Source organism: Lacerta agilis, chromosome 1, assembly GCF_009819535.1.
Source record: "Lacerta agilis isolate rLacAgi1 chromosome 1, rLacAgi1.pri, whole genome shotgun sequence".
In the NCBI taxonomy this organism is placed as follows: Eukaryota; Metazoa; Chordata; class Lepidosauria; order Squamata; family Lacertidae; genus Lacerta; species Lacerta agilis.
The window spans coordinates 3,094,426-3,165,041 of record NC_046312.1 but is presented as its reverse complement, the minus strand read 5'-3'; the positions used below and the strand labels follow the sequence as shown (position 1 = coordinate 3,165,041).

Genomic DNA, 70,616 nt, shown 5'->3' with positions numbered 1-70,616 from the left:
GGATTCTTGCACCTCCACCTGCTGGCTGCCCCTCCGGGATTCCTGCACCTCCGCCTGCTTGCTGCCCCTCCGGGATTCCTGCACCTCTGCCTGCTTGCTGCCTCGCCGGGACTCCTGCACCTCCGCCTGCTGGCTGCCACGCTGGGACTCTTGCACCTCCGCCTGCTGGCTGCCACGCCGGGACTCTTGCACCTCCACCTGCTGGCTGCCCCTCCGGGATTCCTGCACCTCTGCCTGCTGGCTGCCCCGCCGGGACTCTTGCACCTCCGCCTGTTGGCTGCCCCGCCGGGACTCTTGCACCACTGGCTGCTGGCTGCCCCGCCGTGATTCTTGCACCTCCACCTGCTGGCTGCCCCTCCGGGATTCCTGCACCTCTGCCTGCTTGCTGCCTCGCCGGGACTCCTGCACCTCCGCCTGCTGGCTGCCCCGCCTGGATTCCTGCACCTCCGCCTGCTGGCTGCCCAGCCGGGATTCTACCATATCTGGCTCTGGAACCCCCCTCTTTTGGCTGTCCCATTGGAATTGTGGCATATCCTCCTGTATGCACTCTCCCTGGAATGGTGGCATCTCATTCTGTTGGCTCCTCACTGCAAGTTTGTCTTCAAGCTGCAACAGTTCTCCTTCTGCTTCTTTAGACGTTAGGGTTTGGGCTGCAATTAGCTCTGCTGTTGACCCCTTATTCTCAGTTGGAAACTCTTTCTTGCAGTTGAGCTCCTGCTCTACATCCTCTTTTCCATCACTCTCAGATCCAGACTTACTTGGTTCAGCTGCAGTACTGCCCATACTTCCTTTAGATCCACGCCTTAGTTTTTTTGCTATATAATCCTGAAGCCAGCTTCCCTCAGTTTGTTGACTGCTGCAAGACATTAATGTGCCAGTTCTTCTGTTAATCCAGGTATTTATCTCAAGGGAAATAATACTGTATGTTTGTTGAGCCTTTGCAGAAAAAGAAGTTTTCCGTTTTGGTTGATTTGTGTCACTCGCAGCACCACTTGGCACTTCAGTCTCTTTTTCAGCACCCAACTTGGCTGTGGTCCCAAGTGATTTGTCACTTTGGGATTCTGGCACAATGGGCTGCTCACTTCCTCTTCGGGACATTGCTGCAGAAGGTGGTTGGCTATCTTTCTGGGGCTCAGGCAGGGTGGGAAGTTCACTGTGTTTCCTGGACTCAGGAACACCAGGCTGCTCACTTCCTCTCCGGGACACTGGTGCAGTAGGTGGTTGGCTGTCTTTCTGAAACTCAGGCAGGGTGGGGAGTTCACTGTGCTTCCGGGACTCAGGCACACCAGGCTGCTCACTTCCTCTCCGGGACACTGCTGCAGAAGGTGGTTGGCTGTCTTTCTGGAACTCAGGCAGGGTGGGGAGTTCACTTTGTTTCCGCGACTCGGGCACACCAGGCTGCTCACTTCCTCTCCGGGACACTGCTGCAGAAGGTGGTTGGCTGTCTTTCTGGAACTCAGGCAGGGTGGGGAGTTCACTTTGTTTCCGGGACTCAGGCACAACAGGCTGCTCACTTCCTCTCCGGGACACTGCTGCAGAAGGTGGTTTGCTGTCTTTCTGAGACTCAGGCAGGGTGGGGAGTTCACTGTGCTTCCGGGACTCAGGAACACCAGGCTGCTCACTTCCTCTCCGGGACACTGCTGCAGAAGGTGGTTGGCTGTCTTTCTGAGACTCAGGCAGGGTGGGGAGTTCACTGTGTTTCCGGGACTCAGGAACACCAGGCTGCTCACTTCCTCTCCGGGACACTGCTGCAGAAGGTGGCTGGCTGTCTTTCTGGGGCTCAGGCAGGGTGGAGAGTTCACTGTGTTTCCGGGACTCGAGCACAACAGGCTGCTCACTTCCTCTCCGGGACACTGCTGAAGAAGGTGGTTGGCTGTCTTTCTGGAACTCAGGCAGGGTGGGGAGTTGACTGTGTTTCCGGGACTCAGGCACAACAGGCTGCTCACTTCCTCTCCGGGACACTGCTGCAGAAGGTGGTTGGCTGTCTTTCTGAGACTCAGGCAGGGTGGGGAGTTCACTTTGTTTCCGGGACTCAGGCACAACAGGCTGCTCACTTCCTCTCCGGGACACTGCTGCAGAAGGTGGTTGGCTGTCTTTCTGAGACTCAGGCAGGGTGGGGAGTTCACTTTGTTTCCGGGACTCAGGAACACCAGGCTGCTCACTTCCTCTCCGGGACACTGCTGCAGAAGGTGGCTGGCTGTCTTTCTGGTGCTCAGGCAGGGTGGGGAGTTCACTTTGTTTCCGGGACTCAGGCACAACAGGCTGCTCACTTCCTCTCCGGGACACTGCTGCAGAAGGTGGTTGGCTGTCTTTCTGAGACTCAGGCAGGGTGGGGAGTTCACTTTGTTTCCGGGACTCAGGAACACCAGGCTGCTCACTTCCTCTCCGGGACACTGCTGCAGAAGGTGGTTGGCTGTCTTTCTGAGACTCAGGCAGGGTGGGGAGTTCACTTTGTTTCCGGGACTCAGGCACAACAGGCTGCTCACTTCCTCTCCGGGACACTGCTGCAGAAGGTGGTTTGCTGTCTTTCTGAGACTCAGGCAGGGTGGGGAGTTCACTGTGTTTCCGGGACTCAGGAACACCAGGCTGCTCACTTCCTCTCCGGGACACTGCTGCAGAAGGTGGCTGGCTGTCTTTCTGGGGCTCAGGCAGGGTGGAGAGTTCACTGTGTTTCCGGGACTCGAGCACAACAGGCTGCTCACTTCCTCTCCGGGACACTGCTGCAGAAGGTGGTTGGCTGTCTTTCTGAGACTCAGGCAGGGTGGGGAGTTCACTGTGTTTCCGGGACCCAGGCACAACAGGCTGCTCACTTCCTCTCCGGGACACTGCTGCAGAAGGTGGTTTGCTGTCTTTCTGAGACTCAGGCAGGGTGGGGAGTTCACTGTGCTTCCGGGACTCAGGCACAACAGGCTGCTCACTTCCTCTCCGGGACACTGCTGCAGAAGGTGGTTGGCTGTGTTTCTCGGGCTCAGGCATAACAGGCTCTTGACTGCCCACCCAGGACTCAGGCACAGCAGGCTGTTCACTATCCAGCTTGGATTCCAGCACAAGGGACTGTTGGCTACCCCTCTGTGAGTCAAGCATGAAGAGCTGTTTATCTCTCTGCAGCAACTCAGGCACAGTGGACAGATCACTTGCCTGCTCAGGTCCAGTGAACTCGGGCTGTTCACTGTCCTTTGGCATTTCAAGAGCAGCAGGTTGTCCACTTCCTATCTGGGACTGGAGGGAAATTGGCATCTCAGTGTCCCTCCAGTTCTCAGGAATGCTGGGCTGTCCAGTGCTCTTCAAGTACTCTTGCATTTCACTGCCCTTTCGAGATTTGAGTGCAATGAAGACTTCACTGTCTTTCTGAGACACAGCAGACTGTTTTCTGACCAGCCAGGGGTCATTTTCCATAGGATTCTCAATATCCTTCCAGGCAGGCGCTTGTATTTCTTTTTCAGACTTGGGACAGGTTGATTTTTGAACCCCTGTTTCACCAAGCTTCTTTTCTCTCTCTTTATTAGCCTGGAGCCAACTGCAATCAGTCTGCTGACTGAGGTTTCTTATTAATTTGCCAGATCTTCTGTTTAGCCAGGTAGATTCCTCAAATGAAATGATGCTATATGTTTGCTGAGCAAATGAGGCCTTTTGCTTCAATGGTGCTGTCTTACTATCCAAAGCAGTGGGCCCCTCGGTCTCAGTTTCACGATCCACCTTGCATTCTGTCTCTTGGGGCTTCTGGCTGTCAGGCTGGGAGTCCTGCTCAATATCCTGTTGATTAGGTTGGTGGCATACTTCCAGTTCAAGCGGGGGACTGCTCTGAAAATTCTCTTCCTCAGCCTCCAGAGGAGTTTCCCCAAGATCTTCCACTGCAGCGAGGATATTGCTATAACGGAGCTCTTGAATTTCAACCTGCTTGCTGTTGCGGAGGGAATCTTGCAATTCCACAGGGAGGCTACTCCGACGGAATTCTTGTACCTCATGTTGTAAATGAGCAGGAAGACTGCCACGGTGGAGCTCTTGAACATCAAACTGCTTGGGGGAAAGTTCATGTGGGAGGCTGCAATGGTAAATCTCAGGTGCTTCAGAGGGCTGTCCACCCAAAGAGGGATCTTGTAACTGAACTGGAAAACTCTCCTGATCAATTTTTTGTAAATTAGACTGCTGGCTGCAATGGCATGAACCTTGCAATTCATTTGTTGCTCTAATTGTTGAAGTGCCATGGCTATCTGTCTGTAGACTCTTTTCAAACAGTTCTCTTTTCAGAGATTCTGCACTATCTGTCTGCTGTGCCTGGTCAGTTCTATTTTTGTGCATTTTTTTCAGTTTCTTTATTCGTTTATCTTCTGGCATTTGGTAGGACTCCTGTCTTATTGGTAGCTGGTTGCCAGTCTTGGACTCCTGCTCTTTTGGCTGTTGAGTAATGTAACAAGATTCTCCTTCTAAAGCCTGTTGACTAATTTGCCTTGATTCCTTTCCCTCTGGCTGCTGAATACTGCAGCGAGATTCGTGTACTGCAGTCTGTTGCCTACCTTTTATTGATTCCTTTCTCTCTGCCTCTTGTGGAATACTGTGGCGAGACTCGTTTGCTATAGGTAGTTGACTAGCCCGTCTTGATTCTTGCTCCTCTGGTTGTTGAATACTGTGGTGAGAGTCTTGAGCTACAGGTGGTTCTACCTTTGTATTTGCATAAGCAGCCCTGCTTATTGCAGCCTCATGAAAAGGACGCAGAATTTCTTCAAGTGTTTCTGGGCCCCAAACAAAACTAGTTTGCTGACTGCCAGATATCATTTTTATGCCTGTTTTTTCGCTGATCCAACACCGTCCCTCCATTAATTCAGTTTTGTCCAAGGCCTTCCCTTGGGAAGATTTTCTGCTCTGCGGATTCTGGCCATGAATGGACTGCTGACTGCAATGCCAAGATTCCAGTTTCTCCACTTGTTCACTCTCATAGCTGGAGTCTTGCACAACAGGTTGTTTTGTCTCTTCAAGTAAACTAATAGCCTGTTCCTGGCCTAGGATGTGAGGGCTGCTGCTGCGAGATTGTTTCCTAAAATATGTTTCACTCTCCGGTGGGCACATCCGGTTCCAATTCTCATTAAGTTCAGGATTATGTTTCTGTTCCTCAGCACCTAGCATTTCTTCATTTCCAGGGATTACTTGGTCAAATGCAGGTTCAGAGTCATCCATTCTTCCTTTCACCTACAAACTGCTACAGTAGACACTTGAGGCCCACAGGTGCAGATTTGGCAAGCCAAGTATCTACCTCTTGCCAATCTCCACCTTTAGTTTAAAAAGCTATAAAGGAAACATGAGAGCTACCTTGTCTGATCCCACTTCACGGGGGTTGTTTTATTCTTTTCATCAGGGCTGCGACTTGTATGTAGATGGCATCATTGTCTGGATGGGTAGCAGACTTTTTGTGTTTCTTGTTTTCTATTTACAGCCAGCTGGAATCATGGCCCTTATGACAAAACAACAGCTCTGGATTAGGTGGTCACCAACTCTCTCCCTGTAGTGGTCTTCATGTTCTCACTCCAACTGCCTTTGTTCTAGAAGCTTCAGTAGCAGGTCTATGACATCATTGCCTTTTCTGCTCCAGCCATTCAGGTTATTATACGATAAGAAGGCATTAGTCCAGGGCTCTAGAACTGGGCATAGACTTCTTTGTGGTTGCCATTCAGGCACAGAAACTAAGCCTTTGGCTGTTCTAATAGGCAGGACTACAATTTGCTTTCTATGGAAACTAACTTTAGGAGGAGGTAACTAATAACTATTTCCATTAATGGAACTCTTAAAGTGTGGTGTTAAGGTTGCTCAGCTGGTTTATGGATTGGAGGGTTGGTCACCCTGTTGATGGACCAGGTTGCTGAATAGTGGTCAATCAAAGGAAAGCTGGTGTTTTTGTCCCTAGGCCACAGCGTGACTGATATGAGGCTTGAAGGTCAGTTTCAAGTAGGGCTTGCCTAGGATCAGCATTCAATATACAGTACTGTACACATATAACAACAGCAGTGGTCTCTCTTTTCCATGTGTATCTGTTTCAATTTTGATGTCAGAAAGTTTGTTGCTTAAAGAAGTAGGCATAATATAAAGCAATAAATGACCATGTTTTTATAAGGACACACAAATAAACAAACAACAGCAAAAAGACATTGCCCCAAATGAACTGAAGAGATGAGAAGCACCAGAGAAAATTACCAATGCAATTAACTGTTTTACAAGGACCCAAAATGGGAACCATCACAATTTATAATGCACAATGACCTGATGCACAGGGTTATTAAAACAACGACACTGTGGTAAGAAGTCACATAACAATACCTGGTTGATCTGATTCACTGCCAAATAACAAATAATTCGTTTGTTTTTATTTTATTTATTAAATTTGTATACCACCCTTCATCCATAGATCTGAAACTCCACAAAATTAAGTTGTGGAGTCATATCTCTCTGGCGCTGTGGGTTAAACCACAGAGTCTAGGGTTTGCCAATCAGAAGGTCGGCGGTTTGAATCCCCGTGACGGGCTGAGCTCCCATTGCTTGGTCCCTGCTCTTGCCAACCTAGTAGTTTGAAAGCACGAAGTGCAAGTAGATAAATAGGTACCGCTCCGGCAGGAAGGTAAACGGCGTTTCCATGTGCTGCTTTGGTTCACCAGAAGTGGTTTAGTCATGCTGGTCACATGACCCGGAAGCTGTACGCTGGCTGCCTTGGCTAGTAAAGTGAGAAGAGCGCCACAACCCCAGTGTCGTCCACAACTGGACCTAACGGTCAGCGGTCCCTTTACCTTTTATACCTCGTTGGGGAGATCATTCAACACACAGGGGCCCACTGCAGAGAAGGCCCTTCTCCAAATTGCTGTGAAGTAAACCTCAGTAGGCTTTGCCAGGCCTCTGTAGGCTGAGTATTTTAGTGAACAAGCAGGTCTATATGGAATAAGTCATTATTTTAACTCATTATTTTAGATAAGCTGGCCCTAAATTGTTTAGGCTTTTCCAAATTAATAACAAAATCTGAAACTTGGCTCAGTAGCACAGTTAACTTGTGAGAGAGGCAGGTTGCAGGGCAAAATACATTCCATCATCTGCAGACCACATTGGCCCTGAGAAAAACGAAACAATTAATCCCTGATATAGGAAATGAAATAACATTACAAACTAAACCTCAGTAGGGGAAGCCCCAGATGTAAACTCTAAATTCCACTTCACTAGTTATAAATCCTATAACAGTAAGAGGTGGTGAATACTAACACCAGGAAACTCCAGGTTACACCCCTGTTTTGCCATAAATCTCATTGGGTGAGTTTTGAGCCAAACTGTGCCCAACTTTCCCCCCAACTACCTCATTGGTTCATTGTGTGGATAAAATAGGGAAAGCCATGTACACTGTCTTGAGCTGCTTGGAGAGAAGAAAGTACCTGCTTGCAGGCACCTGTGTCTTTGCCGTGTGTAGATCGATGTTCACATGCAACAGTAATTGCACACATCTGTATTTAGTATCTATTCCCTGCATATACAGGGAATTCTCTGTATATGTCCCTTTAAAAACTGGAACCAAGTACAGGACTAAGGAGTCCAAGACTCCCATCCAAGACTCCCGTCCCTTGAGTGATTTGATTACATCTTTATGTTAATATGGGAGGAAACTAGGATGATAGATCCTTTTAACATGTTTAGTCCACTTGCAAACTGCATGCCTCGCTATATACCCCTCTTGTAATGAACAGATCACACAGTAAGCATAAAATACTTTAACTAAAAATGTTCCAAAGATTGTCTCTTTAGGTCCAATGCAGAAAGGGATTTATCCACGATTGCCTCTACCAAAAGTTCACCATGATTCCCACTTATTAAGACAGAGCACACCCAAGCTAGCTATCTGACAAAGCCCCCACTTGCCGTACTAAGAATCACTTTTACAGAATTAGGATTCCAATCAATGCCCTCGATGGTTTTGGATGGTCGGTACGGCAAAGTACAGTATGAGGAGAGACTTTGTATATGTGGGTAACCCTGTGTAGAGGATCTGTGCCATTATTTATTGCAATGCCCGCTATACATAGATCCAAGAGACAGATTTATAAAACCCCTGCTTACGAATGGAATACACTCTAACAGAGTGGAAAGGGTGAAATGGCTGCTGAGCGATACTGATGACTTTGTAACTTATAAAGTGGCATTATACGCGTTGGCAGCTAAGAAGATCAGGAGAAAAGAGCTAGATAAAATAGCTGTCAACTGCAAAAGGGACTCAGACATTTAAACTGGCATATTTTACCTGAGATTTCCCTGCTATTCTATCTTATGCAACAAATAATCTCTAGGAGACATGACTGTGGTTTATTGCACCGGTAGTGCTAAATGTTTTTATGGTTATTGCTGTTTTTCCTTTTGTTCCCTCTGTGAACGATGCCATGGCCTTTGGCTAGCGAAATAAAGTTTATGAAATCATAAAAACTACATGAAAGGGCTGGACACACCTATGGAGTGGGAATTCCACCACTGGGCAAACCCAGCCAGATGGGCAGGTTATAAATAAATTATTATTATTATTATTATTATTATTATTATTATTATTATTAGCCATCACAGAGAACATGCTCTCAGGCAGCTGTCCCACCCAAACTACCAAGCAGACCCCTTCTGCCAATCTTAACACCTGAGAGGGTCTGTAGGAAAGGAGGCAGTCTGTCAGATATTTGAATCCTGAGTCACTTGTGGCTTTAAACATTGTGAGCACTGTGAATTGGGCCAAGAAACAAACTGGCAACCAACCCAGCTGTTTATACTATGAATGCTGCTCATTCCATACCCCTACTTGTCCCTGTGTTGGCAACTGCAGGATCCACAGGGCCTGTGCCTGGATTTAACCCTGGGATCATCAACTGCTAACCTCTAGTACACACTTTTATCCAAATGTTAACAAAATACAATGCCACCTACGCATTCACCTCATGGTTATTTCTACTACAGCTAGCACGGGGACCTGCAACACTGCAAATGTTATTGGGTAACTTCCAGATAACCCGTTTATTGAATATTCATCCTAATTTGTTTCCAAAAAGTTTACGAGGAGGTTAGATGATGACAGCAAGTACAATGTGCAGTAGCTGTGAAAAAGGTAAATTCCATGCTAGGGATCATTAGGAAAGGAACCAAAGATAAAACTGTCAATATAATGTTGTTATACAAATCTTATGGTGTGGCCAAATTTGGAATACTGTGCACAGTTCTCATTAAAAAATGACAGTGTAGAGTTTGAAAAGGATCAGAAAAGAGCAAGCAAAATGATCAAGAGAATGGAGGGACTCCCCTATGAAGAAAGGTTGGAGCGTTTGGGACTTTTTAGCTCAGAGAAAAGGCAAGAAGTGATATGATGGAGGTGTATAAAATTATGTATGGCTTGGAGAAAGTGGAGTGAGAAGATTTTCCCCCTCTCTCAAATCTCATGGATATTCAATGAAGCTGAATATTGGAAGCTTCACATTACATAAAGTACTTATTCACACAGCATAGTTGAACTATGGAACTCCCACAGGAGGCAGTGATGGCCACTAACTTGGATGGCTTTAAAACAGGATTAGACACATTCATGGAAGACAAGGCTATCCAAAGGTACTAGCCCATGATGTTCATGTCCTGCCTCCATTGTCAGAGGCAGTACCCCTCTTAATACCAATTGCTGGGTATCACAGGTGGGCAGAGAGCTGCTGCACTCATGTCCTCCTGCTTGGTTTCCCATTGAGGCATTGGGTTGGACACTGTGAGAACAAGATGCTGGACTAGATTGATCATTGGCCTGATTCAGCAGACTATGTTAACAGTTTTTACTGAGCATTCATTCTGCTTTGTTTGCAGAAATGATAGATGGCATTGTGTCAAGCAAGTGCTTTCCAGTGCACTTTGACCTCTGCTTCCTTACTGCAAAGTCCTGTGGTGAACTCCCAATCAACTTTTAAGTGCGCAACCTGAACCTGCAGGTACACAACTGGTTCTCACCCCAAAATAGTTACAGTATGGAAGTGTCCTTGGAGTAGAAGTTAACACTATCGACCATGCCGGCTGTCTGCTGCAAGGTGCCCTAAAGAGCCCTATCAACAGTCCATCTGCATTGGAATTTTGGAGCAGCTGAAGCTGCCCCCTCCTAGGGTTGCCACCTTGTCCCATATGTCCATGTAAAATGCTACATTCCGTATTGATAGTTTTGTCCTGAATTTCAGGTCTTCTCTCTCTCTCTCTCTGTTAGGGGTCCTCTCCAAATGCATGAGCTTGAAGGAGTGTGTGAAAGGTCATGCATTTAAGCTCTGAGTAGCCAAGCACAGCTTTGCAAATTCATGTGTAGGTCTGTGTGCGCGTGCATGTGTCACAAATTCCAGAGGGGTCTTTCTGTTAGGCTGCAATAGATTGTAATGGATTAATGTACTTTGAAGTCACTTCAGCACCAGATAGGGGGGAAATCCCCCTCACCCCGCCCTGTATTTTGCCAGAACAATGGTGGCAACACTGCTCCGTCCCTAAATACGTACCCTTTATAGCCCTATGCCAGGATAGTTCCCCAACACTTGCAGGGCAAGTCGGACAAGCCTGCGGGACGACGTCACCGCTTTCACTTTCTGCAAAGCGATCTACACTCCTTTTCCTTGCGGCCCCGACCCTCTTCAGGTTCTTGAAGGATCCGCCCCCTTTTGATTGGCACCCGCCTCTAGGTTTCCTCCCCTGCCTTTCCCCGCTTGGGCCGCTAGAGGGCGAGGCGAGGCCTAGCTTGAGGGGGAGGGGGGAAGAAGGAGAATGAGGAGGAGAGGGGGAAAAAATACCAGAGGCCGGCCGCTGCGCCTGCGCAGTTTGTCCGGGACGGAGGCGGCCGCGGCCCAGGCTTGGGAAAGCGGAGCGGCGGCGGCGGAGGCGGCGCCTGCTGCGGCTTGCGGCGGGGCCGGCGGCCTGGGGGAGACGCGGATGTGACCGCGGCTGGCTGGGCTGGGCCTCGCCGGCGGGTAGCCAGGGCCGGGGAGGGGGTGAGCGCGAGCGCCCCTCCCCCCGCTCCTCACGAGGGGGAGGGAAGGAAGGGGGCTATGCAGCCGCCTCAGCCGCCCCCCTACGAGTTCCTCAGCGAGGAGAACGGGCAGAAATGGCGGGGGCTCCTCGTGCCGGCCCTGCGCAAGGTCAGTCGGTCGCTCTCGCTCCGAGACTCCCTTTTCTCCGCCGGCGGGCGCCCCGTCATGCGCGCGCACCCCTCTCTCTCTCTCTCCCTCCGTCTGTCTCTTGTCGGTCTCTCTTGCGCGCGCACCTGGGCGGCGGGTGGTGGGGGCGGCGGCGGCGGCGGGAGCCCTCTGTTACCCCGGCGACAACGTCGTCTCCTAGGCAACGGGATCCCACCGCCCAATCCGCCGAGCGCTCCCCCTCCCCCCCCTAGCACTCGCCTGCCTCCCAGTTTACCTCACGGAAAGGTTCGTGGGGCGGGTGGGGTGGGGGCGCCAGCCTCCGGTCCAGTCCCTCTAGGGAACGCCCCTCTCGTCCTCTTCCTCCAATCAGGCGGCCCCTCTGCCCTCTCCTCAGCCCTTGCCTTCGTTTACCTCAGAGGCGCCTCGCGCGCACCTGCGGGCACACCCACGGAGACCTGCACCCACCCACCCCATAATAATCCTCTCTGATTACAGGTGGGTAGCCGTGTTGGTCTGCCATAGTCAAAACAAAATCGAAAATTCTTTCTAGTAGCACCTTAGAGACCAACTGAGTTTGTTCCTGGTATGAGCTTTCGTGTGCATGCACACTTCTTCAGATACCAATCCTCTCTGAGTTCCCCGCCCCCTCGCTGTCTCCACAACTAATTTTTTTTTGTGCTTATAAAAGTATACTACCGTGTCCAAAAACTATCGGGTGGTGTGTGTATGTGTGTGTGGTAGAACTAGAAAACAGTATAGCGTTGAGAACAATTCGATATGTATCTTCAGTGCTTTATAACCTGGGGGTCCTCAAGGGTACTGGCACCTTCCCCTCCTCCCCCCCAGAAGAGTGATGGCCAAACTTGGCCCTCCAGCAATTTTGGGACTACAATTCCCATCATCCCTGACCACTGGTCCTGTTAGCTAGGGGTGATGGGAGTTGTAGTCCCAAAACAGCTGGAGGGCTAAGTTTGGCCATCACTGCCCTAAGAAGAAAAGCACCTGTACCTGTTATCTACCAGAACGGAACGCTAGCCTCATGTCAAGGCACCATTGCCCAATTTCGCCTCTCCTTGGGAAGGCTGAAATAGACGTTCAAATAAAATAGACAAATTTTTGGTTGCCCCAGAAACCCTCCCTAAACACGAGTGTTTCCCTCACCTCCACCCAAAAAGAGCCTGTACCCGCCTGGCATTCTGAACTACAACTCCCATCAGCCCCAGCCAGTCCAGCTGTCTTGGGCTCTGATGGGGGTCTCCAGATGTTATGGGCAAGGCAGCTGCATCCCGCTTCTCCTTCAAGGTGAGCCCATCCGGACGCACCTTCCCCGTGTCCACAGCCCTGTTTTGCCCCTTAGGATCTCTCTCCACACACCTGCCACCCCCCCCCCCAACCACCCACGGTCCCAACACAGCAATCTCCTTGCACCCTCCATCACTCTGCAGTTTTCTTCCCAAGATGCACAATTTTGCCCAGGCTTCGGTGGAAGGGTGGGGAGAAGAATTGAGCACGTTTCTGTTTATGCCCCTGCTTCTCTCCTTGCTCCCCTGCAACGGGATATTTGTAACTGAAGTCGTTTGCTCTCTGCTGCTTTGATGTCATTGTTTCAGATTGTGTATATATTCCTACTCTGGGACATTTGGGTTGTGAACAGCTTATAATAAATAACATTTCCAAGGTTATGTATACCATAGGTGAGGCCGAAGCTTTTTTTAAAAAAATAAAGGGATCAGATTGTGGGGTTTCTCAAAGACAAGGTGTTGGCTCCCATCTTCAAATTGTGATGGTCCTTTACTGTGACACATGCTCACTCTCCTCTGCACAAACAGTAGCACCAGTGACCTGTAGCAAATACTCTCCACTCTCCTGCCTTTGTTCCTAAATATGCAAGTTTGCTTATTGCAAGCACTGTGCACATATTCTTCAATCAAAATACTCCATTCTTTGTAGAACATCCACCTATATGTTACAGCCCCCATTTTTGTATTTACGCAGTATCTTCCATGCCCAGTATGTCCAATGCACACAGGAAAAAAGCGCAATTGTCATTGTGTACACACACACACACAAAGATGATCATATCTGCACCATTTCCATCATGGCACAAATGTCTGTTACCCCTTTTCATATATGTGCAGGATTTGTGTTGCTTACTATGAGCCCAGCACCAGTCAGTCTCCAGGCACAGGAGACTGGCAAATCGCTCAGAATTATTTTGTCTGCTTGAGGCAAAGCTGTTGCATAGTTACAATTTTGTAACAGGCATTCCCCACCCACTTCTGGCAAAACTCTAGACTGAATTTGAACAAAAGACTTTTGGATAAATTTGTATCAAAACACTTTCGCAAAAGAGACTGCTGTGTAATTCTGGGTGCTTTTTTATATTCTTCCCCCCTCTTTCTGAAAAAGGGGGAAGAGGAACGGGGGAACCTCGAAAGCACTTTCCGCTGGTTAAAGAGCAAATGCTGAGTGTCAGATTGGAAGGGAAATGATGAGTGCTAGGAACTCCACCAGATGTTCAGAAACAACCTTTCATCTTTGTTTCTTTTGCAAAAGTATACTAACAGACGATCAAGCACTGTTATTTTTTCTTGAAGTGCAGGAGAATGTCATATGCAACTGTGTTTATTGTAAACTGATTTGTACCTCTAGTAGCCATATACTGCATGTTTTTCCTTTCCATTCTGAGGGTGAGCTACCCAGGCAGGTGTTCTTATAGCAGCTCCAGACATTAGTATGGCTGTAAAAAATTGTGTACTCTATCTGAGAAACAGAGTAGGAGGAATGAGAAGACTACTAATACATCCTTCAGTGATGGCTTGAACATAAATCAGCAGGTGTATAGAGACCATTATTTTAAAACAAATCAATGAAAGTAAGATACCACATTTGTTCTGTTGCATGATTACTTGGAAATAAGTCCCACTGGGTTCAGGACTGAAATGTGTTGAAATTTTACCCTTGTAGATTCATTCCTACCGGTATTGCATTTCCATTCCAATTTTCTTTTGAGTAAAGAGCAACTAAATCAAGGCTTCCTGGGAATCTCATGCAGGAATTCACCAGGCTGTGATCTGATTTATCTTTAACAGGGCAGCAGCAGCAGCAGCAAACATATGTCCTCAGCCTATTTTGGGGGCCCAGAAAGGGATTCAGCGGTGGTAGTTTAGTGTGAGTCAGCTGATGGAATGTCTTCTCAATAAATAAATAGAAAGCAATAGTTCCTTTTTCCACACAAGTAGCTGTAGTTTATCTAAACAAATAAACCTTTGATTTTATACATGGCAAACTGTTTTTAAGGCATTTTAAAATGACATCTTTTTGGGGGAAAGTCTGGTAGTAGATATTTCAGATCCATTCGAAAGTATGGGCTGACTGAGTACATACAGTATTGGTTGCCATTGTGTACAGATTTATTTCGGCTTAGAACCCATTGACCTCTATAAGATCCATACACATGCAAATTCACTATTCTTTCCAAGTTAAAGTAACTTTTAAATGTAGCTTTACCAATTTTTATGAATGAATTGAGCTTCCACAAGCACAGAGCATCAGGTATTTCAAAGCAAAGCTTCAGTCCTATGCCTTTTTGCCAGGGAGTAAGCCACACTGAACTTTTACTTCTGGGTAAACATGTATAGGGTCGCCCTGCAAAAGAACATACCGAGAGACAGCTCGGCTGACACTGGAGTTCTGGAGATGACTCCATTGCATAATATGCTTTACAGTGTATAGGTCTGCATTATTATTATTTTGTTTTTTTATATTGTTGTGTACCTCCCCGTGATCATTGGATGGCGGGCGGTCTAGAAAAAAAATTATAGTAGCTGAAAATGAACACTGAAGTGTTTTGGGTCTTCCTCAGCCAATACCAGAGCAGGTTTTCAATTCAGTTCCTCATCTTTGTTTCCTCTAAGCCTATACTAACTTTGTGTTTATATGTTTTAGACTTCTCAAACATTGCAATCTATTCACACCCAACAGAACCTTTCATCTGCCCTGAGACCTAAAATCTAATGGCAGTCCAAGCTTGATAGAAGACGCATGTCAAGGACGCAGATGGGTGGAGACGTTCATCAGGGGAAAGCTATATGCAAATAAGGGAGCATGGGAGAAGGACAATATATTTTTCCCAGCACAAAGTACACATCAGCAGAAAACTCAGGGGGGAAGGAAGAAATTAACAACTTAAGGAACAAGTTGCTGTAACACTGCTAAATGTTTATGTCAGGGAAGTAGCTGGAGTGGCAATTAACTACACCACACTGCCAAGGCTTGATTTCTTAAGTTCATCTGCACAGTTCTCCTCCTTGATAGTGTGTCTAATGGACAGAACAGGGCTGGCTGCTTTAAGAGTTTCTGAGCCTGTCAGAAATTTTATAAATAGTTATAAGTAACTATTAACTTCGTTCTCATGTAAGAGATTTCAAAATAAACAGTCTGTACTTAAGCAATTATGTTTAACTTCTTCTATTTTAATTGGACACTTTGATCCCTTTTGCCTCCTCATAGTCTCAGCAGAACCACTGAGTTAGTTTCTGTTTCCTAGATTAGAATAAGGGACATACTGTAATTGGATGGTTCTCTGTTAAAAGAACTTGCTGAATGACTGGCAATTCTTTAGCAGCACATCATTGTCATTTTCGCAGACCAAGGCTATGGACAGTTAGGGAGAGAGGTGGTTATAGACTTTTAGTTAATGAAGTAAAATGTAACTTTTATCACTGCATAGGAATTCATTTTCTCACATTTTGTTTTGGGATATGCTGAAGAAACTGGGGGCTTGAAATGATGAGCAGGGCCTTGTTGTCAGTATCTCTGTCGCTCTGTTTTCTGTCTGAATTAAAATAAAATCTTTGTGCAGGTACAGCAGCAAGTCCACCCCAACCTTTCAGCCAAGGAAGATTCCCTCTACTACATCGAGGAGTTAATCCTTCAGTTGCTAAACAAGCTATGCATTGCACAGCCACGGACTTTTCAAGATGTAGAGGTACGAATGCGAGGGGAAAGGCCCAGGTGTTTCCTTACAAAACAATGTTGGTAGGAGAAAGAGGAACTGAAAAGCCTTTACTGCAATCCAAGCTGAATCATGACAGGAGCAAGCGTGCTGGAGAGAATGTGGTCTGCTTCCCTGGACTAAGAAAATAGACACTGAAAATTATGCTTGCATTGTGCAGGTGCAGATCTGTGGAACAGACAAAGCCCTGGTTTAAGGAACTGGGCAGCATGTGCAGTTGTCTTCTGCGGCAGGAATGTATTAATCCACAGTGTCTTCTGAGCACAAAGCAGTGCAAGGGTTGGAGAGTTGCTTTGCTCTGACTGCAAGCCCTTGTGTTCAGTGAGCTGCATTTGGCAAAACATATACTGTACAGGAGAAACTGCTTTTCTGTTGTCATATGAAGAGTGCTTGAAGGAGCTAGGTATGTTTTGCCTGGAAAAGAGGAGACTGAGAGGAGATAGGATAGCTATCCTCAAATATCTTAAGGGCTGTCACATTGAGGAGGGAGGATGCTTGTTTTCTTCTGCTCTGGAGGGTAGGACTCGAACCAATGGCTTCAGATTACCTTCTGACAGTAAGAGCCGTCCAGCAGTGGAACAGACTCCCACGAGAGGTGGTGGACTCTCCTTCCTTGGAGGTTTTTAAGCAGAGGTTGGATGGCCATCTGTCATGGATGCTGTAGCTGAGATTCCTGCATTGCAGGGGGTTGGACTAGATGACCCTTGGGGGTCCCTTCCAAGATTCTATGATTCTGTGAACAAACCCGTAGAAGAACTGTGATAGAACACACATTTTCTCATACAGTCATGCCTCATGTTGCGTCCGCTTCAGGTTACGTCTTTTCAAGTTGCGTCCCGCAGCAACCCGGAAGTACCGGAACGGGTTACTCCTGGGTTTCGCTGCATGCGCAGAAGTGCTAAATCACGCTGCACACGCAGATGCGACGCTTCTGGATGCGAACGCTTCGAGTTGCGGACATGCCTCCGGGACGGATTACATCCGCAACTCGAGGTTCCACTGTATTGTACTTGGTTTACTCCACTGTGGTTTGTCTTTGTGCAGGGAAAACTTAATAATAGGTTTTTGAGAAGCAATTTGAGAGAAAGGTTTGGTTGCAGAAGGCTGTGGGGAGGAGAGGGATACGGCCTCAAAGAAATAATTCCCATGCTATTGTTGGCCTCTGAAAGAAACTGTGGGACGGGGTGTGTGCATGCGCCAGCTTTTCCTTTTAGAATCCAGCAGCTGTTTTAAAACCCATTTTTTACATTTGTGCAGGAGCGAGTTCAAAAGACGTTTCCTCACCCCATTGATAAGTGGGCGATTGCAGACGCACAGTCCGCTATTGAGAAGCGGAAACGAAGAAGCCCCCTCTTGCTGCCTGTGGACAAAATACATCCTTTATTAAAGGTATGTTGCACTGAGAGCTACCAGCTGGTTTAAAATCCCATTTTCAATCTCTATTAAATTCCAGAAACTTTTAAAAGCAAGTCATGCCCCAAATTTATATTAAAAAAACAACAACAACCCAACAGTTCCAAGCTATCTGTACTCCATCATACAAACCTACCTGGGTTTTGAGCTCTTCTGGGGACATCCTTCACTCAGCCCTGCCACCCTACAGGCCCACTTGGTGGGGACATGGGAGAGGGCCTTGTCGGTGGCTGCTCCCGGACTTTGGAACTCCCACTGTAAAGAATCTAGACTGCCTCTTGCCTGGTTGCCTTTCTGCCAGCAGGTGAAGACTTTCTTGTCCCAACAGGCTTTTGGGAACGGACTGCTTTTAATTAAAGGGCAGGTGTCGTGCGGCTTTTATTGTAATTATCTGTATGGTTTTAATATATTTTACATATGTGTATAGTTTTTATACATATATGCGGGGCTATCGTTTTTGTTCGTTATTATGGTATGCATTTTTGTGTTTTTGTATTGTAATCTTCGGGTGATAGGCTGTATAGAAATTTAATAAATAATTATAATAATTATATCACTGTTTAATTGTTTTTTAATTATTCTCTTTATGTTTGTAGCAGTTCTTATTTTTATTTGCAAGTTGCCTTGAGTAACTATTTATAAATAAATTAATAACAATAACAACAACAACAATAATAATAATGGGCTGCTGGGGTGTTTGCCAGGGTTGGGGGATTTTTTTACTGTTGTTGTTGCTGCTGGTTTTCTGTATCTTTATTTTGCATTTTTTGATTTATGTGGAAATTGTTCCGTTTGGTTGTGTATTTTTATGTTGTATTTATTGTTTATGACTGCTTTTGTTACATCGCAGTTATATATTCATTTCGTGTTGTAATCCGCCTTGAGCATGGTTTGAACTGTGCAAAGGTGGCATACAAAAATAATAGTAACAGGAACAACAACCAGTCAGTTAAATAAAAGGCAGTGAGGCAGTTTTTTTTTTTAATTCACAAGCTTCATGGTGTATTTTGTCATGACTCAGCATGCAATGAAGCAAGTAAGTGAGCAGAAACAGGGGGGATGATTCCGAAGAATCCCTTGCCAAGAGGGAGGAGGAGGCAGCAGAGGTTGGGGTTGCAGCTTCCTCTTCCTGTGCAGGCAGGGAGGTGGTTCTGTGGCAGCAGGGATTCTGTATGGCATGATTCATAATGGTTGCTGCCACCTTCAAATGCATTCTTGGAATCCATGTCTCTGTCATCTCCCTTTCTTTCCAAGGTTTCTGACTTTGTTTAAATCAGAGGAAAAATCAATGTGATTTTTGAACACTTCCCCTTTTTGCGTTGAATTTCAGGAGGTGCTTGGCTATAAAATAGATTACCATGTGTCCCTTTATATCGTGGCTGTCCTGGAGTATATTTCGGCGGACATCTTAAAACTCGCTGGCAACTATGTTTTCAACATACGACATTTTGAGATCTCGCAGCAGGACATTAAAGTATCGATGTGCGCTGATAAGGTGAGGTGCCGTGGAAATCCTGGGCTTAGATGGCAAGCGCTTCATACACATCCAGATTCATTATGGGACTGTGATTTTTGTTTTTTGTTACTGCTTAAGAACTAATCCACCTTGACATGATTAAAAAAAGAACAACAACCTAATTGTTTCTGCGTAAGCAACAAACTTTATAGGGCACATTTCTTCATTACCAGAATCTACCCAGAGAGTGTGGACCCTTTTGCCATAAAATAGTAACATTATTCTGTAAGACTGGCTTGGATTCAGTCACTTGCAATCAGACATTGAGTTCATATTTGATTATAGTAAAGTCGAGCATGAATAAAATGTGTGTTTTCTTCTTAGGTTTTAATGGATATGTTTGATCAGGATGACATTGGCTTGGTTTCTCTCTGTGAAGAAGAGCCCTCTTCCTCGGGTGTGCTCAATTACTATGACCTGGTCAGGACTGAAATTGCAGACGAAAGACAGTATCTCCGGGAGCTGAATTTAATAATAAAAGTGTTTAGAGAAGCCTTCCTGTCTAACAGAAAGCTGTTCACACCTAATGTAAGTCAGTCTTTTACTGTGCCGACCCTTTTGTGTTTAAACGGTTGTGTGCTTTGAAACACAAACAAGGTGGAAGTAGGAAGAGGCAGAGACCAGGTTGGCTATCACAAGGAACACCTGACTTGGAAGCTTTTTAGGGGACTGGACTGTTGGCTGTGGACTGTTACTGTTGAGAAGTTTCCTGGTTGGTGTGGTTTCCTTTGGCCATAACTTGATGATGGCCTAGAGGGCAAATCCCCACATGATAGTCCTTAGTTCTGAAAGGAAGTTACTGAGGTAGGTTGCAGCAGCATTTTAAGAGTGCATCCCTCCCTTTATCACAGATTTATTGTGGAAATTTCAGTATGAAAGTCCTAGAGAATTACTTCTCTGGCCCAAACAGAGAGGGCAAAGACAGAGGCAGTCCTGTGGCTGCTGGTTTTTTAAAGGAATTACTTCTTTCTCCAGGGAACCAAGGCAGTTCACATCATTCAGATACAACAATGAAAACTAGTGATGAAAAATTAATGCTTGGAAACCACAATTGAAACCTAGCCTAGTATAGTGTAACAGATGCAGTAATGATGAAACCCCAAATGCCTTTCTGAAAAGAGGTTGCATATTGCCTTGTGAATATGTTTATTTTGGTGGCACAGCACATGAAGAATCTTCATGCAGGCCTTATTAATATGTATGCAATCTGTGCAAGGGGACCATAGTTCTTTTCTACAACTCTGATGGTACATGAAGGAGCGGCCAAATCTCCTATCATAAGAATATTCTCTGGGATGGGAAGGGAGCAGACTGTTAAAATGCTGCGAGTTGCAATGTAGTCTTGAACTCTATAATGACCTGCAGCGTTTTCTTCTGATCCTTCATATCAATTTAATTGGCATATATTTTCAGTCACAAACAACTAAACTTTTAAATAAGGATGGAGAAAGATGCGTGCATATTCAGGGAGATTTTTTTCCCCTTAGGATATTGATATGATATTTAGCAACATCACAGATATCCACGAATTGACAGTAAAGCTCCTGGGGTTAATTGAGGACACTGTGGAAATGACTGATGAGAGCAGTCCCCACCCCCTGGCTGGAAGTTGTTTTGAGGACCTTGCAGAGGTGAGTTGGCCAAGCCGCTCAGTTTGTTGGGTTGCTGAGCATGAGTGTTGTAGCTCAGATTCCTTCCTGGATTAGAATGTGTTTCTCCTGCGGCGGAGTTCCCCCCGCCCCAACTTCACCCTCCAACTCCCGGAGAGCAAAATGAGAGTGGAACTTAGCACCCTCATCCCCGCTTACATGTGGCTTTTACTCACAAGTAACATGTCTGATGAATATGGCTGCTATATTTCGAAAGGAAGCCTCTGTGGTGGCCTTAGGCTGCATTAGACTCTCTTTGCTGTCAGATCTTTCTGTAAAAATACACTTGTACAAAACAAACTGATTAAATTCTTAGCCCTGAAGGGGCTAATGTGCTGTTTTCCAGGTGTTTTTGTCTACAGCACCCATCATTCCTGACAGTTGGCCAGGTATATTAGAGTACATGTCCAGTATCAGAAGGAGCAGCAATGCTTTGAAGTTACTTATGCCTTAATGTATTGAAGTTCTTTGTGTCTTTTGCATGTAGTGGCCAAAATCTTACATTATCCAGGTGTGTTTCCCAAATATCCCTACTAGCTAAATAAAGTTGTCCACTCTGTTAATGTATTCCAGTTATTTATTAGTTACTTTTCAGAGCCCAGCCCTCTCAAAGTAGTGTATTTTTCACTCCATAAGACGCACTTTTTTCCTCCTAAAAAGTAAGGGGAAATGTCTGTGCATCTTATGGAGCGAATGCGTGGTCCCTGCAGCAGAATTGCCCAGGGGCCAAAAGCAGATAGCGTTTTTTGGTGTTTTTTACAAAGAGAGAAGGAGGTGTTGAAAGGAAGCCACTGAACAGCTGATCAGCAAGCGATTAGGAGAGAGATAAGGCTCCCTTTCCGCCCCGCCCCGTTGCCCAAGCCTCCATTGTTGAATGTTCTGCAGATGGAAGTTGTTTGTTTCCCCAGCGACATGTGACTGCTTGATTAGATTATCTGTCTGGAAACTGTAGAAACGGCTCCCTTTCCTTTCCTAAAGAAGCTGCAGAACTGTGAGTTGAACCCCATAAAAACGGGGCTTTTCCTCTTTGCAAAAGAAGCTGCACAACTGTGAGCTGATCCTCAAAAAAAGCGGGGCGTTCCCCCTTTCCTCCTCTAAAAACTGGGCACGTCTTATGTTCAGGTGCGTCTTATGGAGCGAAAAATACCTGCTGGGATGCAGTTTAAGAGATCTCCCCATCTTTCTTCAGTAGATTTGAAATATCCAACTCCAGTCAGTCTTCAAGAGACACTATTCAGATGAGGTGGTTGGGCTGCCATTACCCACATAAAGGCAGAATCAATATAACCACCACCATCCTTGTATAATTCTCAGTCCATCCAGCCCCATAATGAGCTTTTCCCTGTGTCCATAATGTACTTGGAATGCATACTCTCTTTTCCTAGGAACAAGCCTTTGACCCGTATGAGACCTTGTCCCAGGACATCCTTTCACCGCAATATCATGAACATTTTAATCACTTGATGGCTAAACCTGCTGTGGCTCTTCACTTCCAGGTAGGAATGGATTTATGTAGCTCTTTAGGGGATTTGTACCCCACCTTTCAATCAAATGGTTCTCAGGATAAACAGATAGTAATAATAATAAACTCACACTTACACTCAAAACACAGCAACCTTTAGGTCTTTGTTTGATGAATAGTAGGGTTGCCATACATCCAGAATTTCCTGGACATACCTAGAATACTTTAGTGGGAAGCCTTGTCCAGGCAGAAATCTGCAAAAATGTCTTGGGAAATCCGGACGTATGGCAAGCCATGCCGGCAATGCCATTTTTGCTGATTTTCCTTTAAAGATAGCTTAACAACTTTGGCTCAACAACATTTTGTGTCCGGGTGTTCGCTTTTGGAAATATGGCAACTCAATGAATGTGGTCAGGGCATGTTCCCCTCTGGTTGTGCTTCTTAAAGCAACTGGCAGGTGGAAAGAAGTATTCTTTTGGGAGGGAGTAGATAACTAAGCTCTTTGCAGCTGCTCCTTCTTGGGCTTGTGGAAGGGGCCAGGCTGTTTCCCCCCTTATCTGGGAGGCAAGGGGTGCAGTCTCTCAGTGGCCCTTTGTTCACTGGATGGTGGCAAAGGTCAGAGTGTGCTTCCTTCAGCTCTGCTGTCCCCAAGAATTTACGTGCATCTTGCATTGTGTTGATGTTTACAACATTTGGGGTAGGCAACGTGATGCCCTCCAGATACCGTGAACTACAATTCCCACCATCGTTTCCATTGGCCATGGTGGCTTGAGCTGATGGGATTTGTAGTTCACAACATCTGGAGGACACCCTGTTGACTACCCCAAGCTAAGTATCGATAAAAGTGTTGAAGAGTATAGGCCCAGATGGAGCCCTGTGGCATCTCACAAAAAACACTCTGCAGTTTGCTGAGAAACTATTGGATGTGCACTCTTTGAGGGTGGTTTCTGATCTAGCTGTGAATCCTCCTGATAGTGGATCTTCTAGCTCCCATTTTCTAAGAAATGTTTTTATTAAACTATTTTAATGAGAATGAATAAAGAAAACAGAACAAAATACAATATAGGGCAGTCATACAAGTGCATGACAAGATTAATACACATTTCATTGGTGTAATTATATCATAATCTATATCATAAAATAAATTTAAAAGAGAGTTGCAGTGGGTGGGATTCCGCTAATGAGGCCTGTGAGCAGAAGCACTGCACAAGGACTTCTGCTTGCACAACAGGGCTTCCCTCCCACCCGCACCTGAAATTAGCTCTGAACAGATCAGGTGAACCCCTGGAACATGGTGCAGGGGGAAGAGGTGGAGGGATTGTTTCATCTGACAAGCTGAAATGCTTGCCCTGACAGGGTGATCGCATTAGTGTGACGTTGAATTCCTCCCAAAATATATAGGAATGTATAAAATAGTTTACCGCAGGGTTCCATGTGTTGTGCTGTAGGCTCCATTAAGCAAGTAACCTGACCAAAAAGAGATAGGATTAACCTGGCAGGATTTATTCAAATTCATGCTTGCTCCTATTGATCACTGCATTGCTATCAAAATGCTTACAAGTCAACTTGTTTATACAGGTGAAACTCGAAAAATTAGAATATCGTGGAAAAGTCCATTTATGTAAGCAATTGTTTTCATTAGCTACTGGAGTTTAATATATGAGATAGACTCATGACATGCAAAGCGAGATATGTCAAGCCTTTGTTTTTATTACAGGTGGGTAGCCGTGTTGGTCTGCCATAGTCAAAACAAAATCGAAAATTCTTTCTAGTAGCACCTTAGAGACCAACTGAGTTTGTTCCTGGTATGAGCTTTCGTGTGCATGCACACTTCTTCAGATACCTGAAGAAGTGTGCATGCACACGAAAGCTCATACCAGGAACAAACTCAGTTGGTCTCTAAGGTGCTACTAGAAAGAATTTTCGATTTTGCTTTGTTTTTATAATTGTGATGATTATGGCATCCAGCTGATGAAAACCCCAAAGTTGAAATTGTGAATTTGGGGTTCTCATCAGCTGTACACCATAATCATCACAATAATAACAAATAAAGCCTTGACATACCTCGCTTTGCATGTCATAAGTTTATCTCATATATTAGTTTCACCTTTTAAGTTGAATTACTGAAAGAAAGAAACCTTTCCACGATATTCAAATTTTTTGAGTTTCACCTGTAATCTGTTCTCGTATCTTCCCTTTTAATGAAACCAGACTGACCAGTCTGTCATTTTCCTAGTTCTTCCTTCCCCTTTTTGAATATTGGGACAACATTCCCTGCCTGTCTCTAGTCCACTCCTCACCCTTTCTCAAAGTTGATAGAACTTCATCTGGCCCCGAAGGCTTGATTGCACAGTACTTATCAGTCTTGAGCAGGGATCCCAATCCCTCATCAGTCACACTACATGGGTAAGGTTGAACCCAGTTCCTCTTTTGGAAGAAGGTGGAAGCCAAACAAGAGTTGAGCAGTTCTGCTTTCTCTTTGCCACCTGTTAATATTCTACCATCCTTACTGAGCAGCAGGCCTTCCTTATTCCTTATTGTTTCGAATACAGTATAGCTGCAAAGTCCCTTTTGTTGCTCTTTTGTTACCCGTTACCAGTCTCAACGCATTTGAGCTCAAGCTTTCCTGACACTCTCCTTGCCGGCTTTGGTCATTTGTCTCTATTCTTCCTTGGGAATCTGCTCTTCCTTCCATTTCTTAGAAGTGCCCTATTGTTTGACTTTTCAGCTCCTCTCTCATTTTTTAAAAAATGTGCCCCATTTCTCTCATTTAAATTGCTTGTGATTGTGCTTTTAGTAACTTTTCCTTTGGGAACTTCCACTTAGGGCTCCTTAGTAGATCTAGCCATGGAGTCCTTAGGATTTCCCTGAGCTTATTCAAATCGGCTTTTCTAAAATTCAAGGTACACATTTGAACCTGTTCACACTGATTCTACATAAGATCAGGCATTCCAGCATTGCATGGTCACATCCCTACTACTTTAATGTCATTGGCCAACTCTTCGCCACTATTGGTTGAAAGTGAGTCAAGGACAACCAATCCCTTCATTCCTTCCTCTGCCTTTTGAAAGAAGATGCCTGGAATTTTCCAGAGATACCATGCTTGATGGAGTTTGTCTCCCAGCATATATCAGGGTACCTGAAGGCCACATGAATACTAATTCTTGCTTCTCTGAAACATCTGTCATTTCTAAAAGGAAGCCACAGCTTCCCCTTGTTTTGGTGCTCTGTAGTAATCTCCAACCACAATATGTTTTTCTTGGTTAATTTTTACCCAGGTGGCTTCCATGAGACTACCTTGTTCGCTCTCTAGAATGTCTGTGCAGATGTACATATTTTTGACGTATAGCACTAGTTCCCCTCCCTTGCTGTTGCATCCATTATTTTTGAACAATTTGTCCTTCCACTGCTACATTCCAATCATAAGAGTCATTCCTCCCAAGTCCTAGATATACCTATCCTGTTATATTTACCTTCCTGTCCTGGGAGTTCAAGCTCGTCTTGTTTATTTTTCCATTCTTTGTGCCTTCGTGTAGAGGCAATAGACGTCTTGGATATTCCAAGGAGCAATGCTTCATTGTCTCTCCTGTTATTTATAGTGTAGGGTTTGCTAGGCACTCCACCCCATATCTCCCCCAGCTTCTGTAGTACCCGGATCCCTGTGTTAAGTGCTTCCCTTTTGTACTCACCTCCAAGCTATTATTTCCACAAAATTTAGTTTAAAACCCTCTTTATCAAGTTCCCCATGCTTCTTCCAGGCACATTTCCCCCAGGTCTTGTGTGGTGAAGCCCCATCTCTCGCCAGTAAGTCGTTCATTAAGAAAGTTTTAACTGTTGTCCCACAAACCAGACTTTCTCTGTAGCTGGTCACTCTCCTGAAGCATTCTTCTCTCTGTTTGTGGTCCTCTACCTTTTGCAGATAGAATTAACAAGAAAACCACCTGAGCCCCAAGATCCAGAGCTTTGTAGTCATATGTGATGTGTTCATAGCTATGCCTGGCATTGTCATTCATTCCCATGTGGATGAGGAAGAAGGGATAATGACCGGTGAGCTTGATAAGTCTTGGCAAACTTGCCCATCACATCCTGGATCCGGGGAAATGGCCTTCATCACACCTGGACAGGTTCAGTTGGCACAGTGCCACCTCTGTACCGCTACCCTTCTCTTTCTGCATGTGTTGGTGGAGTCTTATATGTCTTTGAAGGGTTAAGAGCAGGGGTCAGCAAACTTTTTCAGCAGGGGGTCAGTTCACTGTCCCTCAGACCTTGTGGGGGGCTGGACTATATTTTTTGTGGGGGGCGGGGGTAGGAACAAATTCCTATGCCCCACAAATAACCCAGAGATGCATTTTAAATAAAAGGACACATTCTATGCATTTAAAAACACGCTGATTCCTGGACTGTCTGTGGGCCGGATTTAGAAGGCAATTGGGCTGGATCTGGCCCCCAGGCCTTAGTTTACCTACCCATGGTTAAGAGTCTTCCTTCCCACCTTACACAACCTGTTGCAGCGGTCCTTTGTCTGGATAGTCAGAACCACTCTCGTCTGAAAAGTGCTGAAAATGAGGCATTAATTACAGTGGTTCAGAATGCCTTCTGATAGACCACTATGAGAACAGAGTTGTTTATTATTATTATTATTATTATTATTATTATTATTATTATTATTATTATTAGAGAGCCAGTGTGGCGTAGTGGTTAAGAGCAGTGGACTCGTAATCTGGGGAACCGGGTTCGCGTCTCCCCTCCTCCACATGCAGGTGCTGTTGTGGGGGAGGAAGGGAAAAGGAGAATGTTAGCCGCTTTGAGACTCTTTTGGGTAGTGATAAAGTGGGATATCAAATCCAAACACTTCTTCTTGTCTTCTATTATTAATACCCCGCCCATCTGGCTGGGTTTTCCCAGCCACTCTTCAGCAGAGGCTGCTGGGGGGATTTGCAAAGGAGCTGCTACTTCAACCGTTTTCATACTACTATGAATCTTCATTAAAAATCTGTTTTGTAACATCATTTTTAAAAACAGTAAAAGCAGAGGAGCATAGGAAGCTGCCTTTTACTGAGACTCTTGATCCATTTAGCTCAGTATCGTCCACAATGACAGGCAGTTGCTGCCCAGGATTACAGGCAGGAGTCTTTTAAAGCCCTACCTGGAGATGCTGGGAATTGAAACTGGGACCTTCTGCATGGAATGAAGGTTCCCTGCCTCTGAGTTACAGCCCTTCCTCAATGTCTCTAAAAGTGTGGGTGGGAATGAGCATTTTCAGCCAATTTATAAAAATGGGAGTGTGGAAGACAGAAGAGTACAGGAAGCTGCCAAAATCATAGTCTGAACTAACCCTGTTCTGCAATGTAACTGTCTGCTCTGACTATTGAAAGTTGTTGAGGGTTTTGGATGGAGATCTTACCTCTCAGCTGCTACCTGATGATGGAGATTGAACCTGGGAGCTTCTGCGTGCAAATCGTATGCTCTGCCCTGAGCTATGGTCTTTCCCCTTCTGACTGGGATAGCTCAGTCAGTAGAGCATGAAGCTCTTATTCTCAGGGCTGTGGGCTCGAGCCCCACAGTGGGCAAAATATTTATGCATTGCAGGGGGTTAGGTTAATGACCCTCGGGGTCCCTTCCAACTCCATGATTCTAGGATTCCCTTAAAGAAGATTAGACATACATTGTGTTCTGACCTTTCAAAAACCCTCCTGGATTGCTGTGCCCCACCATACCAAATTCATCAAGGCTTTTAGGTTAGAATCATAGAATTATAGCGTTGGAAGAGACCTCTTTCAGCCGTGGGCCTGTCCACCGTCCCTCAGACCATGTGGTGGGCCAGACTATACTTTGGGAATAAAACATGAACGAATTCCTATGCCCCCAAAATAACCCAGAGATGCATTTTAAATAAAAAGACACTTTCTACTCGTGTAAAAACACGCTGATTCCCGTTCTGTCCGCGGTCCGGATTCAGAAGGCGATTGGGCCGCATCCTGCCCCCGGGCCTTAGGCTGCCTACCCCTGATCTGGTCCAACCCCTTGCAATGCAGGAATCTCAGCTAAAGCATCTATTTAAAAACCTCCAAGGAAGGAGAGTTCGAAACCTCCCAAGGGAGTCGGTTCCACTGTTTCCTCCTGTCTTTCGCGTGACAAACCACTTAAATATGGCTTGCTTTTTATTCTTCAGTCAATCGCTGATGGCTTTAAAGAAGCAGTACAGTATGTCCTTCCTCGGCTCATGTTGGTTCCTGTTTATCACTGTTTGCACTACTTTGAACTGTTACAGGTAAGCACATGCTCTTAGAAGGAAAGCAGAAGTGCAGTTGGGATTTATTTATGTTTATCAAGGCCAGGTCTGTTGGTGAAGTATAGAGCGTTCTTGGCACTGCTTCTGTTTTTATGCAAAGAATGCTGGACCAGGAGGACCTCGGTCTGATCCAGCAACATATTTCCAGGGTTAGGCAAGAGTACATGTTCAAGGGTAAACATAATGTAGGTTAGTTATGCCAGCTGCTCAGAAATCTTTATCATATATAAGAAGAGCTTGCTGGATCAACCAAAAGGTCCACATAGTTCTTTTCTTGCTGTGACTGACCAAACGCCCCAAAACAAGGACCCAAGTGCAACAGCACAATCCCGACTTGTGATTCCCAGCACCTCCTGGCCTGTGTTTCATTTTAAAACACATCAGTGCGCCACAACGTTTTAGCTAAATGCATTTTGGAAGACCAATTGCCGTTCCAGTCATCCCAACCCTGGACTAGACTGTTGTGTACTTCACAATAGCTGGGATAGTTCATTGGTAGAGCCTGAGGCTCTTAATCTTAGGGTCATGGGTTCAAGTCCCATGTTGGGCAAAAGATTCCCGCATTGCAGGGGGTTGGACTAGATGATTCTCAGGGTCCCTTCCAGTTCTACAATTCTATGATTATGTTGGCTTCCGATCTTGAAGAAAGTAGGGCCAGAGGCAGAAGAAAGTCCCTTTCAAAGCCAAAATGTCAGTGTTATGCCCTACAGGAGTATAAAGTAAGGATTGCCGTCAGTCAGGTATAAAAGAATGAATAGCTCCTAGGCACCGTCTTTGTAATTAAAGTCCTGAGCCCACTCTTCCTCGAAAGCTTTCATTTTCACCGGTGAAGCGAGCTTTCAAAAGCTTCCCAGAGATAATTTCAATGAATAGTTTTGCAGTGTCTGCAGGAGGAAGTGAATAATTGAAAGGAATGCTCCACTTTCAGTGACTTGACTTCAAGGAATGTTCCCTATCATGACTGCTTAGAGTTTTGTCATAGAATTTGGAGCGGCCCACTGCATCCTGTCAGAAAACGTGCCTATATGACCGTCACACAGATGTTTTAGACATGCTGCTTGATCCTGTGCACATTTGCTCATGGGAAAGCCCTGAGGAAGCTAATAGAATCTACTTCCATGCATGCTGCTACACAAATCCTCCCCCCCCCCGCCCTCAGCAATTGCTCAGGTCTGATGGAAATAAATGTCTTTCTTTTCAGCAATTGCAATACTGTAGTAAAGATGTAGAGGACTGCGAATGCTTGAAACAAGCCATCACAGCTCTCCTGAACCTCCAATGTAGCATGGAACGCATCTATAACAAGCACTCACCTAGACGCCGGCCTGGGTAAGAAAGTAGCCTAACGGTGGAATTGGCCATAGCCTGAGACCTTTGGGAACAGCAATTCGTAGGTTGAAGTTTGGAGGGGGAGGGGGAATAGCGCTGCAGGAGTTGGGGCTGTGGGTGACGCATCCTAGTAGTTTCTCTTCTTTTTAGGACCTGTTCACAAGATGGGAGCCATCCACCTGCCCAAGTTCACAGCGGGTTTCAACTTGCATGGCAGGACTTCCCTTTTCGCTCCTTCTCTCTTCAAAATTGGGGGGGGGGGCATTAAAGGAGAGGAAGGTGAAGCGCCCCCCCCCCCTGCAAGCAGAAATCTGTTTGGCAGTAGATGTCACATTTTGTGCTTAAAAAGCAAGCATGTTTTCTAAACACCTACATTCATTGTGTACACACAAATTGGAACCTGGGCTGTCTGTGGTTCCCATTCAAGCATGAATTAGGTAGCAGGCAAGGATATACAGCTAATGTGTGTGATCCCCATGCTAGTTTGGGGTGTATGTGGTGCTTTGGCCTGGCTTTCATGTGTTTTTGAAGCTCATTTTTATGGTAGTGATTGTGGCCAGAGGAGTATTTAAATGAAATCAAGCAGCTTAGCCTGATCCTTGATAATGTTTTTCCTCCTAGCTAACAACAACAACAACAACAATTTATTTATACCCCACCCATCTGGCTGGGTTTCCCCAGCCACTCTGGGTGGCTTCCAACCAAATATTAAAAACAATACAGCATCAAACATTAAAAACTTCCCTAAACAGGGCTGCCTTCAGTTGTCTTTTAAAGTAAAATAGTTGCTTATTGCCTTGATATCTGCTGGGAGGGTGTTCCACAGGGCAGGCGCCACCACCGAGAAGGCCCTCTGCCTGGTTCCCTGTAACCTCACTTCTCGCAGCAAGGGAACCGCCAGAAGGCCCTCGGTGCTGGACCTCAGTGTCCGGGCTGGACGATGGGGGTGGAGACGCTCCTTCAGGTATACAGGACTGAAGCCGTTTAGGGCTTTAAAACTCAGCACCAACGCTTTGAATTGTGATCGGAAACGTACTGGGAGCCAATGTAGATCTCTCAGAACCGGTGTTATATGGTCTCGGCGGCCACTCCCAGTCACCAGTCTAGCTGCCGCATTCTGGATTAATTGCAGTTTCTGAGTCACCTTCAAAGGTAGCCCCACGTAGAGCGCATTGCAGTAGTCCAAGAGGGAGATACTGTAACTAGAGCATGCACCACTCTGGTGAGACAGTCTGCGGGCAGGTAGGGTCTCAGCCTGCGTATCAGATGGAGTTGGTAGACAACTGTCAATATTGGGGAAAACTCTTAAACTCATATATTGTGTTGAAATAAATAAATAAAAATTAAAAATTGTCCAGTAGCACCTTATACCCAGAACAAACTTAGTTGGTATCTAAGGTGCTACTGGACAATTTTTTATTTATTTCGACTGTGTCAGACCAACACGGCTACCTACCTGAATCATATATTGTGTGTTTTAGGGAGCCAGTGTTTTGGTTCTATAATCGCCAAGTAAGAAGCAAGCACCTTGCCATTAAAAAAATGAATGAGATCCAGAAGAACATTGATGGCTGGGAAGGCAAAGATATCGGCCAGTGCTGTAATGAATTCATAATGGAAGGGACGTTGGCACGAGTTGGAGCCAAACACGAGCGGCACGTCTTTCTTTTTGATGGTTTAATGATCAGCTGCAAAGCCAACCACGGTCAGTCGCGGCTCCCAGGCTACAGCAACGCAGAGTACCGGCTCAAGGAAAAAATTGTCATGAGGAAAGTCCACATAGTTGATAAGGATGACACATGTGAATACAAGAATGCCTTTGAACTGGTCCCTAAAGATGAGAACAGCTTTATGTTTGCGGCCAAGTCTAGTGAGGAGAAGAACAACTGGATGGCAGCTCTCATCTCCCTGCAATACCGCAGCACCCTCGACCGAATGTTGGATGCAGTGCTGTTGAAAGAAGAGAATGAGCAGCCCCTGCGGCTCCCCAGTCCGAGTGTCTACCGCTTTGCAGTGGAGGACTCCGAGGAGAATATTGTTTTTGAAGACAACCTCCAGAGCAGGAACGGAATTCCCATGATCAAAGGTGGAACCGTAGTGAAGCTCATTGAAAGACTGACCTATCACATGTATGCAGGTATCTGGCTTTCCTACTAGGAGGGTTGATCTCTCTCTTCATTGCATTATTGGCACAGGGGAAAGGAGCAATTGTTAACTGAAACCAGGTTAGAGATCTTTCATGTGATATTGTATTTAAACTTATTCCTGTTTGCTTTTCTAGATCCTAATTTTGTGCGTACTTTTCTTACCACGTACCGCTCATTTTGTAAGCCCCAGGAACTCCTAGCTTTGTTGACAGAACGGTAAGTTTAAAAAAACCTCCCCAATCACTTGGCAATTGATTTAGCTGTTACATTTGCAATAAGAAGTGTAAGCAGATTTCTTGTGTTGGCACAATCATCTTGGAGCTGTCTATTCTAAGGGCTTTTCCTAACTCTCTTCTGTTCTCCAGAGTCCATTAAGTGTTTAATTAAATAATGCTTTTAGGCGTGTGTGGTCTCTGGCAACCTGAAGCTGAAACAGTCTGGCCTAAACCAAAAGAAGAATGTGTACTGAAAAAAATAATGTTGCTGAAGGTTGATTTTCTGTGCAAAAGATATCCCTAATAAATCTAAAATGAAGAGAGGGTGGTGTCAGATTTGGCCTATTGCCAACACGGTTCTGGGTCTTAGCTTTTCAGTTGGCTTTATAAACCTCCCAGCTGGGAAGAAAAGCTTGAAAACAAAATATTGCAGGAATATGATCAAGTCATTTTTTAAATGTTTTATGAATGTATGATTTTGTGAGAGGCCTGTTAAGAAGCATTGCATTGGCAGCACTAAGCCTCGTCCCAACTGTCCAGAGAATGTGAGGTCAGATAGCAGTCTGAGAAGAAAATGCTGTAGGGCTTGAAGAGAGAGACTCCCATCCTACAGTGGATCAGCAATTTTAGTTTTTAGTTACATAGAAATTATCCCTGAAGGTACAGTATTGTGTACTAGTTTTTAAGAAATTATTTCTTGGTAACCGTTTAAAAAATGGTCATTCTGCAAATTTTCTGCAACATTGGAAACTGCACTTCATTTGTGCAACTTCGATGGGTATGTTAAGACATGCTAATCATGTCCAGAATGACTCTGGGAGATAAATAATATTCCCATTACTGGAATTTAAAGTAGAAGCCAGGAAAGGTAATTGTTGAGATATCGAGGGAGCAGAACTTCATTTTGCAAACACATCAAAAGATGTAGAAACATATTCTTGACTTTTTGCTATTACAAAAAGTCTTTGGGGGATGCAAAAATTGGAATATCAGAATTAAGATAGATTTAATAAATAACAGGCTATTTGCAGGTTAAGGAATTCAGTGCCCTAGAATGAACAGCCTTAATATGTCTCAATGTTAGCACTTTAGTCCCCGTCCCCACCCAGTAATGGATCAGAATGTTTTCTAAGGTAGTTCTCCTTTCTTTGTATTCTGAATGTCATGTAGTTCACCTTTCAACTCCTGTTTATTACTAGATTTGAAATCCCAGAGCCTGAGCCAACAGAAGCCGATAGGCTGGCAATAGAGAAAGGAGAACAGCCAATCAGTGCAGACCTTAAAAGATTTCGCAAAGAATATGTCCAGCCAGTGCAACTCAGGTTTGAGCTTTCATCTCTTTCTCAGGGTCTGACTTAAACCATCGGGGGGGGGGGGGGAATGTGGGGATTACATCATTTCATGTGAGAGTGCACAATGCTCATGTTGCTTGGGAATGGACCGGGTTTATGTGGGTAGGCCAGACAGTGCAATACTAATCAAAGTAAGACCCCTTGAGTTCAGTGGGACTTCCTCTTGCGTAAGCGGGTGGTAGGACTGCAGCCTGGGAGCTTACCCTGGAGATCAGTGGACAAGGCACCAGGAGAGGGTGCAGCATAGCAGCTAAAAATGTGATCTGGGAAAACCAGAGCTCTCACTGGGTGTCCTGGGGGGGGGGAGCTTTTGTCGTAGGATGCCCTGTCTGCAACATGGGGGTAATAAATTGGCTCACCTTACAATTTATATTGTAAGAATTACAGTGATTAAATGTGTAAAGCACTTAAACAGCTAGGTATCATTATAGGGTTCCCCACACAAAGCAATATAAACTACATTACCAGGTGTCAGGGAACTGGCACCTGGCCTGCTGAGGGGACCTGAGGGACTGTTGGGATATAGGGAGCCCCAATGCCATCTGAGCAGCAGTACCTCTTCCAGTGCGAAAAGCAGTCACACCTCTGGTGGGGAGGAAGAGGAAGGGGCCAGCCGGGCGAGGAGAGGGCTTGGGGATGCTATGGAGAGCCCCAGCGCCTCATCATCCAGCCAGGAGCGGCACACAGGGAGTCTGGCAGGGAGATGGCTTGGGGATGCTACAGAGACCCTGCACTCACCTCGCTCGGCTGGTCAGGAGGGAGGCACGCAATTTCCGCCGCCCCAATTGCGCAGAGGGGTGAAACGCAAAGAGGGTAGGAGGAGACTTGGGGTGCCGAAGTTCTTATGCTGGGGAAAGAGCCGGAAGGGGCCACTCCCGGATTCTGCTAGTGACTGAGTCGGACATGTACTTTGTAGCTCTGCGCTGTAAATAGTTTGCACAATAAACCTGTAAACAGACAGGTTGGGCTCCTGCCTCATTACTTGTGAGACACCACCACACAGACCTTGCAGCAGGCTTGTAGTAAAAATTATTATTAATTTGATTTCTTACCTGCTCTTCACTATTAGGTCTCAGGGTGGGTTACAGTAATTTACCGGTACCAATACAAACTTAATGCAAACAGTATAAAGGTCTGTGTTAATGTTAAGTGGTAGTAAGAAAGATAATAGTGAAAGTGTCTAATTCATAGGTCACAGATAGGCTGGGGCAGGTGGTGTACTCTATATTGTTGTTTGACCAGATGCCCACATAATACTGGAGGTGTTACTGTGGCACTACAAGGGAGAAGGGTGAATCTTCACCAATATTGGTGGAAGTAGTTTCTGCTTCCCTTGTGAAAAACATGAGTGTGATCTTGGGAATTAACCTGTGCCTAAATCTGCCTGTTTAACCCACAGCGCGGGTGGCGCTGTGGGTTCAACCATAGAGCCTAGGGCTTGCCGATCAGAAGGTCGGCAGTTCGAATCCCTGTGATGGGGTGAGCTCCCATTGCTCAGTCCCTGCTCCTGCCAACCTAGCAGTTCAAAAGCACGCCAAAGTGCAAGTAGATGAATAGGTACCGCTCCGGCAGGAAGGTAAACGGCGTTTCCGTGCGCTGCTCTGGTTTGCCAGAAGCGGCTTAGTCATGCTGGCCACATGACCCGGAAGCTGTATGCCGGCTCCCTCAGCCAATAAAGCGAGATGAGCACCGCAACCCCAGAGTCGTCTGCACCTGGACCTAATGGTCAGGGGTCCCTTTACCTTTACCTTTAAATGTACCTTAAATAATACATGTACTGGGGAGATTCCAAATTGCATACCTCTAAGGCAGATTATGGGTTGTAGCCAGCTAAGTTTTACCCATTGAAATGGATGAACCTAACTTAGCAATGTCGATTAATTTCTGTGGTTCTACTCTGAGTTTGTGTAGCATTGCATGCAACTCAGTGTTTTGGATTAACTGTTAGGAAGTTGTTTTGTGGGTCTTCATATGTGTGTCTGATATCTAGGCCTGTATTTACGACTTTCCATTTGAAGCCTTTCCTTCAGATTTCCTACAACAATGAGAGTTATGCGGTTCAAGCCATTTTGGGAGAAGATGTGTGCTCCTAGTCCCTATGTCTGTGTGGAGAGATTTGCAGTTTGTTAGACACAGGGGACTTTAATCCTCTAATCAGAAAATAACTTGGTGGCTCACAAAATAATCCACATTTTTAAAAAAATAAAAATCAGAAAATGCCATCCTCCTCCAGCCTTGATTTCTCCTTGGTTGAACGTGTCTGGCTCAGTCTGGGTTTATAGAAACTAAACTGGTGGCATTTCTTTCTTCCCCCTCCACTTCTTTTCACCCCCAGGATATTAAATGTGTTTCGGCACTGGGTGGAACACCATTATTATGACTTTGAGAGAGATCAGGAGCTACTTGATAAATTGGAAACATTTATTTCCACTGTAAGAGGTACGTGTCTTGAGTTAACCTTTGTTTAAATTGGAATGCTCTATCTCATCTGCTATGTGGATTTAGCATCTTAAGAAATTCTGAAAATTCTCCTTGGCTGTGCTTACTCAGAAGACAATGGTATTTACAAGCACTACAAGCCAGCGACATGCTGTCAGTTTCCTTTCCATTTAACTTTGTTTTGCAACAGGAAAACCATCTCAATTTCATAACTTCAATCAGAAGCTCTTGGAATCTGTGTCTTGCTTCTTCCAGGAAAAGTTCACATATAAAGTAGTGCTGTAAATGATTTAAGAGCAACTTCACACATGGTTTGTGTCGAAAACTATGTGTGCAACAACGGGAGGAGCAAAGTGGCTTCAGTCGGCTCTCCGGGAGCCTGCGTGTTTGCTCGTTCAAGCTAAGCCGTGGTTTGGCTTAGCATTATGTGCAAACTGGGCCACTGTGTACATAAAGGTGTAGCCCTTTTGAAGAGCGTGACTTGCACTGATATATTTAAACTGGCTTTCCCCAGCCTATTCTATAACTCATCCAATGAAGATGATAGTTAGCAAATTCATACCAGACAAAAATAAGTGCCGTATTTTTCCGTGTATAAGATGCCCCCATGTATAAGACGACCCCTATTTTTTTAAACCCAAAATTAAGAAAATGCACTATGCACTATCTGTGCATAAGACGACCCCTTATTTTAAACTTCAAAAATTTAGGAAAAAATATAGTCTTCTACACGGAGAAATACGGTACTTCTTCACATAGCATATCCATGAAGGCCATGTTCTGACTCCACTGTCAAAGGCAGTATACATTTGAATACCAGCTGATGGGACTCACATGTGGAGAGTGCGCTCATGTGCTCAGGTTCTGCTTCTGGGCTTTCCACTGGCATCTAGTGAGCTGCTGTGAAGTCAGGATGCTGGATTAAACAAGCTTTTAGCCTGTTGCAACAGGGCTCTCTTTATGTTCTTTCATGGCATACAGAGCTTGCAAAAAGGCAGGGCTGATGATGAATACTAGATGTGTACATAAGGTGCTAGAGGGGGTTGTTGAACAAGATTTCCAGAGATTGGGGGGGGGGAGTGGATTCATTGCTCTGTGCTGTTCATGCAGAAGGTGGCGGTTTCATTTCCTGCAGAATTGGCCATAAATCCAGCCATCGTATAATCCCAGACCAGTGAATATGGAACTGAGCGGCCCTGCCACAAAATATTTAAAGCACCTGTATGTTCTTCCCACCGTATCCGATATGTCTTCCAGGCAAATCCATGAAGAAGTGGGTGGAATCCATTGTCAAGATCATCAGGCGGAAGAAGCAAGCTCACGCAAATGGCATTAGCCACAACATAACTTTTGAGAGCCCTCCGCCCCCAATTGAGTGGCACATCAGCCGCCAGTTTGAGACGTTTGACCTCATGACGCTGCACCCCATAGAGATTGCTCGGCAGCTGACTCTCCTGGAATCTGATCTCTACAGGTAGAGTGTGTTCTGTTGGACCTACATCACCTGACAAACCGCAGTTTGAATGGTATAAGTAGCAGTATGGGGACTGTACATGCTCACATACTAGTATATGCCAAGTGCACACCGTCAGTCTGTGGTACTTATGTCATGCACCCATCAGGTGCAACATACCAAAGTAGCTGAGCAGTCAAGGGAGGAGCCATGGCAAGGCACATTCTCCCAAGGTCAAGTCCCTGATAGCTCCAATTAAAAGGTAGGAAAATAGGAAAGACTTGAAGGGACAGTCCAGGACTAAATGGACCAATAGTCCGTTTCAAGGTAGGTTCATGCACACAGATGAACCAGGGAGTCTCTGATTAAAATCTCTCTTACCTTTAAAGACTGCTTGGATAATAAATGTAAAGTGGTTTGCTTATTTTCCGTTAGGTATGAGGGAGGCATCCAGCCTTCTCATGTTACCCTAGAAAGGCAGGGTGCTTGGATTATTCTAATGTGGATGCTCTGATCTTTCTGAAGTACAGTATAAATCATAATGATTTATACAGCAAAGCCATAATTGGGGGTTTCTGAAAGGAGAGAATTAGTAGAAATGTGTTTTTTTTTTTAAATCTAGCACTTTAGTTAGTGCATCTAATAAATACTTCATGTCTTGTACACGTGATCTGATACAAAATAGGGAGGGTGAATTACAGAATTATAGAAACATAGAATCTTAGAGTTGAAAGGGACCCCCCAAGGATCATCTAGTCCAACTCACTGCAATGAAGGAATCTCTGCTAAAGCATCTATGAAAACATGACAGTGAGAGCTGTTCGGCAGTGGAATTTGCTACCAAGGAGTGTGGTGGAGTCTCCTTCTTTGGAGGTCTTTAAGCGCAGGCTTGACAGCCATCTGTCAGGAATGCTTTGATGGTGTTTCCTGCTTGGCAGGGGGTTGGACTGGATGGCCCTTGTGGTCTCTTCCAACTCTAGGATTCTATGATTCTATTACCGTGTCATTTGAAAAACAAAACAAACCTAGAATGATGGAATCAGCAGACCTCAGATTTAGAAGAATTGGGCCACTGATTAATTAGCTGAAACTGATGTCCTTGTGTAACCTTTGATTCCCCTTTCTGGGAAATTGCAGAGCAGCATAACAGTAGCAGACATGTGACCACCATATCGCATCTCTTGATATCCAGTATCATCCCTTCAGTAGCATTAATGTCTGGAGTCTTCCTCAACTTTCCGTATCTCATATTCGTGGGCTTGTCTGTTTCTGTTTCAGGGCTGTCCAGCCATCTGAACTTGTTGGGAGTGTATGGACAAAAGAAGATAAAGAAATTAATTCTCCAAATCTGCTGAAAATGATTAGGCATACCACAAACCTTACGCTTTGGTTTGAAAAGTAAGTGGTGAATCAAGCAGGTATCACTTTGATCACTGCCCTGGGAGGCTCTTGTCATAGAGAACACACATTTTTTGTCAGGAAGCGGGACGATAACTATATTGTCTTTCAAACCAGAGCAAAATAGGAGCAGGAAACTCCATATACAGCCAAGTCCAGTGCCACCTAGTGGCTAAACTGTTTAATAACACCATTCACACAACTCAACTCCTAACCTTTGCATTATAAAACATTTACTGAACATTTACAGTTTCCATTACAGTCATACCTTGGAAGTCAAACAGCTTAGTTCCCGAACAACTTGGCTTCCGAGCGTCCCAAACTGTGACTGTTCCGGTTTGCGGACTATTTTTGGAAGTCGAACATTTGACGGGGCTTCCGCAGCTTCCGATTGGAGCTTCCTGCAGCCAATCAGAAGCCACACTTTGGTTTTTGAACATTTTGGAGTCGAACTGACTTCCAGAACGGATTCCGTTCGACTTCCAAGGTACGACTGTATTTGTTACATTCTGTTAGTAAGGTTTGGGCCCCTCCCCCCCCCAAAAGCATTTCAGGTAACTTGCCTTTTTCAGATTAATCTGATTATAGTCGTTCCATACATTTCTTCTTGTTACTTATCGCCTGAAATATTATTATTTTTAATATTTGAAAGTAGAAGGATACCTGATGAAATAAACTAGAATAATATGCCATGATCAACAGGTTCATTCAGTTGTAGCTGATTTTTCGGTGACATTTGCCTTTACATCAGTTTGAAAAATGCTTAATTTGAAAAGCTGTAGTCAGAGGAGCCGAGCATGTCCCTTCCTCCCTTCTTCCCGTTACCCTTTAAACCTCTGATACTGATAGAGTCAGTAGGGTTGATGGTATGTAGTTGCAGTGGCCAGGAAAATGGAATGTTAGGAAGTGGGAAGCACCGTTGGAACGGGTGTTTGGCAATGGTTATTAGGAAGGAGAAGGCAGCAAGGAAGAGGATAGATGGTTGGTAGAAGAGAAGGAAATGAGGGAAGAATTGGGTAAATAAAAATGGGTTTTCTCTGTCTCTCTGAAGCAGTCATCAAACCAGGCTTCATGGTTGATAGAGTGGTTTCAAATCCTGCCTGATCATCATGGTACAGAATGGCTTTGAGGGGCAGGTGGGAGCCACCTGCAATGTCCCAAGTACAGATGACAGTCACAGTGTATTGCCTTCTTCCACTTCCTGAGATAGCATGTGTTCACATATTTCCAAATTAGATTTTAAACTTTGAGGAACTGAAAAGATAATTTTGTGGGAACAGCTAATGATAAAGAGGAGGGAGCACTTTTTATTTTATTTTAATGTGAGTATGAAACTGGAAAACAGACATAGTCTTCATCATGTTCTAGTTCCTTTTATGCAAGGATATTTGTGTGGTATAATAAACAGAACATTTGGGTAGGATCAGAGACACATGGGTTTGAAGCACTGCCCAGCCATGAAGGTTACTGAGTGGCCTGAGGCAAGTCATTCCCTCAATGGACCTCAGCAGAATGAGCCTCTGTCCTGAGCAGATGGCATCTACGGGAGTGCAGCAATTGATTTGGTATATAAGGGGTGAGATTATTTTTCAGATATCCTGATTCTAAGCTTTACACCAAAACCAGCAACTTGAACTTAGCATGGTAGCTAAAAATGTATGGATTTTCTCTCCCTCTTTCTCATAAATTAGGTGCATTGTGGAAACAGAGAACTTTGAAGAGCGAGTGGCCATCTTAGGCAGGATTATAGAAATCTTGCAGGTTTTCCAAGACTTGAATAATTTTAATGGTGTGCTGGAGATTGTAAGTGCAATGAATTCTGTCTCCGTGTACAGACTGGATCACACATTTGAGGTAAGCTTTGGTGTCTGTACCAGTGTTGGAAGTGTGGCCAGCTTTTTAAAAACTAAAATTATCCACATTTAAAGGCTAACGAAGCACAATACAAATCTGCATGGTTTTGCTCTGGGAAAGTATTTGTAGTTGTAGGTGGGGAACTGGGGTGAAGGGTAGAGTTGCTTTTCCAAAATCAAGCTTGTGTATCTCAGAGCTCGCAGAGATCCTATGTTCCCATTTTGCTTTGTGCTCTGCCAAACTTCAGCCTGGTGGATAGTATCCTAGAGTTGGAGGAGACCACAAGGGCCATCCAGTCCAACCCCCTGCCAAGCAGGAAACACCATCCAAGCATTCCTGACAGATGCCTGTCAAGCCTCTGCTTCAAGACCTCCAAAGAAGGAGACTCCACCACACTCCTTGGCAGCAAATTCCACTGTCCAACAGCTCTTACTGTCAGGAAGTTCTTCCTAATGTTTAGGTGGAATCTTCTTTCTTGTAGTTTGAATCCATTGCCCCGTGTCCGCTTCTCTGGAGCAGCAGAAAACAACCTTTCTCCCTCCTCTATATGACATCCTTTTATATATTTGAACATAGGTAAAACTCTTCTAAAATAGCTTTGGCACACCCTAAAGTTGACTTTGTAACTTGATTGGCTGAATAATTAAAAATGAAGAGATTAAATGAAATAATGTATAGCATGATCACAGATTTCTGGCTAGTGTTAAATATACTGTACTGTAGTATTAAATATAGCAATGTGTGGCTCTTTTTCTCTCCTTGTTAAATTAGGCACTGCAGGAGAGAAAAAAGAAAATTTTGGATGAAGCAGTAGAATTAAGTCAAGATCACTTTAAAAAATACCTTGCTAAACTCAAGTCAATCAACCCACCCTGTGTGCCTTTCTTTGGTAAGTTACAGCACAGAAGCGGAATTAAGGGGCAGATTGCTACATCTCTGTGTAGAAAGGGGTGATAAAACCATGGCACTGTTTTTTGTTTTTTAAAGAAGCTTTCTACATTATTAAACAAGCAAAAGTTTTTATGTTACATGCTTCTTCTTTCATTCTGTCTCTGTGTACATTTTAAGTGAAAAGTAATGAGTAGCCGTAGTAACTACTCTCAGACTACATATGATGCTGTATTATTTTTAATATTCTATATGTTTTTAATATTTTTAATATTTTAATATTTGGTTGAAAGCCGCCCAGAGTGGCTGGGGAAACCCAGCCAGATGGGCGGGGTATAAATAATAAATTATTATTATTATTATTAGCCCAGTCAGGACAAATGGGTAAAATTTCTAGATACCCTAAATGATTCTGCCCTAGAACAGTATATCATGGAAGCAACTAGAGGGGTGGTGAAGCTGGACTTAATCTTGATCCCAGGAAATATTTATATTATTTATAATTATAATTATATGCCACCCGTCCGACTGGGTTGCCACAGTCACTCTTGGCGGCTCCCAACAAAATATTAAAAGCACACTACAACACCAAACATTAAAAGACCTAGTGCAAGATATAAGTGTTGCCAAGCCATTTGGCAACAGTCACTGTAGTTAACAACGAACATGGCCAATTCCCAAGAAAATCCAACATGGTCACAATAGACTTCAAGGGAGGAAACGTTCCCGAAAGGCAGAGATTGGTACAAATGAAGTTGAAATGCAAAGTCAAGAGGGTCAAATCAGTCCAAAATGCTTGAGGGTTGTTTAAAAACACAAGATCAGAAACTCAGCTGGCGTGTATACTACAGATAGGCACCACCAAGGCCAAAGGGATGCCAGCATAGATAACGAGAAGAGCCAGGAAGCTATTGGAATGGGCTTTCCTTCCTTTACTTACAGTCTTACTCATGAGCAAAAAAGATGGCATGAATGTGGAAAACTTACAACCTTTTTCTGTTCCCCAATTAGGAATATACTTAACAAATATTCTGAAGACTGAGGAAGGGAATCCCGACTTCCTTAAAAGACAAGGGAAAGGATTAATCAACTTCAGCAAGAGGAGGAAAGTGGCTGAAATCACAGGAGAAATCCAGCAGTATCAAAACCAGCCATACTGCTTACGGGTCGAACCAGACATACGGGTAATTGGAGAGCATGGGTGGTCTTCTTGGCTTTGTGCATGTGAAGGTGAAAGAGAACTCCGGTGTTCTGCTGAGGCTATGACAGCAGCTGCAAATGTGAAGCTGAGGCTCACATTTAGCTGTGCATATCTCGGAGGAACCATTTTCCAAGTTGTATTTGCTAAATGTGTCAGTTAAACGAGCCTAGTTCAGAACTGGGCACTGCTGCAATCTGGGCACCCTTGGCTAATCTGAAGTCATGTCCTGAAAATGATGTATGTCGCTCAAGACAGGGAAACAGCTAGGCTAGCTGTTCTCCAACTTCCTTCTCATAGCATTCTGTGAATTCAATGCAGGGCATAAGGATGGGTTGGCCTGTCGAACCGCTGCCTCAAACATAGCACCTTTTTCCTCAATGACGGGTCTGTGCATGGGTGCATCCAAGTTTGTAAACGGAAATTTTGGTTCAGTTTGGTTGAAAATGTATACCTGAAGGAGCGTCTCCACCCCCCATCGTTCTGCCTGGACACTGAGGTCCAGCGCAGAGGGCCTTCTGGCAGTTCCCTCACTGCGAGAAGCAAAGCTACAGGGAACCAGGCGGAGGGCCTTCTCGGTAGTGGCGCCCGCCCTGTGGAACGCCCTCCCATCTCATGTCAAAGAAATAAACAACTACCTGACGTTTAGAAGACATCTGAAGGCAGCCCTGTTTAGGGAAGTTTTTAATGTTTAATAAAATATTTTATTTTAATATTTTGTTGGAAGCCGCCCAGAGTGGGCGGGGTACAAATAAATTATTTATTATTATTGTTGTTGTTGTTGTTGTTGTTGTTGTTGTTGTTATAATATTTTGTCTTTCCAGAGGTTCTTTGAAAATCTCAACCCCATGGGGAGCTCTCCAGAGAAAGAATTTACAGACTACTTGTTCAACAAATCGCTGGAGATTGAGCCTCGAAACTGCAAGCAGCCCCCTAGATATGTAAGTCACTTGGGGTATCTTAGATTTTGTTTAAAAGTGTGTACAGTGTATTCCACCATCTTCGTCTGCCACTCATCAATCATTGGTAATTCCTGTAATTTCCACTTTTGGGCAAGCAATATTTTTGCTGCAGTTGTCGCATACATGAACAGTCTTTTGTCCTTCTTAGCTATTTCTTCTCCCATCAAACCCGACAAAAAGGCCTCAGGCTTTTTTGGAAAAGTATATTTAAACATCTTCTTAAGTTCGTTGTAAATTGATTCCCAAAACGCCTTGACCTTATTACAAGTCCACCACATGTGATAAAAGTCCCCTTCCTCTTGTCTGCATTTCCAACACAATTTATCATGCATTCTGTACATTTTTGACAATTTCACTGGAGTCAAATACCATCTATACATCATCTTGCTGAACTTGCAAAACTGACCGGCAGGGTCAGAAACCAGGATGACTCGAGGTTTCGAAGAGATTGGAGTAAATTTGTGGAATACTTAAGATTGAATCGAGGAAGTTTAAAAACACTAGTAGGACTGGAATAAACCTTTGACATAGTTTAATAGGGAAGTGGTAAAACTACGCGATGAGAATGGACTAGAAAACCTACTGACGAGAGGGAGGAGAGTCGTAGCTCGGCAGAGCAATGGTTGATGTAATTTGTGTTAGATGTTAAATTGGCTGTAATTTGATATATTTGAAAAATAATAAAAATTTATTACAAAAAATAATAAAAAAATAAAAGTGTGTACAGTGGCACCTCTAGTTACGAACTTAATTCGTTCCGGGGGTCTGTTCTTAACCTGAAACTGTTCTTAACTAGAGGCGTGCTTTCGCTAATGGGGCCTCTTTCTGCCTCTGCGCCGCAGGAACACAATTTCCGTTCTCATCCTGGGGCAAAGTTCTCAACTCAAGGTAACTCTTCCAGGTTAGCGGAGTTTGTAACCTGAAGCGTTTGTAACCTGAGGCGTTTGTAACTCGAGGTACCACTGTACATTTGATTTGCACTTTTAAAAAAATGGGTGGAGCGGGAACTTCCTTGTACGCAAAGATGCAGGTGGGTGCTTGTCTGAAGGGAGGGGTTGCCGGACCTCTGTCCTATTAGGCAGGTGAAGGCAACCAATCTACATTCTGGGGGGCTGCATGTGGTCTCCCAGTGCCTTCAGAAGCTGTGCCATTTTTCCTTCCCATCAAAATCCCTTCCTTCCAGTTTGTTTACTCCTTATTTTTCTTGAATTTTAAAAGTGCCCCCCCCTCTTTCTATGTAGTTTCAGAACAACTGGGCGGTATTTTATTTGTTAAACATTAATTGATGGGTTCCCCCTCCCTGACGTTTTGGCTTGGAGAAAATGTGTTTGGTTTTCGTATTACACTAACGTTGGAAGGAAATAATTTTTACTCGCTTTGCGGAACAGAATTGGTCTGTAGTAGGACTAAAAAGAAAAACCTTGTGTAGACTTACTTCAGAGTAACCCCATAAAACCCAGTTTTTTCAGATAGCTGTTTCTTCATTGTTAAACGTTTCCTGCACTGGTTTATTCCCTTGCAAGGCATACGTGGGAGGAAGATCTCTGAAATGGCTTATTTCTCACTCTAGCCCAGGAAAACCAACTACTCTCTGAAATCTCCTGGAATAAGGCCGAATGCAGGCAGGCACAGCTCCACTTCAGGCACACTGAGGGGCCACCCAACGCCTCTCGAAAAGGAGCCCTACAAGATCAGTTTCAGCAGAATTACAGAAGCCGAACACGAGCCTGCAGCATCAGCACCAACCTCGCCAGTCATACCATCCACTCCGCCGGTGTCTGCATCTTCAGACCTCAGCGTGTTCCTAGACATGGATCTCAACAGCTCTTACGGTCTGTGTTCTAAGTAGCCTCCAGGGAATTAGTTACACTGATAAAATGAAGCTAAGTGAATTCTTTGTACCTGTTGGCTTGAAGAGAGGCATGGGGGATGGGAATTGCCCTCCTCCTGTGATATCTGATGGGTGACTTGGTGCCTATTTTGAGCTTCTCCTTTCTGCTGGAGTCGTCTAAACCGTTGCAGCCTGTTTTAAAATCAGTAGCCCTGATTGTTTTTAATGAGCTCAAATGGAGGAGGGGCAACAAGCAGGCTGACTGGTGTTTTTTTTTTTGGAGGGGGCGTTCAACCAACCAGCTGGCATCATCTGATTCATTAAAAGTGTGTTGCTCGTAGGCCTTCCTCTCCCCCATTCCTTTTTTGAACTTTGAAATTAGGGTAGGGGGTGGCTTCCTGCAGTTTCTAGAATGCTGATCAGAAAGTTCAGATAATTTTGGGCCCAGAAAATTCAAAGTCCTGTCACTAAATTAAGAAACAAATGGGTTTATCAAGCACTGGATGCATGTTCATCCTGCAAGACCCTTTGGAAATGAACCTGAAAGTCCTTTTTAGGTAGGTGTATGCTGGAGTAAATGGTCCAAAGAACCCATTATGTCCTGTGAGCGAAGTTTGAGTAGCAGAAAATTGTGTCCTTATGCAGCAGGCATTGTATGAGCAACCATTACTCAGCCTTTCTCTTATTTTCCTAGCCGATTGGTGCAACGAGACATGCAAATGATCTCCTTTCCACCTTATCTTTACAGGTAGCAACAACAGCATATTTGCGCCTGTCTTTTTGCCGCAATCAAGTGAGTACTACGGAATTCCCTTAAACAAATTTGTTAATTTCTATGGACTTTGAAAGCTGGCAGAAGAGAATTTTTGCGTGCTAGTTTCTTGTTTAAAAAACCAGCCAAGTTCGCAGATTTGCTGTACTTCTCTATTAGAAATGTTGAAGTCCTAGAGATTGGCTTCTGAATTTCTTGAAGGCCTTGATGGTAAAGGGCAGCAAAAGTTAGACATGACACACTCTCTTACTTCTCTCTCCTCCCTCATTCAGAGTCATTCTTCAGCTCATGTGGGAGTTTGCATAAATTAAGTGAAGAAGCTCTGGTTCCTCCTCCTCTGCCTCCTCGCAAGAAGTTTGATCACGATTCTTTGAACTCCAAGGTATGTCTTCTGCCTTAGATAAGCTTCCGAAGAAAGTGTAATTTCCCATTCTGGACGGGGTAGATACCTCAATGCTATGTGAGTTTTGATTCCTGTCTGCTCTGCACACAAACAGACTCAGAATGCAGTGTGCCAGCCTCTTCCATGCTGAAACTGTGGGAATGTTCAGGGTGGCAGGAGAGGATATATTGTTTATTAATATCCTTCCTAACTTGCGTTAGCAAGTTCCTTTACTTAGCAGAGTGCATTCCCCTTTACACAGCAGAAAACTAGTTGCAAACTCGTGTGAGTTTCTTAAGGCAATACGGAATTCCATCTGGCTTGTCCAGATTGAAATGTGGTCTAATATTTTCCTGGTAAGAACCCTTGAATCCCTCCTAAAAGAATAAAGACACCACAGTCTTGTTCATAAGCAATAAAAAGGAAGTTTACTCACGATCAGGCAGAGCAGAGTGTGATCCCTGAAGGCAGGCTTAAGGCTTAAAGTTACAAGCATGTAAAAACAGGTTTACCCCATATGTGGGTTGACCTAGTGACTGCAGTTAGCAGGACGAAAGGAAGATGGAAAAGAGAGAGAGTGGCAGCATGCCTTGTCCTGTTACCAGGTCCGGAAAGGTCATGCCCACCCACTAATTACATGCAAGGAAGGATGCTCCAGGCCAGGAGGAACAGGAAGTTTCGGCTGGCTGGACCAAACATTCCCTTGCATGTACACTCTAGCAAAACAAGGAATGTGGTATTTGACTGCTCCCAGTAGATTACATCCCACAGCAACAGCCTTCTCAAAAATAGCTGGACCTATTTGTGCTACTGGAGATTCTGAGATGCCCTTCTCCAGGGGATGAATGAGCTCCTTTCATTTTGCACAATCAGGTTCAGTTAGGTGGTGTGTGCTTGCATGCCCAAGGGGCTGCTGTTCAAACTGGGGTGTGAGAATACAAAATTTGATTTTAAAAAAGCAGATTTGTGGAGAAGATAAAGGAGAGAGGTATGGAAAGACTAGGGCAAGATCCCTGCTCTAAATATTCTTTTGCTTTCATGCTACTCTGGGAGCCTTGCTGCATTCTGGGTAATTTCTCTTCTCTCGTGTTCCAGGGCAGTTCCAGATCCGATGATGATCCTCCCGCTATTCCCCCCAGGCACCCACCTCCTCCAAAGATACAGCCACGAGTCCCAGCTTACACTGGTCTGCTGCTAAGCCCTCCGCCGCCTCCTCCCAGGGATCCGCCTCCTCTTCCTGACACCCCTCCTCCAGTGCCCCTTCGCCCTCCAGAGCACTTTGTGAACTGTTCGTTCAATCTCCAGCCACCACCCGTGGGGCGCTTTCACAGGGACCCCGACCGGCTGCGGGAAGCCAGTACGTGCCCGAGCTCGCCCAACACTCCTCCGAGCACCCCGTCGCCTCGCGTGTTGCGGCGCTGCTGTGCGCTCAGCCCAAATCCCAACAGCCTCGCAGCTCCCCCGGTCCCACCACGCCACAACTCCAGCCCTCTGCTGCCCAAACTGCCACCAAAGACTTACAAGAGGGAGCTCTCCCACCCTCCTTTGCACAGACACTCGTTGCTAGAGAACGCAGAAACTCCTCAATGACCTTCACAGCAGTAGTCATGGACACTGGAATTGTAGCTGTAAAGTACCCGTTTTCTTTTAATTTATTCCAGCAAGGCAGTGGATTTGAGTACTTTGGAAAGTTAACACTTGTACCCAGAGTGCTGCTGGTCGTTCTCAAGCATTGGAGCAGCAAGAACAACCTCCTGCCGCCCTCAGCCTTCATACCCACTCGCAACAGCCTTCTGCTCAGGGGATCAGTAGCACTGCCGCCTCCTCCTCCTCCTCCTCCTCCTCCTCAGTGCCGACCGTTTTGCCAGTACAAAGAATATAGATTTTTGCACTGTAAATGACACACTACACTACTTCTAAACTGACATGTTCATTGCACTGAGCCAAAAAAAAAAAGGTTGCTGGTGGGATATTTTATTTCCAAACTGGAGCACGTGCAGCCTTTTCTACATCTGTATTTTTTTAAAAGACGTAGGTTCTCCTGAGCAAGGCTCACTGGGTTGTATTGAATTCTTTTCAGTGGGTCTTGCTTAGGGGGGTGTACCTACAAATGGCAGAATCCCCACCAAAGCATGAAAATGTATATCATGTTTCTGATACTTCTTTAAAAAACAACAACTCTTCAGCTACTTGCCTTTCAGTGTGTGTATGTATGTATGTGTGTGTGTGTGTGTGTGTGTGTGTGTGTGTGTATATATATATATATACACACACACACACACACACACATATATATATATATATATATATATATATATATATATATATAAATTTTAAGAAGTTTGTGAATGACCATTACTACTGTTCTCAAACATTAGTGGATAACGGCTTATTTTCCATGGATTTTGCTGCTGAAGACTTAGAAGGGATAGGCAACTGAAGAAGAGTAGAGCATGCACTACAAATGTTCTGTTTAACATGAGCAGAGCAAAAGAGTGGGCGGCCTCATCCAGTTTAGCAGATAGTATTTAGCATGTGTCAGGTCGTGCCTTTTTTGTTCAGGCAAGTGGAGATGTCTTAAGCTAAAAAAAGTTGCCTGCTGTTTCGGCGAACAAAGCTATTACGCCATATTATGTACAGTTATTTATAGTGTATATTTACAGATTGATAACCTGTATACATTTCTGTGATCTGAGGCCTATTCTGCAGTCTGTTACTCCAGTACACTGTTGTAAGCATTTTCCTGCATACCAGGAAAAACGTTTTTGCCTTCCAGACTCAAAGCAGCTTCAGTTAGGTTTTCGCTTTAGTTTCATTATGAGGTCCCCCTTGGAAAATGTGGTGTTTAAACCAGCAAATACCGAATTTCTCTTATCTGGACCTTTTTTGAAGCTTAAAAAACAAGGGAGACCTTCATTTGGCCAGCAGAACTCTGCATTCTTGAGCTGAAGCTGGCAACCTGAGTCTGGTCCAAGTACTGTAGAAACCAGAAGCCTTTTATTGACTGGTCTGTGGCCTTTTACTGTGCTTTGTATCAGAGTTCTTAACCAGATTAATAAATCAATTTGGTCTTAATTTTTAAGAGAGTCTGAGCAAGTTACGTTTTCCTTGCAAAGATTGTCAGGCAGGTTAGGGACGATAAACAGAACCTTCCTTGCTTATTTTGACCAGAGATGGCTCAATATGTTTTAGTGTTGGAAGCTTGAAATCCACATGGGTGCCCATTTGGAGGTAAAAATTATTAACCAATTGCTGCCCAGTAAAATTGTACTGTATCTCCTGCTTGAGTTGGAATCCCTCACCTGGACTTCTTGGGCAGGTATGGAAACCTAAAAGAAAAATAAAAGAGCTACATTATCAATTTTGGGGAAATACAGTATATTCTGGCGTATAAGACTACTTTTTAATCCAGGAAAATCTTCTCAAAAGTCGGGGGTCGTTTTATATGCCGGGTGGAAAATCTGTGGTTTAGTATATCTCAAACTCTATATTTTAACTGGAAAAGTTGGGGGTCGCCTTATGCGCCCAGTTGTCTTATACACCGGAATATACAATAGTTCTGAAGAAGGAGGTGGAAGAGCACCTTGTTCCTAATTAGACCAGCCAAAGAGACAAAGTCTTAAGTATATAAATTATTATGGGAACACTTGGGAAGCAAATACACTTGGGAAGCCTTGCCTTTCATATAATTTCTCAGTATGTTCCTGTTTAGCACTTTGGGTCTTATGAAAAAGCTCCAATGTGCTTCTTCTGACAAATCATTATTATACTGTCTTACTGGTGTACATGGGTACTAAAAGAGTTATTCAGTCTGCACAGATAGGAGCCTGCAGTTTAAAATCAGCCATAGGGCAAAACAGTGGGAGCGGGAGAGAAAGCACAAGGAAGTACCCTACTTTTTGTGCCATTGGAAGATCTTGGGTTCAATAGCTTGGCATCTTGTATCAGGTGGGAAAGGTTTCTACCCACACCCTGCAAAAAGTAGGAAAATAGCTTGGCCTGGTTTGAGGCAGATTCCTGTGTCCAAGAGTGCAGTCAGCTGCATTGTGCATAATTTAAGCTCCGTTAGAAGGATTAACAACCCCTCTGCAGTGCCACAAATCCAACTCAATGGTGTAACATTGGAAAGTGTCAATCACTTCTCCTACCTGGGCAGTTATCTTTCCACAAGGGCCGACATTGATGCTGAAATCCAGCATCACCTGAGTTCTGCGAGTGTGACTTTCTCCCGATTGAAGTGCAGAGTGTTTGAGGACCGGGACATTCGCAGGGAAACCAAAATACTCGTTTATATAGCTATTGTACTACTAACCGTACTGTATGCTTGTGAAACATGGACCACTTTTAAACCCCATCTCCAGCTCTTCAAAAGATTCCATCAACGGTGTCTCCGAAAAAATTTACACATCACTTGGGAAGACAGGCGAACTAATGCCAGTACATTGGAAGAAGCAAAGATCACCCGTGTTGAAGCAATGATTCTTCAACATCAACTTTGTTGGTCTGGTCATGTTGTGCAGATGCCTGATTATTGTTTTCCAAAGCAACTAGTCTATTCCAAACTTTAAAATGGAAAGCGTAATGCTGGTGGTCAACAAAAGAGGTTTAAAGACTCTCTCAAGGCAAATATTAAAAAATGTAGTATAAACTGTCGGGGTTTGGGTGCTGGAGCTCCTCGTGCACAACTTAAACTGGTCATGCACGAGGTACCAGTTGCGGGGAAAGCGGCCAGCGTTCCGCGTGCTTTTGAGCACGGTCGCCGGCCAAGTCTCACAATCCGAAGGAAGCTGAGTAAGCCAATTGATGACTCCGAAGGTGTATGAGTTCCTAGTTGCCTTCTTAGTGAAAAGTTGCCTCGTGAAAAAGAATATACCCTGACTCTGAATAGATGGACCAACTTAAGAAAAACAAAATTTTTACTTTAAACCTTTTACTCCCCCTTTTACCCCCAAAGGAAGACAGACACCGGTTGAATCTTTAGTGGCTTCGGCAGAACCCGCATAGGCTCGTCCCCTAAGCTAAGTTCTCCTAAGCTTAAAGTCCCTGCGCGCCCAATCTTCCGCGAGGCTAGCTAAATAACGCTAAAACCGAAATATCTTCCGCGAGCCTAACCCTAGGCTAAACCTAAAAGGAACCTGTCTAAAACTAAACCGAATGATCTTCCGCGATCTAACTCTAACTAAAGAAAACCCATCCAACCCGTCCAACCCACTCCCAATACCCTTAAACTAAACCCTGAACTTAAACTAAGGTAAAAGAACGTCGACTGACTAAACCAAAGAAACCAAGGAAAAACGTGCCTAAGCGGGGGTGCCTCTGCCTTTTATTAGGGAACAAACGTGACATCATCATTAATGCCTCAACCAATAAAATCACTGTTGCTGCCCTCCAAAAAGGCGGGAAGCAAGTTTAACGCTCATTAACAACTTTGAACATGACCGGAACTATAAAATAAAGGCGGATTAATCTCATAAGTGAACCACACTATTCATTCATGCTTTCACTTTCGCTTTTGCGCGTAGTTATACCAAAAGTAGATCTTGAAAACCTCATTAAATAACTAAATAAATATGAATCCATGGCGGATCCGTGAAACGTATTCCGGCAATAAACACCAACAATTGGGAAACACTGGCCTGCGAGCGCTCTAATTGGAGAACAGCCTTGACCAAAGGTGTCATGGGCTTTGAAGACGCTTGAACTCAGGACGCAAGGGAGAAACATGCTAAGAGGGAGGCACGCTTGGCAAACCCTCACTGTGATCAACACTGCCTGGTAACCAATGTCCCCACTGTGGAAGGACGTGTGGATCCAGAACTGGCCTCCACAGTCACAGACTCTCTGTTAAGATTGTGTTCATGGAAGATCATCTTACTCGGATGCTAGTGATCGCCAAAGAAGAAGAAATTAAAAGAATTTTATTATCTATTATTTATACCCTGCCCATCTGACTGGGTTTCCCCAACTACTCTGGGGCTAATGTGGGAAAGCTGGCTCTCAAAGAGTGGCTGGGATGAAGGGAGAGCGAGTTAGCATCCTGTTCTACATTCAGGGATGCAGCTCCGCATGTAGCTTGAATTCCCACAGCGAATACCTTGTGGAATAGGCCTCTCTCAAGATCTGGGTAATGTGCGCAGCAGTTTGAAATCTTCAGCTGCCACCAACCTGTGAAAAGGGCATCACATGATTCCTGGTGAGACGGCCATCCTATATTGTATTTTTATCCTGTGAACCGCCCTGAGATCTTGTGATGAAGGGCAGTATATAATCTAAATAATAATAATAATAATTAATAAAAAAAATTATAATGCCAGATGTCTATGGGCTTGGTGGGCCATAGGCTCACTTTCCTGACGTCCATTGCCTGTTCGCCCTCTTCCTACTTTGCTGGCTGGTGTCAAACTGCAGTACTGAAAAGGAGGAAAGGCCAAGGGATCTTGCTTGATTTTCAGGTTGCCGATTCTAAAGGTTGCATTTCAGGGCCTTTGGTTTCCAGAGGGCCATTTATCTGTGGGGTTGGTGCTCCTCGTGCATGCAAGTTTTTCACAGATTCCACGACATGGTTGGCATCAAACTGCCACATACCCCACCCAAGCAGGATTTACTCTTCCCAAGAGAAATGCAGTGAATTATCTGTAAAGCCTGCTGCCAGTAACCAGTTTGCCATTTCTCAGTAAGCTTTGTTATTAATCTGCCACCTGGCCGGAAGCTGCCTTTTGCACCAAATGTGGAGGACTATAAATAGCTTTAAGCAAGCAAAAAAGTGGGAAGGAGAAAATCTTGGAGGGTGGACAGAGGAGTGAGCTACGAGTCCCAACTGAGGCTGCTGCTGGTGTCTTTCGAATATTATCATTAATATTTATTACCTTTCTATCCTGCTCTTCTTTCCCAAAGACTCCCGTGGCGGCAAACGGCAAATCACCAATAACAACAAAAATAATCATGACATTGGTTGTTAATTAGTTGTGTTGATTTATGTTTTATCACAGAGACTGCCGGTAGCTTTAAGGGCCCAAAAGTGGTGGCATGCTTATTTATTTAATAAGGTGAATGAAAAACCTCTGTGCAGTTTACAAAAAAAGTAACAAAATTACCGGTATAAGCAATGGTTTGATTTCCCAAATTTGGGTCTTGCTCTTTTTTTTTTTTACTACAACTCCCATCATCCCTCACTAGCAGGACCAGTAATCAGGGGTTATGGGAATTGTAGTCCAAAAACAGGAGACCCTGGCAAGCCTTTTGAAAGGTGGTTAAAACAGGGGTGGGCTAAAAACAGATTAAAAGCCGCCCCAGCTTCCTTACCAAAAGTGTTTTTAGCAGGCTCCGAAAGGAGCACAGCGAAGCCGCCTCCCCAGGGCCAGATTTAGGTTTGATGAGACCCTCAGCTACTGAAGGTAATGGGGCCCTTAATATGTCCAGCTGTCCTTTGTCAACAACAAATTGTTGCTGCTTTTTGTGTTGAATATATGCTATTTCTTGTGTTGACTATATGTGGTTAAACCACAGAGCCCAAGGCTTGCCGATCAGGTCGGTGGTTCGAATCCCCGCGGTCCCAGCTCCTGCCCACCTAGCAGTTCTAAAGCACGTCAAAAGTGCAAGTAGATAAATAGGTACTGCTCCAGCGGGAAGGTAAACAGTGTTTCCGTGCACTGCTCTGGTTCGCCAGAAGCGGCTTATTCATGCTGGCCACATGACCCGGAAGCTGTCTGCGGACAAACGCCAGCTCCCTCGGCCTATAGAGCGAGATGAGCGCCGCAACTCCAGAGTCGTCTGCGACTGGACTTAACGGTCAGGGGTCTCTTTACCTTTTTATATGCTATATGGTCATTTATGGACCTAATAGGTACCAAGCCATTGGCACATGCAGAATGTAGGCACCCTATATATGTTGTTGTTGTTCAGTCGTTCAGTCGTGTCCGACTCTTCGTGACCCCATGGACCAGAGCACGCCAGGCACGCCTATCCTTCACTGCCTCTCGCAGTTTGGCCAAACTCATGTTATATATATAGAAAGGAGCAAACCAGTGATATTTTAGGGAGCAGGCTAGCAGGCGGGGCCCATGACTTACATCATAGGAGCCTACACAACACACAAACACTGTTGCTGTATGCAGGTTTTATTTTATTTGTTTTTTATCTTATATTTAACGTACATCCAGTTTTTCCCCTTTAATTTTTTTTTGGGGGGGGCCCCAAGAGAGTGGGACCCATAGCTTGTTTAACTTATAGGTAAATCCGGGCGGCACTGCCTCCCTGAGATCAAGAGGCAGGGAGTTCCAAAGTGTACTGCTACGTTTGTCTGCCGATGTAATGTGAATTAATAAGCAGGCGCAGCGGCTCTGCTTCCCCGTGTGTGTCTGTGAGGGGAGAGCGGCCTCCTCCTGCCGCCCTCCGAAGCCGCCTCCCAACGTCCCTCTCGCTCCTCCTCCCTCCCTCCCTCCCTCTTTCCGGCCGGCCGGGCTCCGTCTCCTCTGCCCGCGGCCTCCTCCACCATGTCTTCTTCTTCCCCGGGGCCGGGGTTCGAGCGCGCCCTGGCCCGGCGGGACGGCTCGGCGGGGCTCCGCGTCGGGCAGCGCTCGGCGGGCGGCACGGGCTGCGTGGTGTGGGACGCGGCGCTGGTGCTGGCGCGCTTCCTCGAGAAGGGGGCGGCCGAGGACTCGGAGGCGGCGGGGCCGGCGGGGCTCCCCCTCCGCCGCAAGGCCGCGCTCGAGCTGGGAGCAGGCACCGGCCTCGTGGGCCTCATGGCCGCCAGCCTCGGGTACGTCGCCGCCGCCGCCACGGCCGGGCCTCGCCTCAGCATGTCCGTCTCGCTCAGTGTGAGGCACCCTGGAGCCTTTCAGAATGACAGTAACACGTGGACGGAGGCGCCGGCGCCTTCTTGGGGTTGAGCGTGAGGCCTTCTCATGGGAGGGAGGGAGGGAGGGGCAGGAGGGGGCGTCTCTCCCCCCCCCCCCCACCACCAGAAGCAGCAGCCTTGAGTCCCTGACAGGACATGGAAAAGGAAACACGCTTCACGGGGCTCATGTTTTTGGGGGGGGGGGGCGAGAGCTGGCTCCTGAGGCAGCCGGCCAGCCAATCCGGCTGCCGGGGGGGGGCGTGGTTTGCGTGCTTCCGCAGCCCCCGCTCTGGCACCGGGCAAGAGAGGAGAGCGCTGCGCGCGCAGCCCCCCAGCTCTGGCTGATGGTGTTCGGCGCAGGTGCAGCTCTCTCCCTTTCCCGCTCAGCAAACTCCTTTCCCTTTCCTTCCATTCCTGGCTCCGCGTTTGCAGCTTCCCCTACCCCCGAAAGGCCCGTTTTCTGTACGTGGCCTGGCTGTGGCGTCAGGTGCGCTCTCTCCCTGCCTTTTCTCTTTCTCACCCTGCTGCTTCCATTGGGCACCTCCTGTCCCTGCCGTGTGGTCTTGTTTCCCCTGCTTGGGTGGACGGCGGCTTGAGCTGCCAGGCTGTGAAATGAACAGGGTGCGGGAAGACCGCCTCTGCCCTAGAGGAAAGTTGTAGTGGGGGTTGCACAAAAGGAAGGAGACGAGGGGTCTGTCTCAGACCTGACATGTTCTCCCAATATTGGCCCAGGTCAGTTAATTAAAGCATTCCCCTGCATGAAAACGCAGGTTCCGGTGGTTCTTTAGAGGACTTTCTCAAAAGTAATCAATATTTAAGTTGTTTTTTCCCAGCAGGAGCTTTCGTTGTTGTTCAGTCGTTCAGTCGTGTCCGACTCTTCGTGACCCCATGGACCAGAGCATGCCAGGCACGCCTATCCTCCATTGCCTCCCGCAGTTTGGCCAAACTCATGTTAGTAGCTTCGAGAACACTGTCCAACCATCTCACCCTCTGTCTTCCCCTTCTCCTTGTGCCCTCCATCTTTCCCAACATCAGGGTCTTTTCCAGGGAGTCTTCTCTTCTCATGAGGTGGCCAAAGTCTTGGAGCCTCAACTTCAGGATCTGTCCTTCTAGTGAGCACTCAGGGCTGATTTCTTTAAGGACGGATAGGTTTGATCTTCTTGCAGTCCATGGGACTCTCAAGAGGAGCTTTAGTTTTGCCCTAACGTCCACCCTACTCCTGAAAACATAAGATTCTGAATTAATTCCCATAACCTTGAGTGTGAACATTCAAGCGTGGTTAAATTAAAGCATGATAAAGCTACATCTAGCCCGAGCCGTGAGTAGTAGCAGCTGCTGCCCTGGTTTCTCTCCCTGGAATCGTGTCCTGTGTTTAATGTTACAGGCAACTCTATCCCAGTGAAGGGAAGCCTCCTCCCCTCACTCTTCTTCTTCTTCTCCTCCTCCTCCTCCTCTGGGGATGGGCTCCTCATTCACCACCCCACCCCGCCCCACCCCAACAACAAGGGCCCTAGGGGTTGTAAAGCAAGCCAGACCATTTAGCACCAACCCCATTCATTCCAGCAGCTGGCCATCACCCCGCTCACTCCAACCCCCACGAAAAATATCATTACTACTACTACTGCCCTCCACCCATAGATATCAGGGCGGCTCACTGCGTGAAACTACGGTACTAAGCACATGCTAAAAACTAGAACAAAGGCAAACCAAACCAAGTCAGCAACCCCCTTCTCCCTTATTTGTGAAACAAGCCTGTTAATTGCTTATCCAACTAAAAAAAAATGGCACTGGAGGTTTTTAAGATCAATGCAAGCTAAAAAGCATTGCAGGGGGTTGGGCTAGATGACCTGCAGGGTCCTTTCCAATTCTACATTTTTCTGAAAAAAAAACACACACACAACTATGGTCCCTCTGCAGTCCTCTCCCCAAGCAACTGTGTGTGACACTTGCTCCCCAGAAAGTGTGCCTTGTCTTGCTACCTGTGGTTTTTGGTCTCTCGTCAGCCCCCTCCCCCCAATCTATTCATATTCCTTTCTCCCTAATCTCCAATATTACATTTTCCTCTGGTTGAGACTTAAAACAGAAAGCCCTAATTCCCAAATGTGTTTCTTGCTGCAGTCCTACTGTTTACTCAGAAGTAAGGTCCTATTAGATTCAGCAGGGCTTACTCTCAGGTAAGTGCAGTTAGGGCTGCAGCCTTTGTGACCCAAGGTTTGGGTCCTTTTTTAGGTTTAGGATGTCACTGCTTTATACCCCCCCACCCCCCCACAATGTTTCAAAACGTCAGCTTTGTACTTAAACAGCAGTTGGTGTTTCATTGGTTTCATTCGCTTTTTCTGTGCTGAAATGTCACAACCTGAACGACCATGGCTTGCCCCCCCCCCAGTTTTGATCCTGGGTATGCCCCTGGACCTTAATAATAATAATAATAATAATAATAATAATAATAATAATAAATACAGGAGTCTTTCCCCCAGTGCTACCTGGAGACGCTGATGCCTTCTTGGGATTGACCATGAGAGCTTCTGAATAATAATAATAATAATTGTTGTTGTTGTTGTTGTTCAGTCGTTCAGTCGTGTCCGACTCTTCGTGACCCCATGGACCAGAGCACGCCAGGCACGCCTATCCTTCACTGCCTCTCGCAGTTTGGCCAAACTCATGTTGGTAGCTTCGAGAACACTGTCCAACCATCTCGTCCTCTGCCGTCCCCTTCTCCTTGTGCCCTCCGTCTTTCCTAACATCAGGGTCTTTTCCAGGGAGTCTTCTCTTCTCATGAGGTGGCCAAAGTACTGGAGCCTCAACTTCAGGATCTGTCCTTCCAGTGAGCACTCAGGCCTGATTTCTTTAAGGATGGATAGGTTTGATCTTCTTGCAGTCCATGGGACTCTCAAGAGTCTCCTCCAGCACCATAATTCAAAAGCATCAATTCTTCGGCGATCAGCCTTCTTTATGGTCCAGCTCTCACTTCCGTACATTACTACTGGGAAAACCATAGCTTTAACTATACGGACCTTTGTCGGCAAGGTGATGTCTTTGCTTTTTAAGATGCTGTCTAGGTTTGTCATTGCTTTTCTCCCAAGAAGCAGGCGTCTTCTAATTTCGTGACTGCTGTCACCATCTGCAGTGATCATGGAACCCAAGAAAGTGAAATCTCTCACTGCCTCCATTTCTTCCCCTTCTGTTTGCCAGGAGGTGGTGGATAATAATAATAATAATAATAATAATAATTAATTAATTACAACAGGAGTCTTTCCCCCAGTGCTACCTGGAGACGCTGATGCCTTCTTGGGATTGAGCATGGGACTGTCTTAATAATAATATAGGTGCCCTTCCCACCGAGCTATTTGTTGTTGTTGTTGTTGTTCAGTCGTGTCCGACTCTTCATGACCCCATGGACCAGAGCACGCCAGGCACCCCTACCTTTCACTTCCTCCTGCAGTTTGGCCAAACTCATGCTAGTCACCACCGAGCTATAGCTCTTCCCTTAATATTAACAGTAAGTTTCCAGTCCTCAGGCCCATCTAGTTGGTCCATCTAGTTCAGTATTGCCCACACTGACTGGCAGCAGCGGTCACCTTGGAGCCTTCTTGAGACTGAGCATGAGACCTTCTAAATAATAATAATAATAATAATAATAATAATAATACAGGTGCTCTTGCCACCGAGCTATAGCATTTCCCTTAAAATCATCAGCAAGTTTCTAGTCTTCAAGGTTCTGGAGATACAGGAGCAGAGGAATATGCCGTCAGGTCCATCTAGTTGGGACTGTCAAGTTCAGTATCACCTACACTGACTGGCAGCAGCACCTCCAGGGTTTCAGGCCAAGAGACTTTCCCTGCAGCCCGATCTTGCAGCACTGAGCTGTGTTCCTTTTCTGCCTGCCCTGCTGCTCTTCTGAAAGGCTCTGCGGAGAGAAAGTGGGAGAGGCCAGGGCACCCATCGCAGATCTGTTCCTCCTGTCATCACTGGGATCCATGCCCTTCTCACACACCCACGAAAGCTCATACCAAGAACAAACTTAGTTGGTCTCTGAGGTGCTACTGGAAAGAATATTTTATTTTATTTTGTTTTAACTAGTAGCCAGCACTCCCATCTTGTGGTCCTGCACCTAGAGCTAAAGGGATTGAGTCTAGGCTCCCCCCCCCAAAAAAACCCACAATTGCACTGCTAATCACACATATTTAAAGTTTACTACTAGAGATTGAAATAGTGTTCCAACATGCTGAAGGGTTTTGCAGCATGGTAGGGTGGAGGAGACTCTTGAGAGTCCCATGGACTGCAAGAAGATCAAACCTATCCATTCTCAAAGAAATCAGCCCTGAGTGCTCACTGGAAGGACAGATCCTGAAGTTGAGGCTCCAGTACTTTGGCCACCTCATGAGAAGAGAAGACTCCCTGGAAAAGACCCTGATGTTGGGAAAGATGGAGGGCGCAAGGAGAAGGGGACGACAGAGGATGAGATGGTTGGACAGTGTTCTTGAAGCGACTGGCATGAGTGGCCAAACTGCAGGAGGCAGTGGAGGATAGGCGTGCCTGGCGTGCTCTGGTCCATGGGGTCACGAAGAGTCGGACACGACTGAACGACTGAACAACAACAAAAGGGTGGGCCTCATTGTATTAATCATTTTCATTTATATCCCTTTTATGCTGGATTTCTTTAACCTGGTTATTTTGGTGTGTGCCCTAATTTTGCATGCCTGATTCATTTCCCACCAGAACTGGATCTGTGTTGGTTCATGTATGGAGTTTTAAGCATAGTTGCTTTGGCAAGAACTTAGTTGCAAACAGGGCTTTTCCTACACTGAGTGAGGGATGCTTTAAAACTTGTGCATTGTGTGGTTTCTTGAATTGTGTGTGTATGAGACGGGCAGGTAATATAGCCCCCCTCCCACCTCTTTTGTAGTGCAAACGTTACAGTTACTGATCTCGATGAAGTTCAGGATTTGCTGAAAATGAACATTGAGAATAATCGGCATCTTATCACGGGTTCCATTCAAGCCAAGGTACTGAAATGGTTCGTATGAACTTCTTGTTCTGTAATTTAAAATTTCCTCAAGAAACTGCTAACCAATTTTAGGAAATGGAAGTCAACTTTAACCAGAGAGTGACTCTTAGGTAGGGCTGTGATCTGTAGCGTGAAGTCGCAGATAATCATGTGAACATGAGCTTGCTTTCAACTTCCTCCAGCTGTTCCATACTTTGCTTTGAACTGACTTAGCATTTTATGTATATTTGAAGCTTAGAAGGTTTTGCATAGGGGCGGCTAAACGTAGAACTAAGTTGGTAGGCCAGCAGAGGTAGATCTGCCAGGCCCTGCATCATTCTGCCCCCTGCTGCCCGCCATATACTTTGGACTAAAACTCCCATCAGCCCCAGCCAGCATGTGGTCCAAAGTTTTAGTCTTAGTTAATAGAATTGTAGCATTAGAAGGGACCGCGAAGGTCATCTGGTCCAACCCCTCCTCAGTGTCACCAGGTTGGTGAAGGTTGGCCTGGCCTGTGCTCTTGGGTTTGCCCAGAAGACTGCCACACACATACCTGCATAACTTTAGTTACAGGTAGGTAGGCGTGTTGGTCTGCCATAGTCAAAGCAAAATAAAAAATAAAAAAATCATTCCAGTAGCACCTTAGAGACCAACTAAGTTTGTTCTTCATCATGCGAAAGGCTGGACTGGATGAATCCCGAGCCGGAATTAAGATTGCCGGAAAAAATATCAACAATCTCAGATATGCTGATGATACTACCTTGATGGCAGAAAGTGAGGAAGAATTAAAGAACCTTTTACTGAGAGTGAAAGAAGAGAGCGCAAAATATGGTCTGAAGCTCAACATAAAAAAGAACTAAGATCATGGCCACTGGTCCCATCACCTCCTGGCAAATAGAAGGGGAAGAAATGGAGGCAGTGAGAGATTTCACTTTCTTGGGTTCCATGATCACTGCAGATGGTGACAGCAGTCACGAAATTAGAAGACGCCTGCTTCTTGGGAGAAAAGCAATGACAAACCTAGACAGCATCTTAAAAAGCAAAGACATCACCTTGCCGACAAAGGTCCGTATAGTTAAAGCTATGGTTTTCCCAGTAGTAATGTACGGAAGTGAGAGCTGGACCATAAAGAAGGCTGATCGCCGAAGAATTGATGCTTTTGAATTATGGTGCTGGAGGAGACTCTTGAGAGTCCCATGGACTGCAAGAAGATCAAACCTATCCATCCTCAAAGAAATCAGCCCTGAGTGCTCAGTGGAAGGACAGATCCTGAACTTGAGGCTTCAGTACTTTGGCCACCTCATGAGAAGAGAAGACTCCCTAGAAAAGACCCTGATGTTGGGAAAGATGGAGGGCACAAGGAGAAGGGGACGACAGAGGATGAGATGGTTGGACAGTGTTCTCGAAGCTACTAACATGAGTTTGGCCAAACTGCGAGAGGCAATGAAGGATAGGCGTGCCTGGCGTGCTCTGGTCCATGGGGTCACGAAGAGTCGGACACGACTGAACAACAACAAGTTTGTTCTTTGTGCATGCACACGAAAGCTCATACCAAGAACAAACTTAGTTGGTCTCTAAGGTGCTACTGGAAGGATTTTTTTATTTTTTTATTTTGTTCTGCATAACTTTAGATAGACTTCTACTTTTTTACGCATTTAATTATAAAGCTGCTTTGGGAGCCGCTGTTGACTGAACACCAGGGCACAAATAAAACCAAATGTTCTTCTCTGTATTGCATCTACCTCTGCTTCTTGTTTAGGGGTGAAGAAGTAACAGACTTCCTTCCGGCACCTGATTATATCCTGATGGCAGACTGCATCTACTACGAAGAGGTAAATCACATTTTTTCTTGTAGATTAGCCTCTTGGCTGCAAGTGTGAAATGAAGTTAAGTGGCAAGTGCTTTCTGTTTTACGGACAGTCACTGGAGCCGTTGCTCAAGACTCTGAAGGACCTGGCTGGCCCTGAGACTACCATCCTTTGCTGCTATGAAGAAAGGACTATGGGGAAGAACCCAGAGGTGGAGAAAAAATTCTTTGAGGTGAGTCATCTGCCAATGGAGAATATCTTGGAAGGGCCCTTGTTCCTGTGGAGAAAAGCCAGGAAGTATCCCAAGGTGCTTTCTAGAACGGAATATAAAAATCAAACAGAAACCTGCCGGTGTCATAGAATCATAGAATTATAATGTTGGAAGGGACCTCAAGGGTCTTCTAGACTAACCCAAAGTTTAAATGCTTTTAAAAAAAAAACGTGCTGTGACACACATTGAATGCTTTCTGGCCATCTCACCTCCAAAAGGATATTGTAGATTTGGAAAAAATTCAGGAAAGGGCAACCGAAACAGCCAAGGAGATGAAGAAGAGAAGAAGAGTTTGGATTTGATATCCCCCTTTTCACTACCCGAAGGAGTCTCCAAGCGGCTAACATTCTCCTTTCGCTTCCTCCCCCACAACAAACACTCTGAGAGGTGAGTGGGGCTGAGAGACTTCAGAGAAGTGGGACTAGCCCAAGGTCACCCAGCAGCTGCATGTGGAGGAGCGGAGACGCGAACCTGGTTCACCAGATTATGAGTCTACCGCTCTTAACCACTACACCACACTGGCTCTCATATAAGGAGATGGAGAAACTCACAACATTTGAGACTCTTTAGTTTAGAGAACGTGATAGACTTCTATCATGGAGCGTCTCCACCCCCCATCACTCATCCCAGACACTGAGGTCCAGCTCTGAGGGCCTTTGGCAGTTCCCTCACTGCGAGAAGCAAAGTTACAGGGAACCAGGTAGAGGGCCTTCTCAGTAGTGGCACCTGCCCGTGGAACACCCTCCCATCAGATGTCAAAGAAATAGACAACTATTTGACTTTCAGAAGACATCTGTTGAGGGAAGTTTTAAAGGTTTGATTGTGCTTAATGTTTTTAATTGAAGCCGCCCAGGATGGCAAGGCCAACCCAATCAGATGCGTTGTATATAACTTAATAAATTATTATTGTATGAAATTACACATGGTCTGGAGAATGTGGTACGAATAGGTTTTTCTGTGTCTTAGTACTAGAATCGGGCGGTCATCCAGTGAAAGTGAATGGTGGGAGAGTCAGTATCGCCCACTTTCACAAACACAGCACATACAGGTGAAACTCGAAAATTAGAATATCGTGGAAAAGTCCATTTATGTAAGCAATTGTTTTCATTAGCTACTGGAGTTTAATGTATGAGATAGACTCATGACATGCAAAGCGAGATGTGTCAAGCCTTTGCTTGTTATAATTGTGATGATTATGGCGATCAGCTGATGAAAACCCCAAAGTTGAGATTGTTAATTTGGGGTTCTCATCAGCTGTATGCCATAATCATCACAATTATAATGAATAAAGGCTTGGCATATCTCGCTTTGCATGTCATGAGTCTATCTCATATATTAGTTTCACCTTTTAAGTTGAATTACTGAAAGAAATGAACCTATCCATGATATTCTAATTTTTTGAGTTTCACCTGTAGTTAAACTACAAAATGAGTGAATGCTGGATATTGTGATGGCACTGAATTAGATTGCTTTAGAAGTGGATTAGGCATGAAGGAGAAAGGTAGCAGTGGCTGAAAACTTCCCCCAGAATCAGAGGCAGCGTGCTGGGGAACAACCGTGGCTGAGGGCTGTGGGGCTCATACCCTGTTTGTGGGCTTCCCATAGGCACCTGATTTGCCCCTGAGAGAAGCAGGATGCGGGGCCAGGTGTGCCTTTCATGCAGCAGCTGGGCTCTCCTTCGGTTCCCAGGAGTCTGAGTGGAGGATTTCTGTGCTGTGCTTCTGAGGTTATGGTTACATAAGTGGTGCAATTTCTCTTGGAGGCTCAGATCTGAATGAGGCCAAGGACATTTAGCCGCACTCTTTTATTCTTGTGCAATTTTAAATCGCAGCTTCTTCAGAGGGACTTTGATCTGGAGAAGGTTCCCTTGGAGAAGCACGATGAGGAGTATCGGAGCGAGGACATCCATATATTCATCATCAGAAAGAAGAAAACGGTAGGTGGTCACTGGAAAGGCACCAGAGATGGACTAGCTTATGCTCCAGAAAACCTTCCATTTTTTGGAGGCCATAGCAATATAAGGTTGCTGTTCTTGTGGTTGAATGATTGACTCCTGCCTGGATGGTGGTTTTGAGTGGAAGCCCACCCAAATCTCATTTCTGTGTTTCCTCCCTCCTCCTCCTCCCTGCAGCCCTGTAAAGGATAATCATTGGCTCAGCACGGGTGGAATTCTGTCTCCCTCCAAATCAGAGGTTCCCAGACTTATTTGGCCTACTGCCCCCTTTTCAGAAAAAAAAAATAGTGCCCCCCCTGCCATTGGCCAAATAGGCAGGCAAGCTGTGATTGGTTGAGAAGCCGAAAAGGGTTCCCCCAAGCCCGGGAAAACACCTCGGCTCCAGCACAGCCACCAGATCCAGGGGGGCAAGCCGGCATTATTGCTGTCCCACAGTGGTGCACAACTTGGCGGTAATCGTCATTACACAACAGATGAAACACGTACTAATGGTTTTTCAAAATTCTCTTCTTTCTTTATGCTTCCACTGCCCTCTTATTTTTATTCAGTGCCCCCCAATTGCACCCAAAGCTACTCCCACCCTCCTGGATCGTTCCTGCACCCGCCCCCCCCCCCCGGGGTGGGCATTATCGCCCACTTTGACAAACACTGCTTCAAATCATAGCATGCAAGATGGGAATCAGGCTTAGGAGACTGCAAACACCCTTCCTCGCCTCTCTTCCTACTCAGATGCAAACCCCCGTTCCCATTTGTGCCCTTATCATAACCATGGTTATACTAACCAAAATTATTTTATAACTATGCTTTGTTACCTCCCTTCCAACCATGGTTTCAAGCTACAGTTTCTGAGGGAGCCCTGGTTAGTGCTGGTGCGGATGCAGTGTTATAAACTGAGATACGAAAGCTAGGAGCTAAATGCCACCTTAAACCTAGGTTACGGGTGCCGCAGCGGAATGTCTAGGTGTGCTTTTTTAATTTTTTAATAACAAGAATACAAAGCTGAAAATGAATGCACTGCAGCTAAAATCTTACGTTCCTTTTTCACGTGGTCTAGTCCTTCCCATTTGTTGTTGTTCAGTCATTCAGTCGCGTCCGACTCTTCGTGACCCCATGGACCAGAGCACGCCAGGCACGCCTATCCTTCACTGCCTCTCACAGTTTGGCCAAACTCATGCCAGTCGCTTCGAGAACACTGTCCAACCATCTCATCCTCTGTCGTCCCCTTCTCCTTGTGCCCTCCATCTTTCCCAACATCAGGGTCTTTTCCAGAGAGTCTTCTCTTCTCATGAGGTGGCCAAAGTACTGGAGCCTCAACTTCAGGATCTGTCCTTCCAGTGAGCACTCAGGGCTGATTTCTTTAACAATGGATAGGTTTGATCTTCTTGCAGTCCATGGGACTCTCAAGAGTCTCCTCCAGCACCATAATTCAAAAGCATCAATTCTTCGGCGATTCAGCCTTCTTTATGGTCCAGCTCTCACTTCCGTACATTACTACTAGGAAAACCATAGCTTAACTATACGGACCTTTGTCGGCAAGGTGATGTCTTTGCTTTTTAAGATGCTGTCTAGGTTTGTCATTGCTTTCCTCCTTCCCATGCCCACCCCCTAATAGTCTTATGAGTGTCCCTTCTTCAGTCTTCAGAGAGTTTCGAACGCTGTGTGGATGTAACAAAGATAGCTTAAGCCCAGGAGAGCCTGTGTGGTGCTTCCAGGTGCTGTTAGACCATGGCTCCTCTCAGCCTCCGCTCCTCTCAGCATCCACATCTTCTTGGATGATGACACTTTCATAGGCCAACAGCAACTGGAAGATACCACATGAGCTACCCCTGGCTTATGCTGACAAGCAGGGATTTGTGTTAGAGAGAGAGGCTGGGCCTAAACTATCTTTATAAACCAGAGTTTGTAGGGAGAGCCAATGAGAAGAAACTAGCAAAACAGTTTCCGCCAAGGTAGTTAGTGGTTTCTTGATGTTTTTCAGACTTTTCCATCATGACGGCTTCTTCAATGACGCTCTGGGAACTGGGAAGGATAGAGCCAAGAGCTCTTCACAGAGACTTTGCAGAGCATCTCTTTGGCAAAAGTGGATCATCGAGCCATCTCCTCCTAAGATGAGACACGCAGTCTGCTTTCTTGAAAGAGCTGCAGACTCAAGGCTCTGGCTTACCTTTCGACAAGGGCGCTGGCTGCAGAAGAAGAAGAAAAAAGAAGGCTTATGACGCCAGTGAACACAAATGGGTAACTCTGAGTCACACGGGTGGCTAAGTGTTTTGTACACATTTTCCAGCTACTTCTGAGTAACAATCTGCCTTGCTAGTTACAGTTTCCGAGAAATTTTGTTATGTAAGTAGGGTGATTTATTAAACTCTTGTTCCTAATGCATTCTCGAAAAGTCATGTCTCCCCGACCACACCTTGTCCAAGTTCCTTGATCCCACAATACGATTTGGGATGTTCCTGCTGACACAGATGGAAAACATATGGGGGGGGGAACAGACACAGAGACCCTACACCTGTATGAAGCTTTCAGAACAAGGAAAGAAAAAGGAGAACACAGCTCATCCAGTGAGATTTCCCCCAAGTCGGGGATAAGGAGCTTGTGGCCTCAGATGCAGAGTGACTCCGACTCCCATTCGCCCCAGCCAACCTGGCCAATGGTCAGAGACAATGGAAATGAAGTCTTTTGGGGGGCCACAGGGGCCCTGAGATAATCTGTTGAGTTCCCAGCAAGGGTATGATCTGAGCTGGAGACCTACAAGAAAGAAGATTCCACCTAAACATTAGGAAGAACTTCCTGACAGTAAGAGCTGTCGGACAGTGGAATTTGCTGCCAAGGAGTGTGGTGGAGTCTCCTTCTTTGGAGGTCTTTAAGCGGAGGCTTGACAGCCATCTGTCAGGAATGCTTTGATGGTGTTTCCTGCTTGGCAGGGGGTTGGACTGGATGGCCCTTGGGGTCTCTTCCAACTCTAGGATTCTATGATTCTAACTCGTGAGCTGCTGCCTTCTCCCTCTGCAGCTCTGTCGCCCCAGTATGCAGCCCTTCGTAGGAGAACTCCTAAGCTCAGCCAGGCTCAAAGACTCTGCAGATTCCTCCTGACCCATTTCTGCCACTCTCTTCCAAGGAGCTGCCTGTCCTGCGTGGAGCTGCAGCAAGTAGAGCTGTGCGCCAACAAGGAAGGGCTGTGGCTGTACGACATGTACCGGGGTGGTGCGCAGCAAGCTCCTCATTCATCTCTGGATTGCCACAGGGTGGGAAATCATTCCTGTAGCCGCAGAGGGAGGGGCTGCAGTCCAGAGGTGCAGCACAGGCCCTGTGTGTGTGTGCGACAGCCTCAGCTTAGTTCCCTCCAGAAGTTTTGGGCCACAAATGCTCTGGCTGGGGCTAATGGGAACTGTGGTCCAGAGCATCAAGAGGGCACCAGGTTGGGGAAGGCTGGTGGCGGTGGCTCCAAATCATGCACTGCTGCGAAAAGGATCATAACCAGTAGGGCAGAGGTAGACAGTGTTCCCTAACCAACTTTCATCATCCCTGACCATCCCAGAGCAGGGTTAGAGAAGACCCTCCCAAACTTGAGACCTGGGAGAGTCACTGCCAGCTTGGAGCAGTGGGCAGGTCAAATGGGCCTCTTCGCCTGGCTTCAGGGCAGCTTTAGGTGCCCCTATGAGGTCACCAGAGGCACCTGTTGGCTTTGGGTGAAAAGGGAGGAATCCAGCAGGCGTGTGGGGGAAAGGGTGGAACCAATACCAGAAATGTTTGTTCTCAAATATTTTTATTCAATCAACAAATTAAAAAAAAAAAGGATTACAACATACTTACATCAACAGAGTTAATATACCTCATCACAATTTATGACACAAATAAAAATTAACTTTCCTAACCTTCCTCACAAGTTTACATGGCTTCCTCAAATCCCTCTTTGTTGGATTTCATTATATTACATGTTTAGCTTTAGGCGCCCCTATGAGGTCACCAGAGGCACCTGTTGGCTTTGGGTGAAAAGGGGAGGAATCCAGCAGGCGTGTGGGGGAAAGGGTGGAACCGATACTGGAAAATGTTTGATTCACGCACTGACTTCATTGATTTTACTGCCCCTGCATTTGAGGAAGTTTTGCAGGGGTCATTCAAAAAGGGCTTGTTCTGCTTTGTGATGAAAAAGTTAATGATAAATTGCCACACACAAAGAAGAAGAAGAAGAAGAAGAAGAAGAAGAAGAAGAAGAGGAGTTTGGATTTGATATCCCGCTTTTCACTACCCGAAGGAGTCTCAAAGCAGCTAACATTCTTCCTTTCCCTTCCTCCCCCACAACAAACACTCTGTGAGGTGAGTGGGGCTGAGAGACTTCAGAGAAGTGTGACTAGCCCAAGGTCACCCAGCAGCTGCATGTGGAGGAGCGGGGAAGCGAACCCGTTCACCAGATTACGAGTCTAACCACTCTTAACCACTACACCACACTGGCTCTCAATTGTATACAAGATGGCATTGTGATCTGCTTCGCAGAGCACGCTCCCCTGTTTGAAGGGCTGCCTAGTCGAAGTCCATTTTAAAGATGAAGAACTCTGAGAGGGGGACCTGCAGGGACCTTGAATTCAGGGCACAGCCGTAGCATGCAGCAGAAATGCAGGTCCCCTCGTCGCAGCCTCCCTCACCCAGGGGTGCATTGCAGTTGTATTTAATTGCACTATTTATTAGTTTGCACCTGTGCATATAGGTTAGCAAATGCACAACTTTTGCAAAACTCTGCTTTGTCCCTTTTGGGGTGCAGGCAGGAGATGCATTTTATTCCTTAAAAATGCACTAATGGCCACCCGAAGCATCTGCACTGGGTCTCCACCTTGCCAGGATTCAGATTCAAACTGACTTGATATTTCTTGCATCCGGTCCAAATTCATGTTGAACTCGGAAAAGCAGATTTCAAGGAATGTAGCTTGGCAGCGAAACTGGTTTGGTAGCCAGTTCTCCCAGCCAGAACTAGAGAAGGCCAAATCTCTCAGCTTTGGATTCTTTCAGTCTCCCTTCATTCGTTAAGCTGGGTTAACCCCATTTCCACGTATAATTGCAAACTTTTGATTAAAAAATGCACATGAGAATTACACACTTTGCACACATCTTTCTTAATATACAAAATATGCTTGGTAAGCAATATACAGTGGTGCCTTCAGTTGCGGGCGGGAATCCGTTCCAGAGCTCTGGTCGGATCCTGAGGTTTCCGCAACCAGAGGTGCCACTTTTGCGCATGCTTCTGTGCATGTGCGCGCAGCAAAACCCGGAAAAATACTTCTGGGCTAGCCGCGTACGTATCCTGAAGGATACATAACCGGAGGTGAATGCAAGTTGGGGTACCACTGTAGTTTTGTGTGCATTTTACCACTCTGTTTTGTGTGCATTTTTTCACTATTTTTGTGTGCCTGCTTTGGTTTAGGGAAGTGCATTGCGTTGCAAAATTCAGAGAAGCGTGGATTTCAAAGAGCTGTGTTTTGATTCATATGTTGGTATGTGAAACCGAATTTGTGAAAGGATTGTCTCCCACCCCTACCCAGAAGGGGGCAGCATAAGATAACAGTGCTATCGTAGCCTACCCCACTCTCCTTTCTAGAGAGGTGGAATGTACCTAATGCCACTAGAGATGTTTTTTTACGGTGGCTTCTTCCACAAGTGTCCTAGCAGTTGGGCATATGCTGCGAATTTCTGCCTGAGACCCCAAACAAACCTTGCAGACCTGGGCAGACCTGGGGGTGGCGAAAATGACCACTGAACCAGTTGAAAGTTGTGGTGCAGACATCTCTCACCCTCTGCCCCGGGTGTGCTGTAAAACTGTGCATATCACCAGTTACAACTCTCCCAATGCTGGAGCTTGAATCACGGTAGCATTAAGGCAGATGTTCTCCCCACCCACCCCCCATAACTGCAGGAATGATTTGTGCCCAGTCCAAAACTGGGGGGCTGAGACATCTTCAAATATGGCAGCTTTTCCTCTGGTGTGTGGTGTGTGGTGTGTGTGCGCGCTGTAGCACTAAAACGGAAGTGAAGAAAAAAGCTGCATTGCAAGGGGGGTG

The 70,616-nt window shown here is 45.6% G+C and overlaps 2 protein-coding genes across 4 annotated transcripts; both read left to right on the top strand.

Annotated features, from left to right (window-relative positions):
• The first annotated feature begins 10,795 nt into the window (after positions 1-10,795).
• On the top strand, positions 10,796-48,666 carry SOS2 (SOS Ras/Rho guanine nucleotide exchange factor 2). 3 transcript variants are annotated; one of them, XM_033160061.1, is made up of 23 exons: positions 11,000-11,141; positions 16,006-16,131; positions 17,416-17,547; positions 18,902-19,066; positions 19,412-19,615; positions 20,575-20,718; positions 22,122-22,232; positions 28,371-28,469; positions 29,692-29,819; positions 31,301-31,956; positions 32,101-32,182; positions 33,381-33,503; positions 35,869-35,972; positions 37,230-37,446; positions 38,704-38,823; positions 40,515-40,677; positions 41,449-41,566; positions 42,577-42,749; positions 43,588-43,704; positions 45,296-45,557; positions 46,305-46,349; positions 46,601-46,710; positions 47,806-48,666. In XM_033160061.1, the coding sequence occupies exons 1-23, from the start codon at positions 11,052-11,054 to the stop codon at positions 48,298-48,300; spliced, it is 3,984 nt and encodes a 1,327-aa protein (XP_033015952.1). In that variant the 5' UTR covers positions 11,000-11,051; the 3' UTR covers positions 48,301-48,666. The 3 variants fall into 3 exon arrangements, with proteins under 3 accessions (XP_033016134.1, XP_033016047.1, XP_033015952.1); XM_033160243.1 differs by lacking the exon at positions 20,575-20,718 and having other exon boundaries at positions 10,796-11,141; XM_033160156.1 differs by lacking the exon at positions 28,371-28,469 and having other exon boundaries at positions 10,796-11,141.
• A 6,719-nt stretch (positions 48,667-55,385) lies between these two features.
• VCPKMT (valosin containing protein lysine methyltransferase) lies at positions 55,386-66,955 on the top strand. Its single transcript, XM_033159922.1, has 6 exons — positions 55,386-55,468; positions 60,453-60,563; positions 62,293-62,365; positions 62,454-62,573; positions 64,444-64,548; positions 66,545-66,955. The coding sequence occupies exons 1-6, from the start codon at positions 55,452-55,454 to the stop codon at positions 66,557-66,559; spliced, it is 441 nt and encodes a 146-aa protein (XP_033015813.1). The 5' UTR covers positions 55,386-55,451; the 3' UTR covers positions 66,560-66,955.
• Positions 66,956-70,616: the final 3,661 nt, after the last annotated feature.

Coding starts and splice junctions, on each gene's coding strand:
- SOS2 (XM_033160061.1), top strand. CDS start 11,052: ATGCAGCCGCCTCAGCCGCCCCCCTACGAGTTCCTCAGCGAGGAGAAC. Junction 41,567..42,576: donor ACCCTGTGTGCCTTTCTTTG/GTAAGTTACAGC, acceptor TTCCCCAATTAG/GAATATACTTAACAAATATT. Junction 43,705..45,295: donor GCAAGCAGCCCCCTAGATAT/GTAAGTCACTTG, acceptor TTCTCACTCTAG/CCCAGGAAAACCAACTACTC.
- VCPKMT (XM_033159922.1), top strand. Junction 60,564..62,292: donor CAAGCCAAGGTACTGAAATG/GTTCGTATGAAC, acceptor CTTCTTGTTTAG/GGGTGAAGAAGTAACAGACT. Junction 62,574..64,443: donor TGGAGAAAAAATTCTTTGAG/GTGAGTCATCTG, acceptor TTTAAATCGCAG/CTTCTTCAGAGGGACTTTGA.